The 72,089-nt window shown below is 45.0% G+C and overlaps 1 protein-coding gene across 1 annotated transcript; it reads left to right on the top strand.

Annotated features, from left to right (window-relative positions):
• The first annotated feature begins 14,147 nt into the window (after positions 1–14,147).
• Diras2 (DIRAS family GTPase 2) lies at positions 14,148–43,415 on the top strand. Its single transcript, XM_036187967.1, has 2 exons — positions 14,148–14,613; positions 41,926–43,415. The coding sequence occupies exon 2, from the start codon at positions 41,963–41,965 to the stop codon at positions 42,560–42,562; it is 600 nt and encodes a 199-aa protein (XP_036043860.1). The 5' UTR covers positions 14,148–14,613; positions 41,926–41,962; the 3' UTR covers positions 42,563–43,415.
• Positions 43,416–72,089: the final 28,674 nt, after the last annotated feature.

The following is a 72,089-nucleotide window of genomic DNA, read 5'->3' as shown; positions in this document are numbered from 1 at the left end:
CCAGATGATCCACTGTGAAAGAAAGTGAACAACTCTATCCAGCCCTCCTTCCCCAATACAGTGATTTTTTTCAATAACCACTGCATCTTCTTTCTTGAAATGCCTCGAGCTTCATTTCTTATCTCCAAATATGTCAAGATAGCATATTAATTTTGGGATGAAATGTTGAGTCATTTTCAAATGATTAAGCACAGTGAAATGTCAACTATCCAAGTGTCTGCAGTAAAAGGATTGGATGTCACTTGATATTTTGGAAGAAAATTATTACTGCCCAGGAGAAATATATATATATTTAGCTTACTTTAGTATACTCCAAACCTGCCAGTGTGGAGCTTTCTGGTAAATGCTGACAGTTTCCACTGCACTCTCCAGACTTCAAGGAAAGGAGTCAAAAGAGAAGGGACCAACTATCCCACTTCTCCTTGTCTAATGAGCTTTAATCCATGTCAGCACTTACTAAGAGCCCATCTTGGGTTCAGCCCTTCAAAGTGGATTTGTAGATGGGCTGTGAGCCACATATGTCTGCCCTGCTTTAAAAATCAAATCTGATATGTGCATGTATATATCCAGATTTAATGGGCCAAAGTGGTACTTTTCTGAGGGGAGGAAATGGAAGAGATATGTGACATTCACTCACACCTCCTACCCTATGCATGCTCTCTTAAACACACACACACACCACACATACATGACAAATATTTCATACACCACTGTTGTGTAGCAATGTCCTTCATATGGAAACTTTCCATTCTGGAGGGATGGAGGGAAGAGACTCATGAGACTCAGGAAGTAAAACAATTTACAAATCCCAGGAAATTCCTGAAACTAACAAGATTCACAAGGCCCATTAAGGTTGTGTAATCAATAATAACTGCCAAAGAGACCAAGAGACAAGACTCTCTTACCCTCCACATCATGCAGGAGCTCTAGGGTACAGGTTTTGAGGGTCATTGTCCAGGCTGGGGTATAGCTACTTTTGAATTATCCATGCTTCTATAATTAACCTCCTCCATACTCTCTAAGTAACTACAGAAAACTCATTGATCTGCCAAGATGGACTTTGGGGGGATCATTATTTGAGTCTGTCATTGGTTCTTAGAATAGATGTTCGTTCATGATCCCCAGGAAAAGTCACATGGCAGCTACCCACTACACACTATACATATGCATAACACAGGATGCATATTGAACCACACAATACCTAACACATGCTGCACATGTAAATCACATGCAACACACCACATATTGTACCCACCACATACCTTACTCACACAGAACATACAAACTATATACCATCACCACACATAGATCCAATGTCCACATATTATACACTGCACACTACATAACACAGAAAGAAAGAAAGCAACACACATATTTTGCACACATAGTTAACACACAGTTTATATAAGTAGTGTCTATGGTCAGCTTTTAGGAACTCCCCATCTTTCCTGCTACTCACTTTGAGAGGGCTACATTGTGGAGCAATGGAGGGTGGAGGGAATCCATAACATCCACTCTATTCACTAAAGTTCTCATTCAAGAATATATTCTGGGGTCAGAGAGACGGCTCAGCAGTTAAGAATATTTGCTGCTCTTCCAGAGGACCTGATTTCACTTCCTAGCACCCACATGGTGACTCATAGCCTCCTGTAACCTTAGCTACAGGAGACCTTATGCCTCTTCTGGCCTCTGGTGGCAGGTACATGCATGTGTGTTCATGTGCCCATGTGAGCACACACACACACACACACACACACACACACACACATGGGGGTGGGGTGGGGAGAGAAAGATATGGGTGTAACAAACCAAAAACAGTTTAAAAAACAAACAACATATTCTGAATAAATGGGACAATTTTGCTTCCTTCACAAAAAATGGGCAGCTGCACTGACTTATTCTAGAGCAATCATTGAGCCACAATTCTCAAAACATGCTGTTCTGTCCATATGACTGACGCTTTACAAGTCCATTGCCTAGTCCCCAAAAAGAGGGCAGAATTTTGTTTAGTGAACTGCAGCCAAGGAAAAGAAGTTGGTCCACTTAATAAAAACAGTTACATGGAGACAGATCGTCAGTGTATCAATGTAGTTATGTAACTGGAGGAAATAAATTACAACTTAGAAAGCCACCTTACATTACACAGGCCATGTTGCCTAGTGATAATGCTTAATGCCATAAAAAGGAGACAGAGGAATGTTTTTTTCTATCATTATTTTTAATGAAAGACCATGTGGGGCATGTATGTATTTGTGCATGTGTATATGCATATATGTGTGTGCATATGTATATGTGCATGTGTGTATGTACGTGTACACATTTGTATGTGCATGTGTATATTTGTGTGTGCATATATGTGTGCATGTATACAGATCTGGTAGAATGGAACATTCATGCCTTTGTAAATTTCTTTAACCAAGTAACAGTCAGACGTCAGAGCAATTCCAATCTGTGGAACAGTAGGATAATGACAATAATGATATATACAGATGGAGTGCAGATATTAAGTACACACACACATACACACACACATGATTTACATGTGAAGTGACATATTAATGATGAAATTATGTTAATCATCTCTAATACACATATATGCCGAGATATCACAATGTAAAACCTTCAACTATATATGATTTTAGTTTGTCAATTACTCCTCTAAAAAGATTAGAAAATGGTAGCATACCACAGGTGACTCCCTACTTTCATTTTTAGCAACTCCATTTGCCTCTGAGGAGAGCTCAGTTTTAATGTGAAATGTATCAATAGCTCCAAAGTTGGTCAAAATAACAGCAGGTGTGGCTTGTGACAGAAAATCCTGGCTTTTTCAGACATCAGTTTCACCTGTTGTCAACTCTGAGTGAAAACAATACCTTCTGCTCTGAAGTGTGGTAGTTAAGCGAAACTGTCCATCTACACCCATCCATTACCATATACCATTCCAGTGGCTCCACACCTGACACTCCCATCCTTTCATTCTTAGCCAAAAGATTCATCATGTACACTATCTTTTTTTTTCATTTTTCTACTTTTGTCTTCCCTCTTTCCCTTCTTCCCTCCCTCCTCTCTGTCGCTTCCTTCCTTCCTTCCTTCCTTCTTTTCTAATGGCAGTAAGGTCTCATAGCTCCTAGGTTGGTATTGAACTCAACAAGTAGCAGAGGATGCCCTTAAATTTCTCACCCTCCTGATTCTCTTTAGTGCTGGGATGGCAGATATGCACCACTACATTTGTTGTTGTTGTGCTGGCATCAAACCTAGGCCCTGAGCACGGCAGGCAAGCATTCTACCAACTGTGCTGCATCCCCAGCTCACCATATATCAAGTGAGAATAGGGAGCCCATGGGAGGGTGGTGTTCTTCACCCCTCTTTAGGTGATAACTTCTGCCTGGTCCTGGCATGCAGCTATGTACACAGTGGTCCTGATGCTGAAAGGGAAGAGGATTTGCCATCTATCTCCATCTCTATCCACACTTGATCTGGCAACATGGACCTTTTCATACCCAGTGACACTTCCATTTTCTGAAGCAAGAAGGTTTCTATTTCCTCACTGCTCAGTTCACTGTGAAGTTCAGGCTGCAGAGACAAGGAGCTGTGGCCAAGCATTTTCAGTATGGACAGCATAGTAATCTAATTTGTGATTGGTCTAGAAGATGTGTCTTTTTTTTTTTTTCTGGAGCTGAAGACTGAACCTTGTGCTTGCTAGGCAAGCGCTCTACCACTGAGCTAAATCCCTAACCCCAAGATGTGTCATTTTAAACAGCAAAGAATGGGATCAATAAATGGGCAGAAATAGGTGTGGCTTCACTCAGACAAATGCTCTGTATCCTCTCTGGCATCTTATAAAGCCCAAACTTGTGGGAAGGGGCTCTAGGGAGAGGTCGGCTCAACATTTCTCTAGACTCTTCAAAATACTTCTAGAGCTCCCTGCCAGGCTCATGAAATTCTATAATGTCCACAACTCTGCCTCTAGACTCTTGCAGCTACAAACATCTTCAAGGGTGGCAAAGGAGACTAAGGAAATCGCTTTTGAATGCCTGTTGTGCTGAAATAAGACCAAATGCACCCTGAAAGCTGTTTTTAATGCAGTGGTTAAGCTCTACATTGACAAGCTGCGTGGCTTTGGGGCAAATTGCTTCACCTCTCTGTTCCTGGTGCTCCAATTAGTAAAAGGAGACATCATTAGTAGCCTCTTACAGGCAGAGGTGACATGAAATTCCTTCAAGATACTAAACATGCCAGAACAATGACCAAACAAAGTAGACACGAACACGTCCCAGTATTCCTCTTCACTCCTCTCCGTTACTGCCAAGAAGGGCTGTCTGAAGCAGTTGCAGGCGCTCTCTCTATGAGGTTCTCATTAGCTGTATGGATGCTCCAAACTAGTACAGGAAGCAAGAAGCAAGCACCCCTATGCCAGCAGGGTGCAGGGGAAGGAGAAGGCAGATCCCAGGCACTCCTGTGCCAGCAGGCTGCTGGGGAAGGAGAAGGCAGATCCCAGGAACCCCTGTGCTAGCAGGGTGCCTGGGAGGAGGCCAGCCTCCCCTGGTTGTCTTATATGAACTCTGGCCAGAGGCATCATTACAAGATGGACTTTTACACACAGCTTAGGCTGGCTAAGCCACCCAAAGCCTCCTACCAAGCAGAGATGCCCTTGCATAGAACAAGCTTCAACATGTAAAATCAACTGCAAGGAAATGGCCATCACTCATGCCTGACTGTAAGTGCACCACAAGTAGGGAAGAAATGCAGCCCAGGCCAGCCCCTCAGCTTCTGCAGCCACTGAAACATCCAGTCAGCTCAGCTGCAGGCCTTTGTCACTGAAGCCGTGCAGATGGCTGTCTCGTTCTGTGAGTCTAGTCATTTCCACTAATGCAGATTTTGAATACTAATCAGCTTTTAATTTTTCCCCTGTTACTCAAAGCAGAGTTTAAAAAAAAAAAAGATTCAATGTGGGATCTTATCAATTTGGTGAAGGAGCACACCATGCACAAAGCCACTGTCAGCACTGGAAAAGGAAATAAGAGGATGAGTGAGTGGCTAGAAGGCGACATGCTGGGTACACTGCGGCTAGGGGCAGCACAAGCTAGCGGAAAGGGAGCCCGCCGCTGGCACCTGAGACAGTGGTGCCAGTAGAGCCCATGGCCAGAGCAGTGTGCTGGGCTCCACCTGGCAGCTGGCATCCCTGGCTCAGATCTGATCTTAGAGCAGTGACACGGGTTGCCATCCCGGCTGCCTCCCACCCAGACGCCTTTGCGAAGACGTAGGAGTTGTTATTTGCATTTGTCTGAGCTCTTCTGTGGGGAGAGCCACAGCAGCATTGCTGGGTCTGAGAGGATTGCTGAGTGCGTTTTCTGTCCAGAGATCATGAAGGAAGTGGTGTTGCATGGGCCATTAATAATGCACACGATAGAAGCATTCCAGTGTGTCCATGGCACAGCTGCAATTCCATAGCCTTGCAGCCTTGAGTGTGTATGTTTTTGTGCATGTGTGTGTAATGTATGGATGTGTATGCATGTGTCTCTGTGTGTATGGAAATGTGCACATGTAGGTGTTTGTATGTGCATGTGTATGTTTGGATATACGCATATATGAGTGTGTATGTATGTGTCTGTGTATGTGTATAATATGTACATGTATATGTATAGGTGTTTGTGTGTGCATGTGTGTGTGTATATATGTTATGTGTATGTATCTGTATGTGTGTGTGTGTCTGTCTGTACCTGTGTATATATGTGTCTGGGTGTGTATGTGTATGTACATGTTTCTGTGTACGTTCACCTGTGTATGTATCTCTATGAAGATGTGTATGTTGCCTGTATGTGTGCATGTGTGTGCCTGCATATGTATGTGCATTTGTGTCTCTCTATGGACAGATGTGCATATGTGTATGTTGTATGCATGTATGTTCTCCCATAATTGTGTTTCTATACACATAGTTTCTGCCACTGGGTCCTTGCACACCTGCCTCCCCTGTGGTGAGTCAGTGGCCTCGGGAGAAAAAAGTTTCTCTTCTGTGGTCTTCAGTAAGCAGGGATGAGCTGAATTACTTGGTTCTCAGAGCCCCGATTGCACAGTGTGGGGTCCTGCCTAATGGCTTTATAGGTGGGTTATAGATTGTGACCAGCCTGCTGTCCTAAAGGACTAATCATACCCAGTTTTTGCCAAGCATCCACCCCACACAGAATGTTCAGTATATTATCTCATAACCAAGGTCTCACCACTGAGCTGAGGACTGTCTTTCAGGCCTCCTCTGTGTCCAGGTTCTGCTCCATTGGAAAAGCCGCAGGTATTTCTGGGCATCAGCCTTTCTGCTGAGTGCTGCCTAGTGACTGTTACTTCAGGGACTGTTAGAAGCTGGCTTGTAGGGTGGTCCAGATAGCGTGGAGACTCGCTGCCCTGTCCTCCTCCCAGGTCTTCCTGTCACTCAGGACCACAGCTCATCTTGGAATTCCTCAAAAGTTTTTCTTGGCTCTGTTTTGGTTTGTTTGTTGGAGCCAGGGTTTAATACAACCAGGCTGGCCTGAATGCACTAGACGGTCAAGGATGCCCTTGAACTCCTGATCCTCCTGCTTCCACCTCCTGATTGCTGGGATTTCAAGCATGCACCACCACACCCTGGTAAAGCTGTAGCTGGTGGTCGCTGTAAATCCATTATCCTCCTGCCTCCTCTCCCTCAGCGTTCAACTACCATCCTGTACCACCACAAGGGACCTGCTTCTTTCTTCGGCCTTGAGATATCTTGCAGTTAATTCTCATACAAACCTGTACAAGCCATCAGCTCTTCAAATGGCCAAAACTGGCCAAAACTGGCCAAAACTTGGCTTATGTGGACAGCCTCCATGCCTCTGATGCTGTTTAGGGAGTGAACTGGAGCACTGGGGTGCAGTGGGTTCCTGCATGCCCAGGCTGGGGCAGACTCAGAGGTGTGGAATCAGTTTTTTTTTTTCCTGAATACCTTTCTGACTGACAGACAACCGCAGAGCCTGCCAGGAGAAGTCTAAGACAGAACTGTGGGCAGGAGGCTCTTCAGGGAGATGTGAATCCTGGCATAGAGAAAGAACCATTGCTCTGACGCCTCATCACACTCCAGAGTTCCTTTGAGCCTACTTTCTGGGTTTCCTCTTTCCTGCCATGTTCCCTCACCACAAGTGAGTCCCAGACTGGAGGCTGGAATCTCTGTCCCACAAGTGGGTACCCTGACGGATGCCTCCTCCTTTCTGCCCGATTCCAAGCCTACCTCGGATCACCGCCTTGCTCTGCTTCGTGAGGTGCATCTGTTCTCTGCTGCCTGGGTGTGCACTAGGCTTCCTCGCTCTCCTCGGTATCCTTTACCCCAGCCTTCACTCAGCAACATGGCTGGTTCAAAAAAAAAAATGTTCTAAAGGCAAATAGTTACTTACCTTCCTGTTTCATTAACACTATTTCTACTTATTGATGTCAAAAGGATATTGTTAATCCCACCAGTTCGGATTTTGTTTGTAAGCTTGTTTGGACGCCCTTTGGTCTGTGTACACTGTGTACTTTTGGCTGCTTGTTTGTGTCTGATTTCATTTTGAAAGATTTGAATCTTTCCTTTGGCTACTTAAGTGGCTTTAGAAAAACCACCCGAGGCTTAACTTCTGTCTTTTAAAAATTAATTTCTTAAAAATTAATGAGTGTCTGCATGGGGGTAGGGGGCAGTGTGAGCACATGGGTGCACTGCTTGCAGAGACCAGAAGAGGGCCTCAGATACCTCGGACCTGGAATTCCCATAGCTGGGAGTTGTCTGATCCTCTGCAAGAACAACATGTGCTGGTCCACGTGGAGCCACCTCTCCAGCCTCCTCGGTTTCTTGAGTTGTCAGTCAGGATGCCTATCAAGGATTCCTAATGACTGAGATGAGGAAAGAGCCTAAGAATTCTGCCATTCTTCCCTCCAGAGCTGGCCTGCAGTTTAATCACCATGCTTAATACAGTCTGAGCTGTTCTGTCATATGTGCGTGTCTCCCTGTAACCATGGCTCCTGCGCACTGAGGCCTGCCCTCCATTGCTACTGCTCTCATCACAGCTCTCCCAGGTTTTTGCCTGGGTCTTGGAGTTCCCTCTAGAAGACAAGGTCGTACCTGCTGGTATTTGAGTTTGTGTGTGGAAATCGCATCTGTGTCACCACTTTCTATTTGTGAGTTAAGCGCAGGTGTCTGGAAGCAACACTCTGGCAATGCTTGTGTGACCATCTGAGTCACTGCTTCACTGTCTCTTCTGGGGTGTGATGATGGGCAACCTTGACCGTCAGCTTGAATGGACCGAGAAGCACCTAGGAGGCTAACAACTCTGGGTGTGTCTATGAGTTCTTGAAGCAGGGACTCAGGTCTTGCTGGATTGTTAGACACCTTGCTGTTTGCGATGTGGCTCCATGGGGAATGTCCCCCACCCCAAAATGTGGGTAGAACCATCCCGTTGGCTCAGAAGAAATAAAACAAGGGAAAAGTGTGAGCCCGGAGAATGCAGGCATCCCCTTCTGCTGCTTCCTGTCTAACAGGAAGTGAGACGCTCTTCAGCGCCTTGGCAGTCAGGATTGACTGAAACCTCTGACATTGTGAGTGGAATACATCTTTTGTCCTCTTAAGTATTTTTTTTTTAAAGCAAAATCTCACAGAGATGGAAAACCAAACTCACACGATTCTATTCCAAGCAGGAAGCTGCTCAGCCTTACACAAGGCAGGCAGGAGAGGCTCGCTTGTGCGTATGGATGTGCACGCGTGCCTGTGTGCACACATTTGAGTCTCTGTGCATATACATGTGTGTGTGTGTGTGTGTGTGTGTGTGTGTGTGTCCATGTGTGTTACTTGTCTTACTGCAGTGACAAAACACTGATGAAAGCAACTGAGGAGGGTTTATTTGGCTCACACTTCCCCAGTGCAGCACACACACACACACACACACACACACACACACACACACACACACACGTGTCCAGTGAGGTGTGCTAGCAGGTCTGTGAGGCAGCTGGCCACGTCGTGCCTGTCCATAGGGAGGAAGCAGGGAGAGATGAATGCTGGTACACAGTTCAATTTCTCCTTCTTATTCAGCCTCGGACCCCGTGCTGCCCATATTCAGGGTGGTCTTCCCACCTTCATTAACTTAATCTAGAGAATACCTACAGATAAGCACAGCAGAGGCCTGTTTCCATGGTGATTCTAAATCCCACCCACTTGACAGTCGAAATGAACCATCATAGACCGATATGATCTTGACTATGTTTCTACCTGCATTTCAGGTGGACCTGGGTAACTACTAGGTCAGCCTTACAGGAGGCAGGGACAAGAACACCCCCAGATTACAGAGAACAGATGTCAGCTTTAGCATCCGTGGAGCTTGGGTAAGCTGCAAAGATTAAGAACAGAGTGCCAGCATGGTGCCTCCTCCTTAATGGAACATACATAATATCCAAGGAGGATCAGGAAAAGACAGCCAGAACCCTCATTAGATTTAAAAGCATCCAGTGTGGTTGGATTGAGCCCAAAGGGATAATTAAAAACACAGAGTCAGGACTAACCCCCTTTATTCTCAGCAGAGAAACCCACCTCAGAAACTGTTCATTTGTAGCTATTGTCCTCTGCAAATCACCCTTGACAGCTGGTCATGGGTGCAAGATCTGGCATTCAAGATTGAGTTCACCGCCCTCAGCACTGGGTATATGTGCAGAAGAAGCTGAGCCTGCCCCTTCTCTGGCCATTGCCCCTCTACCAAAGAGAGGCATTCTGCCCTAGATGATATATATCCCCAGGGCAAAGAAGAAAAACACTTTTGCAGAAGTGGCTCCTTTGCCACATTGTGGGCCAGCTCTGGATGGCCAGCCCAGTTCCAGAGATCACATTGTGGAGCTGGTGAGCTTCCCGATGAAGCACAAAGAGAACTCATATTTTCCTCTCCCCTCTGGAGGAAGCCTTATGTCTTTCCCTCTACGTACTGAGTTCTCTGCTATGCAGAGCTCAGGCTTTAGCTTGTGAGGGCTGGCTCCTCCCTGGTTATGAATATGGACACAGTCACCCCAGGCAAAAAGGCACCTGGGCGAGGGCGAGGGTGGGGTGGGGTTTAAGAAAGGCTGTGATGTTCTCTGAGAAGCAGAACCCTCAGTCCATATCTGGTAGAACCTTAGCAGGAAGGGCTGAAGGGACAGCTGCCAGCTAAAAGAATCTGCTGAGTTCTTCCTGCCAGACACACCACCAGGGCGTGAGCATGAAGCTACCCTTAGCGCATTCCCTCAAGATGGCACCTTACAACAGTTCTGGGGGAGATATGCTAACATGCATCTGCAGAGAGATGTAGTTCTGAAAAGACAAATTTTAGTGCAATGTATTTAAAATGCTGCTGTGTGTCAGAAGCTCTGGGATCGTTTGCTAAATAACAATGCTGCACCAAGCCTCAGAGTCTCAGTTTCAATGTGTCTGGGGTGAAGCTGGAGTGTGCTTACCTGTCTTCCTCCCTCCCTCCCTTCCTCCCTCCCTTCCTCCCTCCCTTCCTCCCTCCCTTCCTTTCTGCTACCCCCTGAAACCCTGTCTTAGGAAAAAGCTGTGGAAAGAGGACAAACTCCAAAGAATTCCATCAGAGGGGAACACCATCAGAGGGGAACACCATCAGAGGTACATTCTCCCATTACCCACAAGTTTCCTTGTTAAGCACCCATGGCTCTCTTGTCTTCGGCAATTTATGCCCCCTCATGAGAATCACTTATTGCTGGCTGGTTACCACTGTGGACTCAGGTCCTGCCTAGGCTTAGTTGATAACCCTTATGCAGACATGGGGAGGAAGCAGGTCTGCTACACAGCCTTGAGAGGTGTAGTTTGGCCAGAACACTAAGATGACCAGCAGAGGGCGATAATGGGACAGAGATGCCTCCAATGAGGCTGTCATCAGCCTAGATGTCTGGAGGGGTCTACACCTGCCCAGAGTCCTCCTTTCCTAAAGCCATGCATATTTGGTTGTGGGGAGAAACTGTGCCGTCTGTAAACACAAGCATTGGCCAAAGGTAAGCCTGCACAGTCTCAAGTTCAAGAGTGAAGTGAGGAGGAGGTATGGAGCCTCTTCATATATACCCAAATGCCCTGCAGCAAGTCTGTGAAGAAGGGCGGGGTTTTCTCAAAAGATTGACACTGGATTGGCAAGTTATGCCAGTTCACAGTTGCCATTGAGAGATGGGGACCGTTTCTTCCTCCCCAGCATACGGAGAAGCCCACCTTCATCTGTTACCTGGCTCTGCATCACGTTAGGGCATCCCTTACCTAGAGCACTGCTCAAAGCCCCATTACCAGGAATCCTATGTCAGATTTAATTAAATCAGAGACTCGGTGTTCATGGCATGTAACAGGCTCTCTCCTTTCTCCAGTAATTCTGATGTTTGCTAATATTCAGAAGTCTGTGGCTGGAAGCAGCTCCTCTTACAGGCATGGGCAGTTTTGGGGATGAGGATGTCTCAATTAAAAGGAAATTCTGAGGTTGAAGTTCTGAGGTGGGATCATGTAATTTAAATGAACTTTGGGGTGGTGTAACAGTTTAGATTTGCTTTGGTAGCACGTACTTTATTTATTTATTATTTTACTCAATGCTACTGGACTGGAGTCTTGTTTTAAGCGGTATTTACAGTCGCCCCATGCTTGGAATACACAGACAGGCAAGGAAAAGCGGTTCAGAAGAAGATGGGCAGATGCTTAGGGGGCATTATGGGAGATGACAGGGCCAGAAGCAGCAGGGTGAGACGCTGCTTTGCTCCATGTTGCCTCCAGCCCACTCCCACCCTCAGTTTCTGGTCCATTATGATGTAAATGCCAATTCTTGATTTCCCTGTAGAGAAGAGTTTCAGGACAAGCCATTGGAAGCAGAGCTGGAGGTTTGTTTGTTTGCTAAGCATTTTCAACAACTATAAGAACAGAAGTCAGTGGAAAGGGAGACACTCAGGACAGGATGAGACTCACTCCAGAGCAGGGGTGTGGGCTGCTCATGAGAGTCACTATGGTGTCTTTGCAGCTACCGAGGAGTATATTGCACTTTTGGTGGCTTCTGAAGTCAAACCTCAAGGCTTGCTCAAATGAGGTCCCAGGAGGGTCCTAGGGTGTTAGATTGGATCCCTGCTGGTAGGAGAAGAGGCTAGGTTCCAGCATTGTTGGGAATCAGGGTCTTCTACTGTTCACAAAGGTTTACCCATGTAAGGACCTTGGAACTATCTGAGAACTGCATTCACTGGCATGTAGGTTCTGGCGTGGTGCCCAGCTCCTCGCTGTTTTACCACTTTTCATGGAGGTGGCTATGTTGGCAACCTTCACAGCAAAGGCTCTGTGCTGTGCTGGGATTTCTGATTCTCGGCTTGACAGGAAGCTTAGCCTAGCCTCTGGGGCAAGGGGCACATGACAAATGGCAGAGAGGCCAGGAACATCATTTCAATTGCTTGTCCTTAAGTAGGGCATCTGGGTCCGCTGTGTCAGAGTCCCAGAGGGAATGTTGATGTCCAGTGGCTGAGCACAGGGCCCCACAGACAGATCCCTGCTCCAGCTTCGGGAGTGGAGCCGGCTTTGCCCACAGTGTTTCTCCCTCTTCAGCCTTATCACTCTCTTGTTGATGTCTCAGGTTCCATTTCATCCTCTAACCGACAACCTACACTTTGGTTGTCATGGCAAGCAGCAACCTGACTTGTTAGCCTGGGTAGTTTTTCAGATTTTTAGACTCAGCAGCCCCCTGCCTGCATACACGTGGGCTCTCTGCTCTGGTCACCTTCCCCAGTGTTATAAAGATCTAGCCTGCCTGCCTTTCTTCCTACTTTGCTGTGTGTGTGTGTGTGTCCACTCAACACACCCATGTGTGAACATGCATGTAAATGCATGTAAAGGCTGGAGGTCAACCACTAACTTTGTCAAATACTTTTTTTTTTTTTTTTTTTTTTTTTTTTTTTTTAGTTAAGGTCTCTCATTGACCTGGAACATACCTGTTTGTCTAGGATGGCTGGACAGGGATCCTGTCTCTGACTCCACACCTCTGGGGTAGGATCACACTCAGGTGAGTGCTCCCCAAGCACTGCAGTGACTGAGCCATCTTTCTGGCCCCACACAGCCCTTCACAATGAAGAGACTGTGGGCGTGTGGACACCCTTGCTCACAGACATAACTGAAGTAGTGCCATATTTGTGGAGGGCACTCTCAAATGGCTTTGTTAAAAGTAGTCTGCTATTTTCGTATTTTAGCGACCACAGCTTCAAGGTCAGAATCAGGTTAACCTCAGGAGCAAAAAAGACATTTTCTTCACTACAAATAGTGAAAACACACTTTAAGTAAGATTTTTAAAAATGAATGTTTCCTGTGACTAGCAGGGCAGAGATTTACTTTGAAAATCAACTTCAAGGGGCAATGTCATCTGAAATTACAGGACCCCAGAACTCACCAAACAGAAAAGTGACTTTCTATATTATAGCTTATAGACTCTATAAGTCAAGCCAAGTTTAGAGGAGAAAATCCTCATCTTGTAGTTCTCTTACCACTCACTAAGGGCAAAGTAAAGATGAAAAAAGATTTTTCTGTTAGAGTGCATTAATTCATGCTTCATGGTTGGCAGGGCATTTCTTGGGACCGCTCAGTGACAGGTTGCCATGTGATTTAGCACGTGATTAGTGCTGTCAAGTTAACAGGATCTAGACTCCCCTCAGGCGTGTAGGTGGGAGATCATCTTGATTACTTAATTGACACGCAATGGCCTGACTGTGGGTCATACCATTCCCTGGGCAGGGGACCCTGAACTATACAAATCGATCGATCTGGACAGCAGCATGCTTCCACAGCCCTAAGTCTTGATTACCGATGGCATGTGATCAGCTGCTTCAGGTATTTGCTGCCCTGACTTTTCTACCGTGAACTATGGGCTAGAACAAACCCATTTTTCCTTAGGTTGCCTTTGTCACAGCTACAGGAACAGAAACTAAGACACTACCCAGTGACAAAGTAAGGCTTATTGTGTGGTAAGTAGTGATTAACTACACTAGGGTAAGCGCTCAGTTGAAAACAGAAGAATCCAATGTCCTTTCAACAAAATGATTTTGAGTCATTGAATTTTCAGAAAATTCCAGTCTCTTGCTTTCCAGAAGCTTTCGATAGAGGGCAGCTAAAGGCTCTTGGCGAAAAGCAGGCGCCATTGGAGCCCCAGTGGCCACCGCAGCGACGGTGCCTCTCCAAAGCCAGAGCTTGAGGAGGGCGGAGCCGGAGGCAGGAGGCCAGAGCAAGAGAACACCGCGTGGGAGGATTGCGCAGGGCCAGGCGCGTGTACGGGAGGTGCACGTCGGTGGCGTGGTGCTGGTGGTTGCAAGGCTGTGCAAAGCCTAGGCGGGTGCACAGGCAGCGAGGGGCAGAGTAGGGCGCAGGACGTTGCACTGGGCGTTGCATTGGGAGTTGCACTGGAGGTGTAGGGTTCTGGGCATTGCACTGGGCGTGCAATACTCTGAGTGGTGCACAAGGGCAGTGCGGGGCGCAGGGCAGCTGACAGCGTCATCAGCCGGGAGCAGCGCGCGCTCCGCCTCAGCAGCCACCGCATCGCGCCGCTTGCAGAGGGTCCCAGAGCTGTGCCTGGAGACTTGCCGCGCTGAGCGGGCTCTCACCAGGTAAGCGACCTCGGCTCTCAGCTGGAGCTGGATGCAGCTCGCGGGTTCGCGGCGGTTTTAGCAAGTCCCTAGATCCAGATTACTCTGGGTGGTGGTGGTGGTGGTGGTGTGGTGAAGAGCAATAAACATCCCGAACTGGGAGAGAGGGACCAGCCATCCTGCAGGAGGGGAAGGGAGCAGTGAACACGAAGCCATCCATAGCTCATTTGGGAGAACATTAGACTGAGCAGTTAACATCGCTTTGAAAGAGCAAAACCTCTGGGTTTTACACAGATTAGGGATCCGGTCCTAACAGGAGTTGCGGTTGGGAAAATCCTTTGATTGCAGGTATTGTCATGAATGCGGAAGTCGGTCCCATGGATTTAGAAAAAGTCACGGAAAGAGGTACAGCGAGAGAAAGAAGCTTTCAGAAAGGAGAAGAGACTGATAGGGGATTCCTCAAGCTTGGGACCCTGGCCTCTAGACTTAATGCTCTGGAAAGAGACCCACCTCAGTGTCTCCTTTCCCATTTTAAAGCCCAGGCTTGGGATATCCACGGGACTCCCTTTCTTCTCCCGGTGGGAAGCTGGGAACCCAGGCCAGGCTCCGCATCTCGTCCTAGATGTGAGAACGTGGGTCTCCATCAGAGGACGATGACAGCTGCCATGGCTTGGTCTTCTCCACCCTATTTTGCAGTTTCACGCCTCCGTTCAGATTCGCTGGGCCTGGGGGAGACTTTGGAACCGGACGCCCCGCGCCTCAATTGTTCCATGGTTTCAAAGGCGGAGCACACTGTAACTTGAGTGGAGGAATTCGTGCACAGCCGGCCTTGCTTAGGGATTTATTTCACATTCTGGTCCTTGTTACCTAGTTTATCCTAGAAGAAGTTTTATGATTTGCTTTAAAAAGATCCATATAATATAATTTTAAAGGAATATTTTTTAAGTAACAGCCAAAAGCTGAAGTATTTCACATCTCAAATCATTCCAAATGTGCTCTTTCCCATGGCATTTGGATTCAAGGAGGTGGAGTGGGCGGGAGAGAAAAGAGGTGGATAAAATTAGAATAAATTTAACAAATTTGTATGGGAATCATACTTTTTAAATTGTTGTTGTCTGAAATTGCAAAGAGTTCAGTTTTATCTGTGGTAGCCCTTCATATTTGAGAGATTCCTGAGCTGGGGCACAAGAAGACACAACACCCCCACATCCCCCACCCCCAATTTATCTGAGAAGCAGATGACAGAGGAAGGAGGCCCATTTGACTGAGGACACTGAATTTAATGCTAGTGGCTGTTCCCTGGATAACACAGGCAAGGAATGGGAAGAGCCAGGGCTAGCTGCTGAAGGCAGCCAGGCTCAGGGCCACTGCTCACTACTCAGTTTTCTTGTGTTGGAAACCCATGATCTCTGGTCACCACACTAATTAAAGCAGGGCGTAGACAGAAACCACTAGAAGCTTTTCTCCTGGGTTAGCGGGGATGCTCCTGAGGCTTGGGACACACGGGTGGAGAGGCATGCTGGGCAGGGTGGGGACTCCAGCAGCTGGCTAGCAACCAGTCTTGCCAACACAACTATTTCAGCCTTAGAAGGGCAGATGGGGACCTTGCTACCAGTTTCACATATGTGTTCCACCCTCACACGCACACGTAATTCTGTATTTCCACCAGAAATGACTTATTCCAGCCGCAAATGACAGACATCAGATGGAACAACCCCAATCTCTAAAAATAATGGGGCTTGTTTTATAAAGAAAGAAATTACCTCTTGTCGTAAAAAATATATTGTTGATTCTTGACATCCAAAGGATGGTTGACTTGTGGAAATCAGTCGATGGATTTAGATAGAAAGCTCATGTATCCGGGATGAGTGCAGTATGTTTTGCACCATAGAATTTCTAAATGACAAAGAGAGAATTTGGTTGCCCCGGTGTGAAGGCTCTACTGCCCCAGTGTTCAAAGTTCTCAGCGTTGACTTTTCAGTGCAGATAACCAGTGTCCCATTCTCCCTCTCAGGGTGGCTCCAACCTCTCTATTGGTCATCTGTGCTTCTGCAAGGGACACACTGGCCATGGACAGATGTCTTTCCAGGTTGAAACTGATTCCTATGACATTAATTGATTTTGGTAATGATTTTTCCAGGAAACAACTGATGTATCAAAAATGAAGATGATGGTTTCCATGTTGTCAAAATTGCTGATATTCTTTCTCTTTGTCTCTCTTTCCTCTCTCTCTGTGTATGTGAGTTTGTGTGCAAGTGTAGGCAAGTACTTGTGAGTACATGTGCACACACATGCACCTGCATGTGCTTTAATTAGTGTGGTGACCAGAGATCATTGTTGAGGGTCTTCTTTGGTGGCACTCTTACTTATTTTTTGAGGCGGAATCTCTTACTGAATCTGGAGCTCACTGATTCGATTAAGTTGCTGGCAGTGAACCTTAGGGACCCTCCTGACTCTGTCTCCTGGATTACAGACATGAACTGCTCTCCCTGGCTTTTTTTTATGTGGGTGTCATGGATCTAAAATCAGGTTTTATTGTTTCCTTGACTAGAGCTCTACTGACTAAGCCATCTCTTCAGCCCCGGGGCTCTTTTAAAAGTTAAATTTACTAATGCCTGCACACATATTTAGGCATGAACATAATATTACCTCACTCCTTTCAAACAATGCTTTAGCCTTTATTATGTGGCAGGCAAGTGTCTCTTCCTTGACTTGGTGAGAAGTTTTTGAAGAGATGGGAAGTGATGACCTCTCTCTCTCTTCTTTTCTGTTGTTTTTGACAAATTTTGAAAAGAGAGTTCTTGTGGCCCTCTTCCTGGGGCAGCAAGTGCTGTCCTGTAAATCAGTGCTGTCCAATAGACATAGAATGGGAGTACTACATGTGTAATTCAGACTGCACTATTAGTCACAGCAGAAGACGAAAAGGAACAGGTGAAATCAATTTTAATGTTTTTAAATTTAGTATCTCACATATCAAAACTAATCAATTAAAGGTTTATTTAGTATAAAACACAAGTACTTTTTTCTTCTTTTCTCTCCACATGCTAAATCTTAGATCTACAAGACATCTCAATACAGATCAGGTACTCAGTGTGGCCAGTGGCTAGTGAAAGCTAAAAGAGGCCAATGAAATGGCTTGGTGGGTAAGAGTACCAGCCACCAAGCCTGTTGACTGGGGTCAATACCTGGGATTCACATGGTGGAAGGAGAGAACCAATTCTTGCATATTGCCCTCTAATCTCCAAACATTTGCCTTTACACATTCCCCTATGCATGCAAAATAAAGAAATAAAATGTAATAAGAATATAAAATAATAATAAAAGTTAAAGCATCAGGTCCATTGCCAATTTAAGGCCATTAAAAATAAATAAACAGTCATATTGATACAAGACCTGGCTCTTCTTTCCTTGATGAAGTCTGGGCCTCTTCTCTCTTTGTGTGTACATGCATAAGTGTGTGCCTGGACGTATACACACACGTGGGTACATGTGTATGTGGAGGCTAGAGGGCCTTTTCAGGTGTTCTTATTTTTTGCGAAAGTGTCTCTCCTTGAGTCTGGAGCTCACTGCTTGACTAGACTTTCTGGACACCTAGCCCCAAGGCTCCACCTGTCTGCACTTTTTCAGCATTGGGATTACAAATGTGCACCACTGGCTTTTTATGAACACTGGGCATCAGACTCAGGTCCTGTTTGCACAGCAGCACTGCACTGACTGAGCTGTCTGCCCAGCCCTCTTATTAACATCTCTGGCAGTAAATAAAGAGGACCAGCTCAAATAATTGCTGTGATTCTATGGGAATTAGCTGTCTGTATCTAATCTTACTGGAGACTAGAGTTCTGTTATTGTAGAAACCAGCGACAGGCACCAACTTCTGTCCCAGGAGGTACTGGCCTGAATTTGCTTCATATTTTAATTCCTTTACTGAAAAAGTGCCAGCAAAGTCATTGCTAAGCTCATGAACATTGAGCAGGCAGTGATTTGCTGTGTGGCTAGATACTGTTTCTCTGATCTTTGGTTGCTATTTGCCACCAATATGAATATTATCAGTGTTTAAATACACTTTTTTTTTTAACATCACTAGATAAGGTTTATGTGAAATGTAATTCTCTACACTTGACTCTTGCAAACCTGCCTGCAGTTTGAAGCAGAGTCGTGAATGACCTGAATGGGAAGGGTTCAGTGTGGTTTGGCAGATCAGTCAGGACTGGAGAGGCACCTGCCGATGCTACTGGGACCTCTGGCTCAGAATTCATGATGGGAGACTTCGAAAGAGCACAGCAATTTGTGTAAATAATTTCAGGCAAAAAATTTCCAAGGCTAGTTAATGTCTGGAAAGGGATTATTTTTCTTAGAAAATGGGAAAACTCAGGAACTTTCCATTAGGGCTTTTACAATGCACATTTCCACACATCCACTCACCCACACACCCATATCCACACACATCCACACACCCATATACCTGCACACCTACATACCCACACACCCACAAACCCATGCATCCACAAACCCATACACTCACACATCCACAAACCCAGTCTTCAAACCCACACACCCACAAACCCACACACCCGTATACTCACATACCCACAAACCCACACATTCACAAACCCACACAGCTACATACTCACACATTCACAAAACCATACATCCACATATCCACAAACACATCCAAACATGCAAACCCACACACCCATATATCCACACATCCAAACACCAACAAAAGCACAAACCCACACATCCACAACCCACATACCTACACACTCAGATACCCACATATCCAAACACCACAGACCTATATACCCACATCCACACACTACACACCCATATTCCCACATACACACATACCCACACATCCACACACTACACACCCATATACCCACACATTCATATACCATACATCCATATATACTCACTCACACATCTACACACCCATATACCCTGCATTTCCACACACTCAAATAACTGCATATCCACACACCCAGGTACCTGCATATCCACATACCCATACCCCTGCATACCAACACATTCATCCCCCAACACCCAACCACATATCCACATATCTGCACATTTGCACACATCCATACACTCATACATCCACATACTCACTTACCCACCTGTGCACATTCTCTCATAAAAGCACATACCATACTTTCTTCTTTAATGTTTCCAAAGGAGTAGTCTTCAGACATGCATTGTTAAGAATTCTTTGGTGAGGGGAAGCTTCCTACCTGTGACCTTTAGATTTCCAGGTATTTTTTTGTATGCTTGATGCTGGGATTGAACTCAGGGCCTTCAGCTGGTTCCTTATTGTTAGCTTTGAAACTTTGAGTTTGGGGTTGATCTGAGAGAGGAAGATGGTCACAACCCATGCCTCTGCATTCAAGGCAAGGCCATACAGAATCCACTCAGCTCTCTGTGGCATTCAAATCCAATCCTTGAGGATAGCACAGCTCAAGGCTGAACCTTCATAAGCATGGGTTCACCTTTCCAGTGTGACCACCTAGCCCCAGCCACCCTAAGTGTACACATCCAAGGTCAGTAGGTTATCTTCATCTCCTCACATATGGAATGGTTCCCCGAGACTTAAAGAGAGGTATCTATCACCCCCACCCACCGCCAATGGCTCAATAGCTTGGCCAAACACCTGGCTTCTTTGTCTTGACCTTGGCCCTCTCTCTTAGGACCACTTTGAACTTCACTGGTGGTTGTCAGGTACCAGAGAGCAGAAGGAGGGAAGATGGGGAGGAGTCGACAAGTGGGTTCTTGTTCACTGATAGGAGCAAGGTGCTCTGGTGTGCCTCGATACCACAACCACCTCAGATAACAGTAATGAATTGTGAATTTCAACAAGCAAGAACTGATGTGCAGAGTTCTCATCCTGAAGACAATGTCTGAGGAGAGAGATATGCTTAGCTTGATACACAACATATTCAGGTACCAACACTCAATGTGCTACATCAATTGTGTGTGTGTGTGTGTGTGTGTGTGTGTGTTTATAACTGTTACTTTTATATATAATTGAAATACATTTAATTAAAATTTTAAAGGACGAGCTAGGGAGAAGGCTTAGTCGATGCAAGCTTAGAGGTGCTTGCATCACAGGCATGAAAACCCGAGTCTGAGCCTCAGAATTTGAGTATGAAATGCAGTGTGGTGGCATGAGCTTGGGAGCCCAGTGCTGAGGAGATAGAGACCAGAGGATGTCTGAACTCACTGAACAGCCATTTTAGTCTAATAGGTGGGTGCCAGGCCAATGGGAGACTTGGCATCATAGGAGAGGATGGCATTTCTGATGGTAATGCTTATCCGACTTCCATGTGCACACAGGTGCAACTGGGCACGTATGAACATGCATATACACCCCGACACACATGCACTTAAAATTTAATTAAAATCAGTGAATGGAAGGAGTTATGTATGTCCCATATGACCATGGTAGTGAGGTCTGTGTGAGTACTTGTGAGCAAAGAGAAGTGTGGAATTACCAGAGGGTGGAAATAGCTGGGCGACCTAGATTTGAAAAGCTTCTAAATTACCTATATTATTGTCATAACCAAGCAAAGCATGTTTGTTTAGGGTTTGATTTTCCCAGGTGGGTTCACCTGGGAAGAATAGGGAGTCACCTCCCCAATTTTTTCTTTCCTTTGAATCTTCCATATTTGTGTGCAATAATTTCAGTAATTTTGAGGGGCGAGAAATGCAAATGTAAATACAGAAGGGAATGCTTAGTAATCTGAGAGGAGGGAGGATTTTCATAACTGAGATACTAAAAAGAGAAGATTTGCTAAGTCAGATTCCTACATGTGGTAGTTTGAATGTAATTGGCTCCCATAATTTCAGGGAGTTACACCAGTAGGAGGTGTGGCCTTGTCGGAGTGGGTATGGCCTTGTTGGAGGAAGTGTGTCACTATGGGGGTGAGCTTTGAGGTTTTCTATGCTCAGGATACTGCCCAGTGCATCAGTTGACTCCCTGTTGCCTGCAAGATGTAGCACTCTCAGCTCCAGCACCACATCTGTGTGCACGCCACCATGTTCCCCACCATGATGATAATGGACTGAACCTCTGAACTGTAAGCAAGCCACCCCAATTAAATGTTTTCCTTGTAAGCGTTGCCATGGTCATAGTGTCTCTTCACAGCAGTAAAAACCCAAACTAGGACAGTGCATATTCTGCCTTTCTGCCCAAATACCAACAGCAACATCAAAGAATAGATATTTACCACCCATGTCAGTTGAGCCTGATTTCTTAAGTGCATGGCTATCATGGCTTAGACTCATCAGAATCCCCTGAGGGGTTTTCTGGGCTCACAGCTCTAAGACTTGGAACTGAAGTGTAGTTCAGTGATATAGTCCTTGCCTGGCATGCAAGAGGCTCTGCATTTGAGCCTCGGAACTACAAAAGAAAAATAAGACAGACAGGCAGACCAATAAAAAGCCCTGAGCAGCTCTTCCATCAGCAGGTCTGATTCGAGATCCTGAAGCTGGTGACCCTACTTGGCCATGAGGAGTTTGAGAGGAACTCATTGTGTTGACCAGGCTGGCCTCAAACTCCCAGAGACCCACCTTAAGACACAAAGGCTAACACAGCAGTCTCCTTGTGTACTGGGAGATATCTGAACAGAGGGCAAGAACACACAACGTCTGGAGATACAAACTCCAGCTGCTCCTAACATGAAAAGATGCTCACTGTCTCAGTCAGAAGCAGATATGTGAGCCACCAGAAATGAACAAAGAATTTGACAACACACTGTAGCAGGCAAACTTGAGGTTGAGGTGACAGAAAAATAGGCAGTGATTTTGGAGTGGAAAGTGTAAGTGTACAAGGTTTAAGGTTGACTACATCCTTAACCAGGCAGTTCCATGCATAAGTGATTTTTCTCCCCAGATATGGTTTAAAAAAATGAGATATTTATGTAAAAAGGTTCTTGACTGAGTAAAAGACTTTACAGTGGACTTCTACACAGCTGATAGTGGACAAACTGTATCTCTCAGTAGACCAGCCCTGGTCAGACAGTAGACCAGTGCTGGACAGACAGCTGGGACAGACAGCCTGGACAGAGTGCTTAGCTTTGTCTCTCTAACTTCCCACCTATGGTTAATCTCTCTCCAACTGCAGACCACTGGATTGTTCCCTCACCATGGTTCTAGACCTTAGTCTGCCTAAACCATTAACTTGCATGCTAAATATTCCCTTTCCTTCCCATTTATACACTTGAATGAGAGTGTTTCTGGTAACTGAGTAAAAAAACATGCTGATTAAGTTGTGGTTTTGAGACCATGCGAACCAGCGAACCTGCTCTGAGCACACTGGAAGATGGTGGCAGTTGTCTGTCTTGTGTGTTTTGCATTTTCTAACAATTAGTAGTGTGGTTTTTGCACTGATAGTGTTTTGAGATATTTAAATAGTGACATTCTGAGCATTTTCTTGCCTGAAACTTCCATCTTTTAGAATAGCTTTAGCTTCCCTGAGACTCCTTAATGGAAATGCTAGTCAAGCTTTAGGGCAAAGGCAGCCATGAGACTGCCAAAGGGGCCCAAACCTAGGAACTGTAGAAACTCATAGAAAGGATGGGCCAGGACCTGGTAAGATGGTTCAGTGGGAAAGCTCTCATACAAGCATGAAGATCTGAGTTCAAATCCCCAGAACCCACTTAAAGGCAGTATGGTAGCATGTGCCTGTAATACCAAGCTCCTACAAGAAGATGGGAGGATGGGAAAATCTCCAGATGCTCTCAGACCAGCTAGTATAGTGGTGAACAACACAGAGACCCTGCCTCAAACAAAGGAGCAAGGTCAGGACTGACATTTGAGGTTGTCTACACACCACACACAGACACACAGACACACAGACACACACACACACACTATTTTTTCACACCATATACCTGACTGCACACGTACATACACATATGTATATACAGACACACAGACCTCCATACTGTGTACACAAACATACCTTTCTTGTTACCTTTCCAAAGGGGTCTAGAGCAATGGTTCTCAACCTTCCTAATGGTGTAGTCCTTTAATATAGTTCCCCATGTTGTAGTGACCTCCAACCTTAAAATTACTTCATTGCTACTTCATAACTGTAAATTGCTACTTTATGAAACATTATCCGATATGCAGGGTACTTCTCCCAGAGTGTATTACCCCAGCCACTACACAATAGTGTAGGTGCCCACTGTTCATTTCTTGGTATGGATTTTCAGTGAAGCATCCACCATGCATTTGATGAGTCAAAGGATGCTCAGCTGACACAAGATGCTGAGACTGTCGTTGCTTTTCTCAGATGTGTGTGATACAGACTTGAAAGTTGTTTGACAGTGTCATGGGGAGTATGAAAAAAGCTTCTTTCCTCACTGTTTTGGAACCCGAAGCCCGATGTTCAGGCTGCAAGCCTCCATTGGTTTACAAGGCTTACTGATTTTGTTGTCCTGACCATGCATGGGCGTGGCATTACATGACTGAGAATTCCACAACTAGTGTCTTGTGTAATGGTTAACAATCCTCCTCAGCTCTATTGTCTCATTCAAAATAGACCTCATCTTTCTGGTCCTCTAGGATGCTGTGTCTTCCTTCTCCTTACCCCCTGCATGTTTACATTCAGTTGAACTTGAGCTGAAACACCCCATCCACAGAATCTCACATCATTTATCTGGAGAATGAGGCCACAGATTCTTGGATCACCCTCAGGTTCTTGCTGAGTGTGTCTGGGTTAGGGAGAATGGGTGTGTCTGTTGGTGTGTATACGTTTGTGTATGTGCTGGCGGTCATGCATATGACACTAAGAAGTCGAACTCGGGTGTCATACCTCAGGAGTCATGCACCTTGTTTAATGGGACAGAGTCTCTTGCTGAACCTGAACCTGTTGATTCGGCTGGGCTTGCTGGCCAGTGAACTCTATGGATCTGCCTGTCTCCACCTTTCCAGTGCTGGGATTACAAGCATTCACCACAACGCTATCACAGCACATTTGTGTGGATTCCAGGGCTCGGGCTTTGTTCCTTAAGCCTGCATGGCACATACTTCATCTCCTAACGGTGCCCCTCGCCCAGCACTAGTTGCTGCTAACGCCCTACCACTTTCCTTTGCTGTTGCTTTAGTCCGCATTTCTTCAAAACCTGCTTCATCCCTCTGCAGACTACTAAGGATCTCCCCAAGCCTTGTAAACTGAGGCAGCCCACTGTCCTTGGGTGGCCCTGAGATGTTGGCTGCACCTCCCTTCCAGTACCCTTTGGTGTGGCTCTCCCTCAATGACAGTAGTTCCCCCTATATCATGAGAAAGGCTCACACTACCCCCTTGTGCAAAGTGTGTGGCCTTGAACCAGCTTAGACAATCTTTCACAGAGAGCTGTGGGTGGGACAGGAGCAGCAGCTCACCATCTTGGTATGGTGGTAATGACACAGTTTCTGCTCTTGTAGCTTAGGACTCGCTGGAGAGATCCACTCATGGGGCTGGAGAGAGGGCTCTGCAATTAAAAGCATACACTGCTCTTACAGATGACTCCAGCTTGGGTCCTAGAACCCACACTGAGCATTTCACCACTGCTTGTTACTCCAGCTCCAGGGGAATCCAATGCCCCCTTCTGGCCTTCAAAGGCACCATCACTTGTGTACGGATGTACAAATAATTCAAATAAAAGTTTTAAAGTGGGGGTGGGGGGAATCCAGAATCCAGTCACCAAAACACTCGTCACCACCACAGATTTATAAAAGGTGCCAGAGCAGGAAACACGGGCTCTAGGGTAGAATTCTTCCCAGGGATGGTCGCCCACGGCCAGCTGATTAACCCACCCTTTTCAGTTTGTTCCTTAGAAGCACAGTGTAGATTCATTCATGCCCTGAACAGACTGTTTGTACACACTTCCTGTGGGCTGGCAATTCTCACCCCTTGGGATCCAGCAGCAGCAATGAACCGAGCAAATGAAAAGCCCATGAATGGCTTTTATAAAGCAGTGGTACAAACAAGCTTCAAAACAAGGAAACTGCAGGGAGCCAAGGAGGCCTGTGTGCTGCAGACATGAGAAAGAGGAAGCCACAAACCACCAGGGGATGAGACTTGGCTGTAAACTGAGGCAGCTTGGCCAGAGACATTCTCACTGAGAAGGCTGATATTTGAGCCCAAGCCTGGAGGAGACCAGGATGTGAGCCCTGTAGAAGTCTGGACAAAGTGGTCTGGATAAAAGGGCCAGCTAGTAGGAAGGTCCTGAGATAGGAGTATTCTTGGTGTGTCCAGGAGCAGTGGAGACTTGAGTGGCTGGGGAGAAGTGAGCTGGAGACACAATGGTAGAAGACAGGTTTGTGGTGTGTGTGTGTGTGTGTGTGTGTGTGTGTGTGTGTGTGTGTGAAAGGAAATCAAATTATTGGCTTGTACTCCCAGGAAGACAGCATGGGGACTGATTGAGGGACTTAAGCATAAGTGAGTGTTCTGGAGCCCATCAGGATTGGAAGAACCCAAGGACAACAGGAAGTTGGCCAGCTTGATGACAGCTTCAGAAAGCCTAGACATAGGCCTTTGGAGAGCTGATGGCAGCAGTGGAGAGTGACCTTCGGATGGTATCTACTGAAGGTGTTGCCAATGGAGTTGATGTGAAGCCTGGGGGCATGTGGGGGTAAGGAAGACTCTAGGGTAACTTGTCCTGGGTAACTGGAAAGATCTTGCTGACAGCTGAGATGAAGATGCAGCAGGAGAGTCCTGAGTGGCTGTGTGGGGAGCTCAGCTTTGCCCAAATGGGATGCTCTTGGAGGAGTCAAGGAGTGTGTCTGCAATCTAGGGAGAAGGTCCTTGGCAAAGGTCGTGAGGTCTGTAGTTGTTGGCATAGGGATGATGTTTGAGTCAGTGGAGAACCGATGGATGAGCAACCAAGGCAGAGGAATAAGTCCTCCTGGTTAGAAATGCAGAGCTCATCTTCCCTTCCTTTCCCATCCTGGTGGAGCCATTCCCAAAATGCATTGGAACTGCTGAAATCTCCTGTCTCTAGGAGCCTGCTGGGTCTTCACAGTGGTTGATTCAAGAGAAGTGGAACACTGTGAATTCCCTGTGCAAAACTAGCTGGTGGCTTCCTGTTCTGCTCAGAGTAAAACCTGATCTCTGGCCCACTCCATCAAGTCTCCATAGGACCTGTTTGTTCCAGTCTGTGACTTTGCTGATCATATATGCTTTATCCACTGGAAGGCTCCTCCTTGTATGCAGAGCCTGTCAGTCTGCCCCTGCCCATGACTGCACCTGCTGGTCTGTGCTGGACAGCTCCCATCCCCGCCACATCCCCTCTCTTGGAACATTGCTCGAACATCCTGCTTGTTCTGACACACGGTATGTTCTTGAAATGGAATGGGACACATTGCATTGACATATCGTAATCAAATGGACCCATACTGAGGGACACCCTAAATTTGCAAGTATTTTCTAATAATTGGATTTTCAAATTTTTAATTGTGCAGATTAAATTTTAACTAATCAATCAATCGATTGATTGATTGATTGATTGTGTGTGAGTGTTTGCACATGGACATGTGCAGGCCAGAGGATAGCTTTTGGTGTGTTGATTCTCTTCTTCTACCATGTGGCCTAAGGGATGGAATTCAGGTTGTCGTGCTTGGCAGCTGAGCAGTCTTACTGGCCTCAGAAGAAAGATTCATCCTCCCTTTCTTCCTCCCTCCCTCCCTTTGTCCCTCCGCCCCTCCCTTCCTTTCCTCCTCCTCCTCCTCCTTCTCCTCTTCCTCCTCCTCCTCTTCCTCCTCCTCCTCCTTCTCCTCTTCCTCCTCCTCCTCCTCTTCCTCTTCCTCCTCCTCTTCCTCCTCTTCCTCCTCCTCTTCCTTTGCTCCCGCAAGCTCTGAGGCCATTCTCTGGCAGTGCTCAAGTTCTTGTGTAAGATGGGATGATGCTAGCATATAACCTCTATATATCTTCCCTGTGTTAACTAATCCCTGGAGTCCTCATGATACCTAAGGCAATGCAAATCTGTGTCATGAGAAAAATGAGAGTCTGATATAAAGTTAATAATTTAAAATAGTACCTGGAAGGGATGGGGGTAAGCTCAGTTGGTAGAATGCTCATCTGGCAAGCACAAAGTCCTGGTTTGATTCCTGGGGCTGTAAACCAATACATCTTCTTTTCTGAACATTTTCAATCTTAGGTTGGTGTCACTGAAACCATGGATGTTGAAGGACACCTGTAAGGTTGCTATGTATGTTCATGTATTTCTTCTTAGAATTCACCTTCCCCACCATGACTGATTTTTCAAAGAAGATAATGATTTTTTTTTGAGATAGAGTCTCGTGTAGGGCAGGCTGTCCTGGAACTAACTCTCCATGTAGCTGTGGATGACCTTGAACTTCTGACACTCCTGCCTCCTCCTCCCAGTGCTGGGATTACAGGTGTGTACCACTGTCTCAGCCACTGTTCTATTGCTGTGAAGAGACACTGTGACCAAGGCGAAACATTTAAATGGGAACTTGTTTTCAGTTTCATCATAACGGTGGGAAGCAGACAGACATGGTACAGGAGCAGTAGCTGAGGACATAGATCCATAGACAGGAGGGAGAGAGAGGCTGAGCCTGGTGTGGGCTTTTCAAAGCTCAAAGCACATCCCCAGTGACACACCTCCTCCACCATGGCCACACTTCCTAATCCATTCAGGACAGTTTATCAACTGAGAACTGAGCATGAAAATATATGAACCCAATGGAGGCCATTTTCATTCAGACCACCACAGCCAGCATGCCAGGTTTGGGCTAGAGCATGAGCCACTGTATGTTAGTGCTTTTTTCCTTGGTCACCCTCATCACCACGTGATGTATTAGAATCTGATGATCTCACAGATCTTAAGCCCAAAAGCCTCAAGGGTTCCTGTCTGGTAACTACCACCTGCTTTCAGATTGAGCTCCTTCACCCGCAGCACTGACAAGCGGTGTGGGCAATGAATTCACCCTGACTTGCTCCTGTCATGCTCATGTGTAGCTTCTGTGTGACTTTCAATTCAGTGGAGACTGCCATCTTGGGAGGGCTTGTTCTTACACAGAGTTCTTCAGAGAACTTCGCTCTTATTTTTCTCCTTTGAAGTAAGTGGTCACTGATTTTATTGAGCACACAGTGGATTGTCTCAGCCAATAACCAACAAATACCAAGTGTTTCCCAGGCTTGAGACAATGAGGTACATATGGTGGGTGACCTACAGTCCTGTACTCCTGGTGTGGGGGGTGGACAGGAGGAGAGGAAGGGGGAAGAGGGTGAGAAGGAATGAGGAGGAGAAAGAGGAGAAGAGGAAGGAAAATGGTGGCAGATAAGAGGAGCAGGTACATGTAAACATATAAATAACCCCAAGAGAAGAATACATGTCCCCAAAGCACTGTATCATTGAAAGAGCCTCATTCTAGAGAGTACCAAACAGATGATCCTGAAATACATGTAAACATTGTGCTTTGGTCCCAATGTTTTATTTATTTATTTGTTTGTTTGTTTGATTGTTTGTTTCTTTGTTTTTAGAGACAGGGTTTCTCTGTGTAGCCTCGCACCTTTCCTGGAACTCACTCTGTAGCCCAGGCTGGCCTCGAACTCACAGAGATCCACCTGGCTCTTCCTCTCAAGTGCTGGGATTAAAGGCATACGCCACCACCACCCGGCCCCTGATGTTTTATAAACCCGTCATCCAGGTGGCTTCTAACAATGCTGCTCCTGGCCTTGGGTAAGCACCCTCTCTCTCTTCCTGTAGGACACAGAGAAGGAGGTCTCAGCAACTCAGTATATATGCTGGTGTGATATTTTACATATTTTCCCACAGCAAGAAAATAAACATTTTCTCCAATGGTTTGTGACTTTGTCCTCTTACTATTAAGTTTTTGAAATTAGTCATTTTCACACTGGCGTATATTAACGCTGCATAAGGATGGGCTTCGTTAAGACATATTTGTACACATATGTAATATATCTTGTCACGCTCATCTTCCATTGCCCCTTGTGTCCTTTCACTCTTGCTGGTCCTTTCCCCTCACTGATCTCTCTCTCTCTCTCTCTCTCTCTCTCTCTCTCTCTCTCTCTCTCTCTCTGTCTCTGCTAAGTTTCATTAGGGATTTAAAAACTTATTTATTTTGTATGCACATGTGTGCCACAGTGAGGTTTGCAGGTCAGTGGATACTTGGAGTGATTTCCCTCTCCATCATATGGGTCTTCAGGCACAGTAGCAGTGCCTTTACTTGCTGAACCATTTGCTGGCCCTTTATAAGTTTGTTTGTTTTAACAAGCCCTTTGGGGGGGATTATTTGCACCTGCATAGACTCCCTTACCAGTGCTCATAAACTTGAAGATCCGTGGGGGCATTATGCTATTAAAGTTGATTGAGAGAGGCAGGTGAACAATGCAGATCCTAGATGCCCTGTGCAAGCCGTGCAGGGCATTTATAACTGTACTTTTTGTTTGTTTCTTTTTTTTGAGACAGAGTCATATAACAACCCAGTCTGGTTCTGAACTCCTGAACCTTCTGCCTTTACTTCCTGAATACTGGGATTACAGATGTGAGCTACCACATCCTTCCTGTAACCACATTTAAACAACTAAAAAGATGGAAGTGAGTATGATGGCTCAGACATTAAAGGTACTTGCTCCCAAGCCTGATGACCTAAGCCCCACCCCAAGAACCCACAGGGTGAAGGAGAGAACTAACTCCCAAAGTTGTCCTCTGGCCCCCACATGCACACAACACTCTCCCTTAACATGCATAGTAAATAAACAAATATATGTAAAGACAGAGATGGTATTGATTTAAATAATATGCATATAAAGTAAGGATGGAGGATTATCATTTTAACGTGTGATCAACATCAGGATTGTGGATGAGCTGTCTGAATCAAAGCATCCGAACCCAGATGAGTTCCCAGTAGCCGGTGGCCAGAATGTTTAAAAGTGTGAGCTTGGCTCTGAGTGTTGTGACCACAGCCACAGCTTCTCACCATCACCAACAATATCAAATTAGAGCCAAGAGACAGGAGTGCATTTCCCTCGGTCTTCTGGAGAAATTAGATCGGGGAAGTGGCTGTCAGAGCAGATTAGATCTTTGCTGTTTGTACTGTGTAATACGATGACAGGAGAGGAGTGTCTGCTTGGCTAGCACCAACATTTTTACTGACATTTCCTGCTAAATGATTAGAAGAAACTTTGCATATATAGTCTTACATATTTTTATTGTGGGAAAACTTTTACAACATAAGATCTGCACTAACCATTTCAAGTGCACAGTTTGGCATTAATGTAGTTATGTTGTTGGACAGTGTTTTCCACACACATCCCATTTGCAGATCACTCACTTGCACGACCAAAATTCCACCCTCATCCCTCAGCTGCTGTTAGCCTTGCAACCCTTTTTGTGTTCTTTCTCTATAAATCTGAACGTAACTTCCATTCCCTCACAGAAGTGGTCGATCACAGGACCAATGTATGTGTTTTTCCTGTTGTTGTGTGTGCAGGTGCATGTGTACATGCATATACTGAAGACATAGTCTACCTCATGTTTTGACATAGGGTCTCCCCTTAGCCTGCAGCTCTCCAGTTAGGTTAGTCCAGCTGCTCAGCAAACCCCAGGCACTTCCTCTTCACCTCCTCAGTGCTGGGATACTAAGTGTAGGCCATCACACAATAATTTTTGTTTGTTGGTTGGTTGGTTGTTTTGTTTTTTTTTCCAAGACAGGGTTTCTCTTTGTAATAGCTCTGGCTGTCCTAGAACTCCCTCTGCTTGCCTCTGCCTCTGTCTCTCAAGTGCTGGATTAAAGGTGTGCATCACCACCACTGGGCTGGAAGGTTTTTTTAAGTGTGTTCTTGGCATTGAACTACCAAAACATCTCCTCAGCAGCGGTATCTTTTTGTAACCAGCTTCTCTTGCTCTTGTTGTCCTCCAGGCTGGGGAGCACTGTTGGAATTTCTTCCCCTCCCCAGGCCGAATGATCCTCTTCCCCCTGTATGCGCTCAATCTTGCCTATCCCTTCATTTGCCAGGGGGATTTGAAAGGCTTCCACCTCTCAGCTGTTGTGAATGATGGTGGCTGTGAATATTCAAGGAACAGTGGTCAGCCGGCAGCTCATGTTGTGGGAAGTGGAGTTACTGGATCCCGTGGTTATTCTCTATTTAGCTTTCTCCAAGGAGGCAGCACCATATTTTAGCCCCACCATCATGATGAAGATGATTCTGTTTTTCTACATATTTGCCATCATTTGTTATCATCTTTTTAAAAAAGATGTGTGTGGGAGCGTACTCTGGGAACTGGGGGGCTGTGACAGGTTGTAGTGAGACAGCCAACTTGAATACAGGGAACTGAACTAACCTCCTTTGGAAGAACACCAAACACTCTCTGCTGCTGAGCCGTCTCTTCAGCCCCCCATTTATTATTTTCTTGTCTTTTTTTTATTGTTACTTTGAGTGCAGGTAAAGCAGCCCTCACTGCAGTTTGGGTTTCTGTAATGGCTAGTGTTAGGCCCTCCTCCCCTGCTCTAGAGAAATGTCTTGTGGAGATTCCTTGTTGGTGACTTGCTTTGTCTTTCGCTTGGCTGCAGACATTCTTTCCTTACTGAGGGTGCTGGCCCTCTTAAGATTGTATGTTGGCACTTCTTCTCTGGATTCTCTCTCAACCTTCTCAGTAACATCCTTGTTGGGCAGAGGTTGAATGAAGCCTGACTTAGCTACTGACATGGGATAGTAAGGGGTCTTAGTGGTTCAAAACAATCTCAAAAAAAGGAGAACCAACTTGGAGCACTCATACTCCCATACACAAATTTACCTCAAAGTTACAAAGATTGAAACAATTTGGCACTAGCATATGCAGAGACCCAAGGACCAATGGTGTTAGAAGTGAGAATCCAGAAACACAGGCTCATGTTTACAGTCGAAAGGTATTTAAAATTTTTGGATTTTTTAAATTTGTATATATGTGTGTGTCTACATATGCCCCACGCATGCCTGTGGGGTCCAGAAGAGAACATTGCATCCACCTGGAGCTGGAGTTCCAGGTGCATGTGACCTGCCCAACGTGAGTGCTGGGAATTGAACTCAGGTCCTCTAAAAGAGCAGTGAGCACTCTTAACCATTCATCCGTCTCTCCAGCCCCCAGGTGATTTATTTTAAACAAGGGCCCCACACTATCAATAGGAAAAGTTGGGAACAAATGGGCATGGGAAAGCTGGACACCCAAAAGGAAAAAAGGGAAGCCTGGGGCTTGGGTTATATATACCCTGTGTGAGAATCAGCTCCTTCTGGATCATCAATAAGAGCTAAAGCCATAGAACTCTTCATGGGACATCCCCATGACCTTGCATTTGGTGATGAGATCTCAGACATGGAACCAAAAATGAGCAACAGACTATCAAGAAATTTAACATTCCCTTTCAGTCACTTACCTACCAAGTTGGTAAATTTTATTTGGCAAGTCTAGAAATGGGCCTGACCTAGTATGCATGGGTAGCCTTGTGCTATTGTTCCTGACAGGGAGCAAGGTCCTCAGGCCAGCATCACCCCATGGCATCACTGCCTTGTTTCAGATGTGCCCAGGGGCCTCTGCCCTTTCATTCCTTCCCGCAAGGGTCAGCATGGTGCAGTGAACATTGCTAACCGATCCTTTGGCCAGGAGAAAGTGTTATTATTTATGTAGTTTTCCTTGTTCACTGTTCTTACCAACATGAAAGAAAAGAAACAGAGAAGATCCGTGAATGCCACCAAGACCTGGCTAGTCTGGCTAGTCCTCAGAGCACTTTGCAGGCTCCTGACACCTTGCTTTCAGCCCAGCTTGAGCTGTGAGCTCATTGGCCTCACAAAAGCAATTAATGCCACTCCTTCCATTGCTAGTGTCCCCTCCTCCCTCTTCTTGCTTCATTTTCAGACACTGTGCACCTTACAAAGAGCACCCAGCACCTTCCTGCCCCATCTGCCTCTTCAACACTTGCCCTACATTTCCAGACAGGCATCTCCATCAGTTTGACTCTTTGATGACCAGGGAAACATTTTCCACCATCAGACAAATGTATGGGGTCCTACAGTCAGCTAGGAAGGTACCTGAAACAAGAAACAAGCCATTATTTATATCAAGATTCTACAAAAGATATGAAAGTATACACTTCACCATATAATCCCAGTATTTGGAAGGCTGACACTGGAGGATTATAAATTTGAGGCCAGCCTAGGCTACACAAGATTCTCCTGTTAGTATATACTCTAACAAAGTATGGCTTACACAGAAAATGTATAGATGTGTTTTAAAATGTCTTTAAAAACCATACCTTTTCCATGTTGTGATATCAGTTAACCTCTGTTCATTTGCCTTTTATGAAAAGTTCAGGGAGGCTCTCAAGTGTGCACTTTATGGAAATGTTTAAAGAGAACAATGAGCTTGGCACAAGAGGCAGTGGCATGCAGATCTCTTTGTGTTTGAGGCCAGCCTGGTCTACATAGTGTGTTCCAGGCTAGCTAGAGCTCTATAGTGAGACCTTGTCTAAAACAACAAAGCAAAGAAAGGGAATAATGGTCTGGTGTTATAGTGAGGGGCAAGCACCACGGGAGAGCAAGGTGACCACTTAGCAGGGATAGTGTCTGCACCTGCAGGAGATGTGAGGACCTCTGGGCTCAGGACATTGTCTGCAGGGAAGGAAACTGAGTTGTTGGGCATTTCCAGATGCTGGCTCATGAAGAACTGAATCTTCTGCCCTTTCACTTATCTCTGGTTTCAACTCATCATCTCTGGTGTCCTTGTGTCCCAGCAAACACCCCTCCCAGAACACCTGCATTTTAGGGTGATCAAGTCCCTCATCCAAAATGGAGAGTATTTGCCTGGGACCTCCACATACCTTCCCATAGACTTTAAACTACATTCAATATACTATCGACAGTGTTGCTTATGAATAATAATGAAGGAATGAATATGTATACCATACATATTGGATGTAGACCATCTTGTTTCCTGACATCTTTGATCTGAGGTTGGTTGAATCCGAGGGAGGGTACAGAAGCTGTGGAGACCTGCTGTGTAGTCTTAATGGACAAGAGTCATGGACAAGAGTCATTCTTGGGGAGGTATACATTCAATCAAAGAGAGGACTTGAGCATAAGCATTTGAATACCTTCTGCATTGGCCAAATTTTTGTTACTATAATAAAGTACCTGAGGCAGGCTACTACTTTATGTTAGCCCATTATGTGCATGATGGAGAGTCACATACAGCGATAGCCTTTTTAATGGTAGAATCGCGAGATGGTACAGTGCATAGTGTATACACACGCGTGACATGGCTTCTGTCCTTCCTATAAAGCCACAAGATTCAGTTATGGGGTGCCACCCTGATTTTAACAGAACCAGTTTCTCAAATTCCCACTGTAAACACTAGAGCCATAACAATTTTTTACCCTTGAAAGTCCTTACCACTGGGACTAAAACCCAAGGGACAGTGAAAGCACATCAAAGTCATAGCACCATTGGCAATAACTTACCAGTCATGTTTATACCCTGAATATACAATGTATTCAAGGGAACAAACAAATTAAACTTTAAAAATTTAATTGAGAATGATTTAGGGGAAAAATCCAAATAATTCCAAATGTTGCAAACAGCAAATTAATCCTCAGTCAGCAAAGTGTGATGGGAACAGGTGTCCTTTCCTGCACAGATGGTCCATCCCTTTGTCTACTCCTGTGTGACATCCTGTCCATGGTGGTGTCCATTGACAAGAGCTGGAAAAAACCCAAAGACAGAGAGTGGAACACTGATTTCAAAGTTTAGAACAAATGGCAAATAGCTCTAGAGGATTTAAATATTATGGTCTATCATCAATCCGTCATCTATCTATCTATCTATCTATCTATCTATCTATCTATCTATCTATCTATCTATCTATCTACTTATCTATCTATCTATCTATCTATCTATCTATCTATCTATCTATCTATCTACTTATCCATCTATCTATCTATCTATCTATCTATCTATCTATCTATCTATCTATCATCCCTCCTTTCTGTGAATAAAGACAACCCTGCCACATGCGTACCAGATCCTGGACCCCTGGACCCTCCCAGATGTTCCTCATGGTCTACCCAAACCCGAGTGTCTACACAGTATTTCCCATTCTGAACCCTCTGACTCTGTACTCTGATTTCTCCTTTCCTTAGCTGCTACATTCCTTGTCTGGGCTGTAGCTGTCTCTTTCATGCTCTCTGCCCCCAAACTCTTCCTGGAATGCCTTCTTCATTCCCTGACTTCCTCTGCCACTCCCTTCTGCCAGTGCATCTCTTTAATGCGACTCACCTTGTCTTCACTTAACTACCACCTTCCCAAACACAAAGCCTCACTGTCTCTCATAGCTAGTCCTCTGAACAACTAACCTTCAACCTCAGAGTCAGACAACAGATCCTTGTGGAATCCCTAGAATTTTATGGTTCATTTTAAAACTTCAGATTTCAATTCTATGGCCATTTTAAGTGAATAAAAACGTTATTGAGAATGATCTAGATAATCATCTTATGTAACAGCACAGTGCCGACGTCAGTTTTACCACCCCCCATGTCAAGATGTTCCACTTTCCTGGTCCCCAGCAGGCAACTGTCAAGTTTAATCAGGCTGTGGTCTGCGCATCCTTTCTAGCTCTTCTGCTTCCTGTAGGAATGTATTTACTCCGCATGTGGCTCTGCACAGCAGGCTCTTCTATTGTGAGTGTTCAGGTCGGTCCCATTATCTGTCCATTAGGAGCACAACCTGGCCTGCTGTATTGCATGCATTAGTCTCACAGGGGGTTCATTTCTGTTTCTCCATGTCTAGGAGCCATTTTTAGATCCAGGAGATATTACGCAGAGCTGATTACTGCTTCTATCAGTGTCTTTCTTAAGTAACAACTTCACAGAGGTATAATTCACCCAACTAAAAGGTATGATTCAGTGGCTTTGGTATATCTCTTGGACTGAGCCCATCGTCAGTGTTAATGGTACAGGATTTCCAGTGTTGTAAAGGGAATCCATACCTACCTCATCAATTGCCTCTCATCCCCCGATGTCTACCCACGGTATCCCACGGTAACCACATATACACTTTCTCTCTCTGTCCATCGGCTGCCTGGCACTATAACAAACAGCAGAGATAATCAATTTAGGAAGAGAAAAAATTTATTTTGACTCACAAGTTTTAGAGGTTCCACCCAATGATTGGTTGATAACCCCCTGCTTTGTGCCTGGATGATATTTCATGGTAGGAATGTGTGATGGAGCAAGAGAGAAAAGGGACAAGACTGTGGTCTCTCATTCTCCCTTGAGAACAAACCCTCAGTACTTCCCAAACTTCTCACTAGACCCTGTTTTTAAAGCTTCCACTGCCATTAGCACAGAGCTCTTTAGAAGACACACATGAGCCAGGCAGTGGTAGCGCACATCTTTATTTCCAGCCCTTGGGAGGCAGAGCCAGGCAGATCTCTGTGAGTTTGAGGTCAGCTTGGTCTACAGAGGACAGGCACCAAAACTACACAGAGAAACTCTGTCTCGAAACAAACAAACGAAGAAGAAGAGGAGGAGGAGGAGGAGGAGGAGGAGGAGGAGGAGGAGGAGGGAGAAGAAGAAGAAGAAGAAGAAGAAGAAGAAGAAGAAGAAGAAGAAGAAGAAGAAGAAGAAGAAGAAGAAGAAGAAGAAGACACACATGAGTCTGACATAGGCTCACAGGCTTTTGCTTCATTTTCCTTCTTAAATTCCCTTTGCTGAGCACAGGCTGGGAATGACAGGAGCAAGTGCCTTGTCCTTCTCCTAGAGAGGCAGAGCTTGGTTGCCACCCTTAATACCATCCACACTGAAGTTTGCACAATGTACCCTTTGTTTGGGAAATTTTCCTTTTATTCCTGGTGTGTGTGTGTGTGTGTGTGTGTGTGTGTGTGTGTTGCTTGCTGTGACACACATACGGTGGTGACCCTTGGAAGGAGTCAATTCTCTTCTTCCACTATGTAGGTCCCAGGGATGGAACTCACATCTTCAGGTTTAACAACAGGAGCCTTTACCTGCTAAGCCATCCTGCTGGCCTGTATTCTTTAAGTTTCAAGTGTGAAGTAACTTGCCATTTTGGTATAAATCCCACTTAGCTTTGCTGTAAAATCTCTTTATATATCAGGGGTTTCACATGCCTTGTTTTGGTTGAGGGTTTTTCTGTCTTTCATCATGAGATATTGGTATATATTTTTCTTGTGACATCTGTCTGCTTTTTGTATCAAGATCATACAATATTAGACTTAAGAAAAAACAGGAATACTATTTCTTTAACTTTTTTGGTAAGAGTGTAAGAAGAACTGATACTGTTGGTTTTGAAAGGGCTTGTGGAGCTCACCAGTAAGTTGTCTAGACCTGGGCTTTCTTTGTGGGTAGCTTCAAGATACTGATTTAATACCTTAGGAGGATGCTCATGTTTTTATTTCTTTTCGAGTCAGTTTTTCCAATTTTCGTTTATTTCCCCTCCATTATCTGCCCTGTTGGCATGGGGAACAAGGAGGCTTTCTTCATATTCCTTATGGTCTTTTTATTTTTGTAAGGCCAGTCATTTTGTCTCCCATTTTGTTTTTGGTTTTAGTAATTCAAGTCTTCCCACCATTTGTATAGCTATCAGAGCAAAAGCTAAATTAATATTTTTTAAATTTTAAATGAACTAACTTTGAGGATTTTTTTTATTCTCTATTCTTTATTCAATTCCACCATAAATCTGAGGGCCTCCTGCCCCCACTGTCATATTGCTAGAATTCACACAGTTCCTCACACCAACTCCGAGATGCCAATGGACACAAACTTCTTTTTTCTTACATTTTCTCCTTTCCTAATGGCCCTGCCTTGGGACCAACAATCTTCCATCCATTTGCCATCTGGCCAACCCCAGTCCTTGGGCTCCAGACAGAGTCCTATGCCCCAGCAGAACCTCCTACCTTTCTTGTGCTTTGTGGCCACTGACTGCTCAAGGGTCCTTTTGGGTAAACACCACGTTAGAAGTGTCTATGGGGTATTTCGTTGATATGGAGTAGATAAATGGTTTTTAGGTGGAACACTATTGTTTATAGCTCAGGTTGGAGCCCTTACATTTGAAGCTGGGATTGGAGTTTTTGCCTTAGACCTCTCTCCCATTGAACTGTATGTACATCAAACTTCACACCTCTTGAGTATGATACTCTTTCCAGGTTCATGCTTCTGCACTGCAGGAGGAAAATAGCTCCTTACATCCCACCCTTCATTCAGCTCCTCCAGACCTCTCTCCTTTATCAAGTACATGCTTGTAATTTAATGACGAATTGTGGAATTCTCTATTTCTGTCTGAGTTCCATCAGATAGGTAAGACCCTGTATCAGATCCTTGCAAACACAGCAGCTTCCTGGATTCTCACAGCAGATATTTCTCTAGACAGATAAACTTAGGTAGCTATGGGTACTGGTATGTGCAGCATTGCTTCTGAGGCCAGCTGAATTATGGAGACAGTGCACCACAAGACACCACATGTTAGCTAATTCTTCAAACTCCTGTGGTGTGGGCCAAGAACTCTTTTGGTAACATTAAGGTTCAGATCTAATGGCATATTACCCTATAGATGGATCCTTCCATTCAAGCTGGAGCTAAATAGTTGTAATACTAGACCAAAGTCAGTGAGGACACAGCCTTCCCGGCAGACACAGCCTCCCACACTGAGGCTGCAAAGGGACATTTCAAATCAGATTCCAGATGCCACTGATTTTGTTTTTCAATCTGAATTGCAGGGCAATTTGTTATAATGCTGCATGCCTAGATTGGTCTTAATTATCTCATGAACATCTAATAGACTTAATCAAACTCCTGAACAGACTTCCATTAATTAATGGCCTGGCATCTTCCTGTTTTCTCTTTTAGCATCGATATTTAGTCAGTTGTTTGGTGTGTTCCAGTGTATGCCACAGAAACTGACAGCTTAACTGAATCGGTTGTTTGGCATATTCCAGCACATTCCAGAATACTGAAAACTTAGCTTAGTCAGTTTGTAAGCAAATGTGCCGGACAAAGTCAAAAGGTAGATCTGCCATTCTCTGGTGCAAAACCATCTCCTGCCTGCATTACTTTCAGTTAATAGCTTCTAGTGGACTCTGAAAATTATTTTGTTTAGCAGTACTTGCTATTGTTCCTTAGTTACTCAAAAACTGAGAAAATGGAAAGTTAGTATGCTGTTTGCCTGCATAAAACAATAGACTGCTGGCTGTAGATGCACATGTCTAATGTCAATTTTAGTTTTAAAATGTGGCGGAATTGTCTGTGTTTTGTGTCGGTGTGCCATTCTTTGTCTAAGAAGGGATGGAAGGAATGTATTTGATAGTTTGTAAATGAAGAAAGTACATTTAATAATGTTTTATTTCTGAGTATATGTTTTTGATTCTCTGTGTGTGTCTATGTGTTGGTATGTGCATGTGATTACAGGTGCCCATGGAGTAAAGAAGAGGGTGTCAGACCACCTGGAGTTGGAGTTACAGGCAATTGTGAGCTGCTAGACATAGGTGCTGAGAACCATGGGTCCTTTGCCAGAGCAGAATGTGCTTTTAACCACAGAGCCATTTCTCTAGCCCCAAAGAAAGTGCATTTTCATACCTTTCATACTAGTGGGTAATGCCTGCTGGAAAGGAAAAGTTCACTGGATGCAATCTTAGTAATAATACATACCTTGTATTACTGTACTCATAATGCCAATTACTTACAATTTTTTAAAACATAAGACATATTCATGTTTTGGAATTGATGACTAAAACATTCAGACTTTTAGTTAATGTTTAAGTCTTCCTACCCAGAAGACACAGTCTACACTATGAGTTGAGTGATACCCAAGAAAAGGTGGCCAAGCCTGCCTATGGCAGCCTGTGGATGTCCATGATGTCCCTCCATGGTATATGTTGGGGACATAGCATTGTTGGTCCCTTGTTTCCTGTGTGGTCACTATTCAACGATGGTAATGACATCACATCAACTTGTCTGAGAGGTGGAGGATTTCACGGAGTGACAGAAACACTGGTAACACTCAACACTACACAATGAAGGCTTTCCTTTTGCCTATTTATTCCTCCCAGAATTTGGAAAGCAAGTAGACCAGGTGTGTGTGTGTGTGTGTGTGTGTGTGTGTGTGTGAGAGAGAGAGAGAGAGAGAGAGAGAGAGAGAGAGAGAGAGAGAGAGAGAGAGAGAGAGAGAGAGAGAGGTATGCATTGTGTACATATTTGTACGCACATTCATTAGAGTGTACATGCACATGTGTGCATACATGTGATGGCTGGAGTTTGACATTGGGCATCTTTCTCTTCCACTTTCCATATCATTTACTTATAATTTTTAGTTTATTTTTGAGAACTTCATACATGTATACAATTCATCTCAATCATGTGTCTCCCCCACCCCAACTCCTCTGAATCCTGCCTTCTCCCGTTTCCAAATTCTTGTCCACTTTATTTTCAATCTGCTGAGTCCAATCTTTGTTATGCATATACACATGAATGTGGGGCCATCAACTACAGCATGGCAAACTCTCTCTCTCTCTCTCTCTCTCTCTCTCTCTCTCTCTCTCTCTTCTTATCTCTCTGTCTCTTCCTCTCTCTGTCTCTCTGTCTCTGTCTCTCTGTCTCTGTCTCTCTGTCTCTCTCTTTCTCTGTCTCTCTCTCTCTCTGTCTCTCTCTCTCGTTGACAGTGTCTCATTGAACCTGGAGCTCACCACACACATTCAGAAGGACTAGCTGGTCAGGGAGCTTCATGGGTCTGCCTGTCCCCACCCCCACCCCATCCAGGGCTGGAGTTACAGACCTAAGCCTCTATGCCTGATGTTTGTATGGGTACTGGGGATCTGAATTCAGGTTCTTACGCGTGAGCAGCAAACTCTTCACACACCAAGCCATCTCCCCAATCCCATCACACCTTATTCTTAGGCCTAGCATGCTGTGTTTGCAATTCCCCTGGAACAGCTATGAGGACTTTGTACACCGAGGCATGTGACCCGTGTGTCAGGCACACATCCCCCATGGTCTCCCCTCATTCTACCTGTCTTAGGCCGACACTTTCTTCTTCCTGGGCAAAAGGCCTATGTGTTAGCGAACATGCTCAAAGTCAAGGTCAATACAGAAGAATGGACTGACTCTAGTTAGCTACAAAGTGGATTGACTGCCCTATGGGAAGCTGAGGACTAGTCAAGGGAGTTTGGGTTTTGAATTGTGGAAGTAGACAAATGGAATGTGGAATGGTTTTCAGGTGTGGATTGTGAACATAAACGTCATCACCTGATGTTCTTTAGCAAAATCAGGCAAAACCACGCTTTAGGGATTTTCAAATTAACTCTCTCTTAATGTCTGCTTTTTTGCTAGGTACCTCCTGGTCAGTAGCTTGGAGTTCTGAAGCAACATGCCGGAACAGAGCAATGACTACCGGGTGGCCGTGTTTGGGGCAGGTGGTGTCGGCAAGAGCTCCCTCGTTTTGAGGTTTGTGAAAGGGACCTTCCGGGAGAGCTACATTCCAACTGTGGAAGACACGTACCGGCAGGTGATCAGCTGTGACAAGAGTGTATGCACACTGCAGATCACGGACACAACCGGCAGCCACCAGTTCCCGGCCATGCAGCGGCTGTCCATCTCCAAGGGTCACGCCTTCATCCTGGTCTACTCCATCACCAGCCGGCAGTCCCTGGAGGAACTCAAGCCCATCTATGAGCAGATCTGTGAGATCAAGGGGGACGTGGAGAGCATCCCCATCATGCTGGTGGGGAACAAGTGTGATGAGAGCCCCAACCGTGAGGTACAGAGCAGCGAGGCAGAGGCCCTGGCACGCACATGGAAGTGTGCTTTCATGGAGACATCGGCCAAGCTCAACCACAATGTCAAGGAACTTTTCCAGGAACTGCTCAACCTGGAGAAGCGCAGGACCGTGAGCCTCCAGATCGATGGCAAGAAGAGCAAGCAGCAGAAGAGGAAAGAGAAACTCAAGGGCAAGTGTGTGGTCATGTGAGAGGTTTCCATTAGAAGGAATCGCTGCCCTTAGGGCCTCTCTCTTCCTCCCCCCTGTGAGCCCCACTGTGTCAGGGCAGCATGTCTGATGCCCACGTGTTAAACATTGCATTTGGCTGTGACACACCCTGCAATGTCCTCAAGAGGCATTCCATACACCCCACCTGCCCACCCTCAGGGGTTGCAGAATCTGTGATGCTCTCAGCATCCCCGGAAACGGAGGCCAGTCCTGAGTGGGCTTTAGCCACTTGAAGGCGAGGGGACTCAGAGCTGTGGACACAGGAGAAACTGAGAGTACTGTGTAGTGCATGTGTGTGTGTGTGTGACAGCAGGTTAGCCCATAGCTGCTGGTACCATCCCACACCAGGAAAACTTAGTTCAGAAGCCACTAACCTCTTTGGGGGAGGAGTAGGCAGTCAAAGGACCCTGGTGGCTCCTGTTCATGCATTTTTAATGGGATTAAAGATAAAATACCATAGCCCCTCCAAACGATGCTCATGCTGTTCCTCCTGGTACACACTGAGGAGATGCTCTCACTTCCTCAGAGCCTTCTTACATGTGCTGTGTCTGCCTGTTAGGAGTGTACACTTCAGTACGAGGCCACCTGTGGCATGATGTTGTGTTAGCCCTTCTCCAGTCTTTGAGTCAGGACGTTGTGACATCATGCAAACATCGCCATAACGCCCGTGTGTGTGTGTGTGTGTGTGTGTGTGTGTGTGTGTGTGTGTGTGTGTGATACTTTGAGGGTCCTAGAAACGTGAACTTTCTTTTGACCTCCGAGGGTTGCCACTTCTCCCAGCCCTCAGATTTTTAAATAAAAGCAAATAAAGTAGGCATTTTTTAGACTCCCACCTTCCCCTCTCCTAAGATGGTTTTCTTTCTTTCTTTTTTTTTGTTTTTGTTTTTGTTTTTGTTTTTGTTTTTGTTTTTGTTTTTGTTTTTGTTTTTCGAGACAGGGTTTCCCTGTGTAGCTTTGCACCTTTCCTGGAACTCACTTGGTAGACCAGGCTGGCATCGAACTCACAGAGATCCTCCTGCCTCTGCCTCCCGAGTGCTGGGATTAAAGGCGTGCACCACCACCGCCTGCCTAAGATGGTTTTCTTGTCTTAAATAACTCCATGCGTACCCAGCTGCCAAACAGCCAACCAAGAGCGTCTAATAACCAGAAGCACACCCATTTTTCTAAACATGAGCATGCAGATGCTACGCGCTGCACCTTAATGAAATACTTTGAAACAGACGTCATTCACTGTGTTTTTAACAATTTATCTATTTGGGGAGTAGATTGCTAGAAAAATGCATTTAATCAATAGTGAATTTTTTTCCTCATCCCTTACTGAATGTCCTTAAGTTCCTCAGTGCACTGTGCACCCTAGAACCAATTCTTCCCCATGACTGTATGTGTACCCTGGGTTCTTCAGAACAAATCAGCCACTGCTTGAGGCATCAGAGGCCATGGCAGCTGCAGATAGGCTGCTCTCTCTTTTCTGGGCATAGTGCTCTCAGCTTAGTCCAATTTGCCTGCCATCCTGGAGTCTGGCTGGCTTTTGATTCTTGAAAATTCCTACTCCCACAGCCAATGGGAAGGAGGTCCTGCTAGGGCAAAGCCACGCTGGCCTCGGCTGCTAGCTTGACCGTTCTCTTAGCCATCTGAGCGCGGCCCAGTCAGCAGGCAGAGGAAGCTGCAGCACTGTGAGGTCCTAGGCAGTGGCTGACGGCCACCGTGCAGAGCTCCCAATGCCGGTGTATGGTGGTAGGCCTCTTATTCCGTCTATGCCTCCAGAGCACACTGTGTTCAGACCTTTGTTTCCTCTAAACATCTATAATGCAGTCTCTTTGTCTGGCCTGGTTCACTGTGCTCGGTCAATCATAACACACCTTGGTGATATGCTGAGGGTTGGGAAGGTCCCTCAGAAAACCATATGGCTCAGTGATCTTACTATTTCTGTGGACTTCTAGAACAAAATCCTTGCAGACCTGGGAAAGCAGCTGCACTGAGAAATGAGGAAGCCCAGGAATCAGCCATGAGTTCAGAGCCCTTGTGCCCATTCCAGGCCCCTCTGAGCCTCTTCTATTGGCTCTTTACATTCCCCAAAGCCATTCCCTATCACAGGAAGGTCAAGCTATGGAGTGTCCTGGAATGTCTTTAATTTGTTGTTCTATTTCTGTTCTCAGAGAAAGTGTATCACCTTGCCATTGAGGTGTGGGATTAGTGAAGGAAGGACCATGGCTCCATGGCTGACATGGGATATGTCAGTTTATATGGGACATCGCTACAAGCTTCCCTATTCCCAGTGATCACATGTCAGGGTTCTTTCGGCTCTTTCCATCAGTTTCCATACCCCTAAGTATTTCAGTCTTCATCGACATGAGAATCTTGTGGTTATCCATTATAAGTCTTTGTTCCTCTCTGTTCTGCCTGTGAGTTTAGAGGGTGGGAGGTCGGTAAGGCCTCCCTCACGGGCTTCATTCCAACACACTTTCTAGAGACTGAGCTGAGCATTGGGTGGCTATCCAAACATCACCTTTTGCAAACTCCCCTCTGACTCAGGAGCTGAGGATGCAGTACTACTGGGCCAATGGCTTTCAGCTTTGCTTTGGTCCCATTCCAAGTCATAAAGCTGAGATTCTTGGTGACATCCTACATTGCACATGGGACTGGAAACTTCTGACCCAGCCCCAGCTCATGATAAAACTTGAAATATTGCTTTGAAGATGGCACTCTGGGGTTAAGCACGGGACTCCATGAGTTCCCTAACCCCCACCAGTCCCCTCTCCATTCAGTGACAAGCCATGGGCATGCATCCTATGCATCTAGTCCAACAAAGAGCAATATCCAATTGTCCACTAGATCTAAAATTATATATATTATGTAATTTATCTTCCTGCACTTTTGAAGTATAAAGTAGTAAATTGTATATATATATATATCTATATATCAATAAGCTAGTATATCTGTTTCACTATTTGTAATATTTGAGAACTGCTCATTCTTTGTAGAACAAAAAATGTATTAAATATTTTAAAATTGCGCTGTGATATTCCTCCCTGCCCCAAGTTTGTAAAGTGTTGCTCCTATACAAGCCGTCTGGAAATACCATAGCCAAGGGGGCATGTGGAACTCCTACAAGCCACATCCTGAGATTCAGTAGCCCACAAAGACCTTGTGTCAATCAAATACCTGCGGAGAGTGATCATTGGCGTGTGAGACGCTGGCACACGCCCCCACATCAGGCACTTGTTATTCCGGTTCTGTGCTTGGTCATGTCTGACATATTCTGTGGTTATGAAGATCACCTCACACAAGGTCCTAGCCGCAGTGATGGACTCAACCCATGGAGCCAGTTACAATAAAGCTCAGTAATGACACTCTGGCTGGAAAGAGGTTTGGGTTTTATTTTGTGTGTGTGTGTATGTGCATGGTGGGGGGGGGGCTGTGGAGGCCAGTGACCAAGCCCAGGGGTTGTCTCAGGAGCCAACTACCTTGTTTTCTGAAACAATGCCTATTACTGGAACCTGGGGATTGTCAATTGCACTAGCTGGATAAGGAGCCCCAAGGATCAGCCTGTCTCCACCTCCGTATTACTCAGGCCCAGCTTTTTTAAAAATGAAAACAAAAACCATGGGTTCTGGGTTCAGATTCAGGGTCTCATGTTTGCACAGCACCCATATTAACAAGTAAACTCTTCCTTCTGCCTCACGATCTCTTTTTTTTTTTTTTTTTTTTTTAACAGAATGAATGTAAGTTATGTTTTCAAGTTTAAATAGATGAGTTCCAAATGGGAGGGAATGATCAAGCTTTTTGTTTTTTGTTTTTGTTTTGTTTTGTTTTTTAGCAGAGAGACACTTAAGCTACAGACACTGTGACATAGAGGGCTACGAAATCAGGTTCCAGGTGTATTTCTGTGTTCCACCATGCACACCTGGGTTTTTATGGGGGGTGTCTGAGGATCTGAACTCGGGTCTTTGCACTTTGCTGACTGAACCTTCTGCTCAGCTCCTTGCTTTCGCTTTTTAAGAGTTAATCCGGCTGGCATGGTATGGACCAGCTGTTCTGCCAGCTGTAGCCATATGACCCTGGAGGATTGTGGCCTCTAAGCACATCTTGGATAGAGACAGAAGCCTGCCCGGATGTTTCCTAGGACATTTCGCTCATTGTTCCTGCCCCTGGGTGGAAATGAAGCAGATGCCCCAGGCAAGGACAGGGGAGGGGATTGGGGTGGGGTGGAACTTGATGAAACAGCAAGGAAGGCAAAGTCTTTTTTCTTTTTCAATTCTGCACAGCCCTTCCCTTCAGGCCATTAAATAAGGACAAATCCCCTAGTATTTGTTCCTGGGCTTGGTTTCTGCTCCTCTTCATTCTTCTTACTCCACAGACTGTGAAATAAAACCCTTAAAAAAAAAAAAAAACCAGGAAACAGATCAGAAATGATAGTCCTGACTCTGCCACTGACTGAGTGACAATGGTTAGTTTACACTCTCTGTGGTTCTGCAGAATGGGGCTTACCAGAACCTGCAAGGTGGGTGGGCATGAGGATCATTAAATGATATCCACAAAGCTCTGGGTTCTGGCTTGCCACATATGAGCCTTCAGTGGAAGCAAGCGAAACCCTGCTTAGGACTACATACTATTGGAATGTCTGTTAGTACAAAATTTGACCTGTGCACACAGAAAACCACAGACACTTTACCATTTTGAAGTCCTTGGAACAGCTTTCTGGCCAAGTGGTCTGCAAACCACTGCCTTCAATTCCTGTCTGTTTCCCTACCCATCTCATAATTATGGCTACTTTATTCAGCTCTTCCTATCTATTGAGGTAACCACAACCAGCAGGTCCCCTCAATTCTCCATAGTGAAAGGATGTGCTGGCTGCTACTTACAAGACTTCCCTGAGCAGATGAAGTGCTACAAAGGTCTTGAGACTCAGGAACATCCCACTGCAGCAGCAGCAAGAGATGTTCTTGCAGCCTTAATTAGTAGAACACACACACACACACACACACACACACACACACACACACACATATATATATATACATCTGTTCCCAGATGACAAGACACTATTTTCATACCAGTCATCTCCAGGCACCATTGGTGACTTAATCAGAGAAAAATTAAATTGGGTTCACAAATCAAGAATGAATATATGTGTACACACACACACACACACACACACACACACATTGAAGACTCCTCTTAATTGACATTTTTTTTCTATTCACCTTTGAGTAAATGAGCTTGGCAGTGTTTTTGGAGCAGGGCCGTTGCTTTCTGTTGGAGGCTGTGCGGCCCTTACAGGTGGAGAGAGAGAATAACATGAGATCTGTGATTGGAGTGGACTGATTTGCCAGTCCGCCCAACCATGGTTGGAAATTAGGAGTCATCGCTTTGGGTTGAATGAGGCCCACAAATACTTACACGATTTAGCACCGTGCTGTCCCAGAGTGAGCCCTCCATATGCACCATTCTCTGGAGAAAGAGCTGTTCCAGGCGGAAGGAAGCTGGAGATGGACCCCTGCCAGTTACGCACCATCCAAACCCAAGCCTTCCTTTCCTTTTCTGTCTGCAAGGCAGGCTAGGCTTCCCACTAATCAGTGAGGACTCATCTGGAACACGTGGTCTGGGATTGCTCTGCTGGGATCGGTCTTTTTTAGGTCACATTTTTACTGCTTCTTTCCACACTCCCAATCCAGGCTGCCTGCTTCCATTCACACATAGCCCGAAATAGCTACTCTCAGGAAGAGCTAAATATAGGAAGCTTGAGACTGCCATTTACCTTCCCATTAAAGAAGCCTTCATTCTGAGTTCTCTATGGAGATGGTGTGTGGTGGGCTCCTGCTCCCAGTGCCAGGGAGACCCCTGGATTTCAAAAAGCCTCTTGATGCAGGTGCTAGGTCAGCCAGGACCAGTGGACATAGCTGAGGGATGGAGACTTCCTGGAGGTCCGTTCCCCTCCACCATCATCCACAGAGGCTGTGATGGGCTATGAGCGCCATCCACCAGAAAGCCCATGTGAGGTTTGTGTAGCAGAAATCACCAAGATAAAGGCTGGGGTGGGATTTTCTAGTTGGGTTATGAAAGATTCCTTGATGGCAGCCCAGGGAACATGGGGATTTCTCTGTGCTTTTCCAGCTTGGTTACAGGTAATGGTGTCAGAATAGACAGCCCACAGACAGAAGCCAATGATGAAGAACAAATGCCAGCTAGGTCAGTATTCCATATGGGAGCCTTCTAAAATCCCTGGGCAATAGCCTGCCCTCATACTCATTGCCTGACATTAACATGGTCACCTCATCTTCTGGGAAAGGACATCCCTAGTAGAATTCAAATGTTAAAATAAAATTGCTATTCTGGAAGGGTGGGGATGGGAGACATGGCTGACTGTCCTCTCATCTGCATCATCCTGGTACAAAATCATGTGTGTGTGTACCCTACTTCCTCCTTATTGGCAAGTTCTGTATACTGGAATGAAAAATATTTAATACAAAATCTAGCCACAGTGACCCACACCTGTAATCCCAGTGCTTTAGGACTGAGGTAGAAGGATCATAAAATTGGAGGCCAGCCTGAGCTACAGAGTGAGAGTCTGTTTCAAAATCTAACAGAATATACCCCCCTACAAAACCCAGAGAGAGAGAGAGAGAGAACCCCACATGGTGTGACAAGGGTGGTCACATGGCATGACAAGGGTGGTGCCTTCACAACAATCCCTCCTCTCATCGTGGCACATTGTAGCAGGAATCTTAAGGAGTCTTATTAATAAGATCAAACTCATAGCCAGGTATTGGGGCGAATGCTGGAAGATCAGAGAAGCAGAACAAGCTACAGCTTCCTCACCTCACCAGTTCCTCAGCTGGTCTTGTTTCCTCAGACTGCAAGCTTCTGTGTCCTCCTCCCAATGGCTCTCAGCTGAACTGCTGCTCGAAAGCCTGAATGCTTAACCAGTCAAATGCTGCTAGTTTCTGGTCTTCGCGCCTTATATATCTTTTTCTTTCTGCCGTCACTCCCTGGGATTAAAGGCTCGCTTTCTGGGATTAAAGGTGTGTGTCTCCATGCTGGCTGTATCCTAGAACACACAGAGATCCGCCTAGCTCTGCCTCCCAAGTGCTGGGGATTAAAGGCATGCACGACCATTACCCAGCTTCTGCTATGGCTTGCTCTGACCCATTTTCTAGCCACCATGTTTGGCTCTGTATCTAGTGGCTGTCTGTTCTCTGACCCCAGATAAATTTATTAGGGTGAACAATATTTTGGGGAACATAATACCACCACAGTACATTGCATAGACATTTGGTTTCAGTTATTTTCAATTTCATGAAGTATCTATTTGCTGTGGATTTAGACAAGAACAGAAGGTCATTTTGTTGAGTAAGATCTTGGAGGCAAAAGGATCCAGCAGGTCGAGGGAAAGTAGTTTAGCTCCTTGTTAATGAAAAGGAGTGATGAGGTAGGGTTGTAGCTCAGTTAATAGGGTGTTTTCCTAGCATTAAAGAAACCCCTGCATTCTACCCTCAGCACTACATAAACTGAGTAGAGAGGTGCATCCTGTAATTCCAACACTTAGGAGGACAGGAATCCCAAGGTCATCCTCTGATACCTAGAGAGTTAGAGGCCGGTTTGGTCTATAGAAGTGCCTGTCTCGGAAAAACAGTAAGAATTAGAAAAGACAGGGAAGAGATGGGAAAGATGAGGCAGGTTATCTTAAGATGTTCTGGGGTAGCCAATGCTGGAACAGTGCCTGGGAGAAGAGAAGTAGTCTCAATATTAAAACTTGTTACCATGACAATTAGTCAGAGGATGCTGTGGCCATTTTTCAAAAGAAGAGTGCTAGATTATTTTAAAGAATAGACACAGCTTCCATATCATCTAGTCCTGAAGGAGATGTAATTAAATGGCATTTAAAGTTTTGTATATAATATCTGCTTCATTATGAAGCATGGAGAGAAAAATAGAAAGCCCAGTTAGCAGCCATTTCTCCTTCTTTCCCTATGACAGAAAGAAACAAAATAGGAATGGAAAACTTGTTAAACACTGTTATTATCGCCATTGTTGTGACCAAACACTTGACAAAAAACAGTTCAGAAGGTGAAGGTCCATTTTGATTTACAGTTTGAAGTAATATAATCCATCACGGCAGGAAATGTATAGTCATCACAGAAATGTGAGAAGTTGATCACAAAGCATCTGAAGTCAGGAAGCAAAGCACACATAGGAAGTGGGGCCAAACTATTCAATCCACTTCCTCCTGTAAGGCTCCACCCCCTACAGATTCCACAACCTCCCAGTTCAGTACTAGCAGCTGGAGACCGGATGATCAAATACAGGGGTCAATGGGGGAGCATTTCATCTTCAAACTACAGCAGATACAAAGTCCAGAGACACAGATGCAGGACTTCTATAAATGAAGAATAGTAACCAAGGATTTATTATATTATTTATATTATATTGCCTTGCTCTGTAAGCTCCAAAGTTCCAGGAACCTGTGTTGTATATGTTATTTTTCCTGGGAAGACATCATATACGTGCACGCATACACACACAGATACTCATTCTTGAAAGGGAACCTCGAACAGATCAAAGTAACAACTACATCAAAGTTTGACTTGAAGGACCCCTGAGTTTACTAAAGTTACTTAAAGGAGTATGGATGAGGCGTAACCTATTGGAGCAGGATTCTCAAAGGCAGTAGCATCCTTGAAAATCTCACCCCAGTAGAGTTTTTGGGGCCTCTTATGTATACCATCATATCATCCATGAATAATGATACTTTGACATCTTCCTTTCCAATTTGTATGCCTTTGATTTCCTTTAGTTGTCTTATTGCTCTAGCTAGAACTTCAAGTACTATATTGAATAAGTTTGGAGAGAGTGGACCACCTTGCCTTGTTCCTGATTTTAGTGAAATTAGCTTGAGTTTCTCTCCATTTAATTTGATGCTGGCAATCAGCTTGCTGTATATTGCTTTTAGTATGTTTAGATATGTTCCTTGTTTCTCTGCTCTTTCCAAGACCTGTATCATGAAGGGACTTTGGATTTTGTTAAAGGCTTTCTAAGCATCTAACAAGATGATCATGTGTAGTTGTTGTTGTTTTATTCTTTTGTTTATCTGGTGGATGACACTGACAGATTTTCATGTGTTGAACTATCCCTGCATCTCTGGGATGAAACTTATTTGGAAACTACATATCAACAAACCAAATAATTTAATCAAAAATAGGGTATAGATCTAAACAGAGAATTCTTAACAAAAGAATCTCAAGTGGATGAGAAACACTTATGGAGATGTTCAACATCCTTAGCCATTTGGGAAATGCAAATCAAAACAACTCTGAGATTCCATCTTAACACCTGTCAGAATGTCTAAGGTAAAAACACAAGCGACAGCTCATGCTGGAGAGGATGTGGAGCAAGGGGAACTGTGTAAAACTTGTACAGCCACTTTGGAAGTCAGTGTGACAGTTTATCAGAAAACTGTAAATCAATCTACCACAAGATCCAGCTATACTGCTCTTGGACCTATACCCAAAGGAAGCTCAATCATACCACGAGGACACTTGCTTAACTATGTTCATAGTAGTTTTATTTATAATAGCCAGAACTTGGAAACAACCTAGATGTCCCTCAACTGAGGAATGGATAAAGAAAATGTGATACATTTATACAATGGAGTATTACTCAGCTCTTAAAAACAAGGAAACCTGCAATTTTGAAGGCAAATGAATGAAATTAGAAAGAAATCATCCCGAATGAGGTAACCCACTCTCAGAAAGACAAACATGGTATGTACTCACAAGTGAATGTTAGCTGTAAAGTAAAGGATAATCATGCTACAGTCCACAGACCCAGAGAGACCAGGTAATAAGGAGGGTTCATTGGTGGGGAGGGACACCCAGATCTCCCTGGGAAGGGGAAATAGAAGAAATTTTGTGAGCAAACTTAGAGTGGGTGGGGATGCGATCATGAGTGATCAATTTGGGGACAGGAAATGGAAGGGGAGAGTACTGAAAGAGACTGCTGGAAATGGGGTGGGGTGGGTATTTCAAGAGCAGGTAAAAATCTGGTGCAAGAGAATCTCCCAGGGATCTACAAGGATGGCTCCAGCTAAGGATCCTAGCAATACATAGCCTGAACTGGCCATCTCCTATGACCAGATTTGTGCCTAGCCCAATTGTCATCAGAAAGGTATCATCCAAAAACTGACAGAAACAGATGTAGACCCACAGCCATTAGGTGGAGTTCAGGGACTCCTGGAGAAGGGGGAGAGAGGATTATAAGAGGCAGAGAGGTCAAGGACACCACAGAAAATTCACAGAATCAACTAACCTGGACTCATAGGGGCTCACAGACACTGAACTGACAACCAGGGAACCCGCATAGGACTGACCTAGGCCCTCTGCATGTATGTGACAGGTGTGTAGCTTGGTCTTCTAGTAGGATTCCTAACAGTGGGAACAGGGGCTGTCTCTGAGAGATTTGCTCTTTTCTAAACAGAAATGGGGGAGGAGAGGATTAGGAGGTGAGAACAGAGTCGGGCGGAGGAGAGGGACTGGGAGGACAGGAGGGAGGGGATACAAAATAAACAAACAAACAAACAAATAAATAAATGTTGTGTTTTTTTTTTTTAAAGAAGACCCCACCCCAGCATGGGTGATGGGTCATGAAAGCTTCTACCCTGGAAATGTCTATATAGTCTGCCCAAAGCCCAATAAGTCAAGTCTCTCTGAAACATGGCAGATTAGAGTCTCCTGTTCCAGCAGTTATTTCTTCTATTCCCTGGGGGGAGGGGTCCTTGTGAATCTTCTTCTAGCTTCCTAGACGTTTGAAGTTTGTTTACTTCCTGAGTCTAAAAGGAGGGAATTGTTGTAGATTGTTATGTGATATCAGATCACACTGTGAACCCTGAGTTTGCATTTGTATTAATTAAATAAAATCAACCTTGGTTCAAGGGGCAGAGCCAGCAACTAGTTGATCTGAATTAGCCAGGAATATGGATAGAGAGACACACAGGAATGAGTAGGGTGGGCACTTGGAGTTTCATGCTTCTTTTTGGTTTGGGATGAGTGGAGTGATGTCTCTCTTGCTGGGTCTCCAGCCAAAAAGGAAGGTCAGCTGGTTGCTTCTTGGCCTCTCTGAACTAACAGGTTTTCACCTCCACATCTGACTTCTGAGTCTTTGCTGGTAAGTAGAATGATACAGACTTAGTTTAAACCTGTGTATCATGGCTGCAGCAGAGCCAGAGCAGCCAGACTGGAAGTCCCTCCAGGCCATGGCCTGAGTGGCCAAGAGGGCACTGACTGTGGGGCCACGGGGCCACAAATGGTAATTAAAACATTAGTATATTCAAGTGCAGCTGCTAAGCTGACAGAAAATATCAGTAGACTACACGATTCTTCATGTTCCTAAGCATCAGCTACGTTGAATAGACAGATCAATATTCCCAACATGATTCTCAACTCCAGAGTTGTCTGCCCATCTTAGAAGACAGAGTATGAGCTATATTGTCATGGGTTTCTGACTGGATACAGTCTGTTCCTTATAGTTCTTTATGGAATGTGGTCAACACATAACAGTTCCTTGAGGAAGCTATGATGTAAACTGTGTCAACTGAAAATCTAAAGCTACAAATTAGATAGTTTCAATGGTCCCTAGCAATGTTGGATGTGGAGTGTTTTTTATTATTATGCACAATGAATATCTATGCTGTTTCAGTCATTAGTAAGTAAAAATAATAAAGGAATAGGCACCTACAAGCAAAACAGAAACTTAAACATGAGCAGGTGGGGTGCTGTTTGTATACTTTGAATCTTTACCAAGTTCTGTGGGCCTAGATAATAAGTGGGGGTCCAGTGGGCTAATGTGCCATTCCGCTACTTCTGGCAAAGGCAGCTTAAGGGGTGAAGGTTGATTTTAACTCACAGGTCAAAGGCTCATCATGGTGGGGAAGTCAAGGCATCAGGAGCCTGAAGCAGCTGGTCACATGTCCACAAGAAGATGCAGAGTGCAGGGAACCCATGCTGGGGCCAGTTTCCAGTCTAGGACAGCAGACACATGAGTGGGTGTCCCTACTGTAAGTAACTTAATCAAAATGGTCCTCCTCAGGCATGCTTTGAGCCCATCTCCCAGATGACTGGACACTTTGTCAAGGTGACAACCGACACCAACCACCATGCCTGTTGCTTGCTGGCAGACCTCAGGTTCATAGAGGAGAGTGTATGTTATAAAGGAAACACAAGAAGACAGGGACTGTGTCAATGACTACTGAGGGCAGAAGTGGGCATCCTCTGAGGGTGCTGTGTGCTGAGACATAGTGAGGGATAATCACTAAGGATCCCATATGACTTTAAAACAGCCACGATTTATTAATGGGTGTTGGCGTTAGGAAATTTGCAAATATCTTAAATCCTTTAAGCCAACGTATCTCAGTAGTGAATATGCTTGAGTGTTGACCATGGATCTCATTAAAAAGCAGTCCAACTCATGGTCAGGCTCAGGGGGTTTTGTAAGAATTGAGAATGTTTCATGTCCTAGATTCCTGGCTGTGGGACTCTGTGTTCACTCAAATCATAAAAATGCATATTAAAAATAATTAACTTTAAAGAAATAAACATTGGGACTGGAACAGTAGATCAGTAGATAGGAGTGTTTGTTCTGCAAGAACAGAGACCTGAGTTTGAATCCCTAATCTTCATGACTATTTGTGCCTGTACCTTCAATGTTGAGAGGCAGAGCTGTATAATCCTGGGAGCCTGCTGGTGAACTTTCAGATTAATGAGAGACCCTGTCTTAAAGGAATATAGCAAAAATGATAAAGGAAGATACCCTACATCCTCCATCAGTCTGTGCGTGTGTTCACTCATGAGTATACTTGTACACATATGTATGTATCATATGCCACACACAAATAAATAAACCTAATTCAAAATCACACACACACACACACACACACACACACACACACACACACACACACACGGGTTTTAAAGCATCAATGTCTCTTGATATAATGCCCTGGGAATTTCACAAGATCACTTCATTATCAGTCTTCCTAAAATATCTGGGTGCTCATCATAAAGAAACAGTGAAGATTCTTGGATGAGGACTCAGAGGCTTCCAGTCTGAGGAAAAAGGATCAGCTGAGGAACTGGCGAGGTGAGGAAGCTGTGGCTTGTTATGCTTCTCTGATCTTCCAGCGTTCACCCCAGTACCTGGCCTCAGGTATGATTTTATTAATTAGACCTTTTAAGAGTCATGCTACATCAGATTCGCTGGAACTGGAACTATAGACAGTTGTGAGCTGCCATGTGGGTTCCTGAAATCCATCCTGGATCCTTCAGAAGAGCAGACAGTGCTCTTAACCTTTGGGCCATCTCTCCAGCCCTGGAATCTGTGAATTCAGGACAGTATCTCAAAAAGAGAACTGTCTAGTGTTGGGCAGGAATCGTGAAGAAAAGCATGGGCCAGGGTGTCTGATAGGCCGGACTTTGGAGAATGCACCCACTGTAAGATGTTGGTCTTGACAGTGAACTATTTACATTGTTGCTTCACCATTTATTTTTATTAATTAAAATTATTGCTTTTAAATTTTATTGTGTATGTATATGAGTGTGTGGATGAGAAGACAACTTTGTGGGGTTGGTTTTCCCCTTCCATCTCTGCATGGATTCCAGAGTTAACTCTCCCCTTCCATCTTTGCATGGATTCTGGGGTTGGCTTTCTCTTTTCACCTCTGCATGGATTCTAAGGTTGGCTCTCTCTTTCCATCTTGTATAGGTTCTAGAGATTAAACTCAGTTTTTTAGGTTTTCACAGCAAGCAACTTTGCCTGCTGACCCATCTTGTCAGCTCCATTTTCTTCTTTTTCATCCTGCTCTTCTTCCTTCTATTTTATGTATACAGGTGTTTTGCCTGTAGTAAGTCTGTGCACCACATGCATGCCTGGTGCTCATAGAAGCCAGAAGAAGACATTGGATCCCTTGGAAGTAGTTACAGATAGTGGAGAGCTGCGACATGATTTTTAGGAAATGAACTGGTTCTTCTGGGATTTCTGGGACATCTCTGCAGCCCCTTGCCCCATTTTATTCTTAGCCAGCATATCCTACAGCAAGTGCTTGATCCAAGTACTATGTAGCTTAGAAGTCGGGGCAGTGTCTTTGCCCTATAAAGTACTTAGTACATGGACTAAATATGAGCTGAAACTATAGAAGAACAAGATCCTTTCATCCTTGATCAGCATAGAGAGGCCCCTGGCATCTGAGATCTGATGGTGACAGTACACTGTTGTGATCTGCTGCCCTGCTGAAACGACATGTGGACATCTGTCAGGACAAAAGGGTGCTTGATTGCAGGACACTGGTCTCCTGGGTCTCCTCCATCCTTTCCCAACTGTACTTTTCCTTTGCTGTTTTCTGTGTCTAAGAAATTGTTGTGCAAACACTTGATGTGAAAAGTAAGCCCATCAGATTGGGGCCTTCTGCTGCTCCCAGCAAGTAGAATAAATACTATGCGTGAGTGCTAGTAGCATACCTTGTGGGGAGAGCCAAGATGCTCTGCAGAGGGACACAGACTAGCCTCAAGGAGGAGCAGGCTACTGGAAATCTGAGTGCTGCTCAGCCCCTGCACTCCTGGGACTGTAATAGAGGCACAGAGTAGTGGATACTATATATAAAGCAAAGGATGATCAGACTGCAACCCACAGATCCAGGGAGGCTACCTAGCAGGGAGGACCCTAGGATGACTGTGGCTTGTAATAAGTCATCGGTTCTAGGATGGTCCCTGCAGTGAGTAATAAAAAAAAATATTGACTTCACAAGGTTTAGAATCACCTCGGAGACACTCCTCTGAGCTTTGACAGAGTGTCCAGGAAGGTTTAACTGAGGAAGGAAAACCCTACCATGTTCAGCACAGCTCTAGGAGCCTGACCTCACTGGGGTATCCAGGGAATGAAGAAAATACAAACACATAGACATACGGAAAAGTCGGGTTCAGGTGGGCTGGGCTCTCTGATGGGGGACCCACAGCACCCTGGATAATAAGCTCAGGTTATTTATTATATAGAGTTGAACAGGGAGGTGAGGTTATTGCTTACATCTGAACATGGAGGAAGGTTGTTATATACAGATAAACAAGGCATACAGCTCAATAAAGGAGGCAGGTTTAACTAGCCAGTAGGAGCGTTTCTGTGAAGGAGCAGTCTTCAGGCTGCCAGTACCTGGGGGAAGGAAACTATACTGGACATTTTCAGCACACACTATCAACATTAGAACCCAGAGGGAAGGCTTTGCTATTTCCCCATGGGCCTGAGGCCTTGGAGTCCTTGGCATGACCATGTCTATGTCAACAGCATACATTCACTCGGGACTTGACTAGCTCAGGGCTTCCTCTACTCCCCTAGAAGGCCCACCCTGTATGCGGGCGGGCTGGGGTCCTACACTGAATATAAAGGAGAAGGCAAGCTGAGCACCAGCATTCCCTTTTCTCTGCTTTCCTGACTATGGATACAATGTGAACAGCCACCCCAAGTCCCCACCATCCTGCCTTTTCTGTCACGATGGACTGAATCTCCTCAAAACATGAGCCCAAATTACCCCTGTCATTCATAAGGTTTGTTTGTTTGTTTGTTTGTTTGTTTGTTTGTTTGTTTTTTATAACACAAGTGACTAATCTTGTCTCCACTCTGGTGTTCAGTGTTGTGTCATTAACAGCTTACAGTGAGGACTCAATAAAAAGACTCATTTCTTACAGACCTAACTGGGAAAAGCAATGGGCTGTGGCTTCTGGAAGGTTCTGGTTCTGCCCTGCTTACTCTCTCACTGGTTCTTTTGGCTTGCTCACTGTGCAGCCCATCATCCAGAGAGGCCTGCATGGAGCAAAACCAAGAAATGTTTACAGCCAGTAGCACTTGAGGAAGTGGGACCAAAAGCCACCAGCAGAGCTTGAGATGACCACAGTGGGTGTAGTGGGAAGTTTTAATAAGGCTGTTTAGAAATTCATCCACAGTGATGTCTGCCATGCTGGTATCTTTGCAGACCCCTGCTATAGTCCAAGCTGAGTCACAGCTAAGCTCCTGACCAGTGGAGACTATGAGATGATTGGTATTCAAACTGAGTTGGTCATGCAGAATGCAGCTTGCAACAGCAGACAGCAAAGAACTGGCTAACTGCCAGCTGACTGAACTCTACACCAACTCATTCATGCTGTCTTCAAACAGCACGGCTGTCTTCCTCTCTAGGAATGGAAGGTCTTAGTTGGCTATGGCAGTATTTCAGTATTCAAATATTTACTGTATTGTAAAGATCATAAATGAAAAACTCTCTGCATTTCAGCACCTTGTGGAAGAGAACACAGTTTTGGACCTTGGGAAGGCAAGTGTGTAACCATACCTTCCAGAACACCCAGTCTGGCTGTGCTAGTCAGGTATGAGTTGATCTGGGGTACTCACATGGACAGAAAGACATGTCCTCTACCCAGTTGCTTTAGAAATGAGACTAATACAGGCAGCCCCAGCACAGGTAAATCCAATGACTCCAGTCAGACAAGGAAATGGGTAAGTCTGCATGCAGTAGTGGAAGGTGACCATGGACACACTAGATTCTAGGAGAAGTAGAAAAGAAGGTATTAAGACGCTAAGGACTGCTGAGTTCCCTTCAAGATTGCCATGGGCTTTGTCTGCAAGGTGTAAACAATGCTTGATCAAGTTGTAGCTCTACCGAGCATGTTCATACTGGGTGCCGTGTTGTGATCCTGAACCTATGCACATGCAGTACATGTCTAGAACAATATTAGCACTGCTAAGCAGTTGAGCATCTAGTTGCTCCTTACAGCTGTAACAGGGCCCCAGACCTTAGCACAGCTGATTCCATGATGGAGGTTCCATTCAGGCCATAAAACTCAGCATGTAGACAACAACCCCTGCCAACATAAAAACAGAGAGCCAGTCCATTAAAGTCCATGGTTTGGGGAAAATCTCTAAATGCACTAACCTTGCTTTTTGGCTTCTGCAGGTCTGGTTCTGGCTAACTTGCTAACTGAAGTATGTCAACCCAAGATATGGCTTTGTGCTTAAAAGATCACCCAGTGTAGATGCTAGTCAGTTAATAAAGACTTTCTGTTGCCTTAAACCTATGCCCAAGTAGTCTTCTCTGGTGGCTACCCTACCACACAGCAAAAAGTCAATTACAAGTACAAGGTTCCAAGACTGGAGTGTTTGGAACAGCTCAATTGAATGACACGTCAAGATAATAGTTGTCTTGTGTGCTGTACAATATCCTGAGAACTCTGTGAGGCTCTATGGTAAATTTGTGAAAAATAAGCAGTGTGTCTCATGCTCACAGTGAAGTACTATTGACTATCAGCTTAATTAGAGCTGTATTACTTACCTTTCATTTTGGCTCCTACAGAGCATATGTTCCTTCAGGGAATACAAAAATTATGTTCTAATTAAAGAATAATTATCCATCAAAGATGGAAGGTCAGAGGCCACAGACTTCCACTCATCACAGATATAACCTCAGGAAAGTGCTTCAGATCCATATACACAAGGGCGCACAAGTACAAGTACACTTACACATGTGTGTATACACACACATACACAGCCTCACACACACAAATAAGTAAATAGAAATGAAGTCAGTCAGATGTGATAGTGTGTGCCTATAATCCCAGCACTCAGGAGACAAAGGCAGGGGCATCATCAAAAGTTCAAGGCCACCCTAATCTACAGAGTGTGTTCTAGGCCATCCAGGACTACATGGTGAGACCTTGTCTCACAAACTGAAAACCAAACATCACAAAGAAAGTGGACAATTGGATTTTATGATTTGCTCAGGATGACCATGGACTCAGGATCCAGGCTCTCGTTCTTTGGTGACTGCCATTTGTGTCCCCCTAAGGCAGAAAAGAGGGAGCACTGCTCACCTGTGGGCTGCAATGGCAGGAGACTCTGCTCAGACATTCAGGTTTCCCCAGACACTGAGCGGTGCAGAGTGGAAGGCACCGGCTTGGTGCAGTATTGGGCAGGGCTGTGAGGAACAGTCTCCTGCTTCTTCCCATGCACAGGCCCCTACAGACATATCTGGGACTGAGAACCAATGACCTTTTCTGTCTTCCATTCAGGTTTGTGGCCCAGTTCCAGCTCATGCAACTGCAGTAGCCAAAGAGACGTTCTACATCGTGGTCCAAGATTTAACAATCAGATGCTTTTAAAATCTGGCTCCTTTTAAAATGTCATTTCCTCTAAAGCTCAATAGTTCTTTGAACTACGTGCTTACAGCAGCTCTTGTTTATCTTACCAGGGTGTCTCCTTCACGGTTCTCAAGCCGCCTTTATTTGCTGTTTTCTTAGTCCCACATCCCTCTTCTCTAAACTGACTGTAGCCTGCCGGAGGACATCACACAAAGGGCTTGTGTGAGGATGAGAGGTGCTTAACTGGGTCTTTGTCACAAAGGCCAATTACTTTATTTAAAGGAATGTTCCAGTCTTGTTTCATTCATTTCACAGTATTCTTTTTGGAAAATAGTTATTAACTTTTTCTGGTGTTCTAGAAAACTAACTTTCTTGATTCTTTTTTATTGAAGTCTGAGCATGCCTTTCTTAAGTTAATTTCTACTTTGCAATGTCCTGCTAAATCCAGAAAGTTACCAGTTCACTTTAGCACAGTGATTCTTCTGAGGTCCTTTCCTGGAGCACTGAGTGGAACCAATGACGTTGGAGGAGCTGTGTCTGCAAGGGATACCCTTGACTTGTCATGCAGAACACAGTCTGTCAGCTGGGACTCAATTCCCCCTTAACCGGATCAGTGATATTTAGCTGAGCCTCCCAGAGGCAAAAGCAGCAGGGAGGTCTAAACAATCCTCCACCCAGGAAGAAGAAACCTTTTCAAAACCCCTCTAGCCTTGCTCTCTGCAGCACATGTGCCCTCTAGGGCCAGCATGACCGAGTTCTTGTGTTTTAACTTGATAGATGTCCTACATTTCTGGCATCCCCAAAACACTGGGGTCTCCACTACAGCTCCAGATTCACCTTCATAGCTGTGTGCACAGCTGTCTCAGGCACTCGATACATAGAATCCCACCCTCCTATGCACTTCCAGGACTCTGAATTTTGTTCCCTCAAAGCTCTTGTTCCAAGGCAGCACCACAGGGATGCTGTTAAGTTATGCTGACAGCTCAAGCAGTAGCTGGGCCCACTCGGATCATGATTTAAGTGCCTGTGTGGCTGAATCTGGGCAAACATGTCCCTAGAATGCTCTATTTGAGCAGCCCTCCCCAATACCGCTTCTCCTGTTGTTCCCATGTAAAGCATGTGCTTTCTCTTTAATGGCATTTATTTCTTTAACAATAACAGGTGCTTGTCTGTCCCTGTTTGTCTATGGCTTTTAATGTGTTTGTGTCCCTTTCCTCACCAAACTGCTCACTTCCCCTGTTTGTCTTCCCTCTTGCCTCTGAATTCTCACTATAAATCTGGATAAATGCATTGAGTAGCAACCATGTCACAGCCTGGATGCCATGCTCTCATGGAACTTGCCCTGATAAATAAGCTAGTTTACTGCTTTTAAATTCAACATCACTCAAACTTTCAGGACACATTCAGCATGTAGGCAGATTCTGTGACAGAGGGTTGTATACACAAAGGACTACTAGTCCAGTTCCCCATTGAGTCTTTGTTCTTGTCTGAGCCTCCTGAGCATGCTCCAAATTTTTCCTTCTTTTCCCTTCCTTCCTTCCTTCCTTCCTTCCTTCCTTCCTTCCTTCCTTCCTTCTTTCCTTCTTTCCCTTCTTCCTTTCTTCCTTCCTTCCTTCCTCCCTCCCTCCCTCCCTTCCTTCCTTCTTTATTTTTTTTTTTTTGGTGTGTGCTGTATGTGTGGTGTGCATGCATGCTTGCATGTATGGGGATGTGTGTGTGTGTTTAGGCTCATGTGCACATTGTGTGTGTGCAAGTGGAGACCTGAGGCTGACATCCAGTGTCTTTCTTGATCATTCTCTATGTTTTCTGTCAGTGTTTTTAATCAGTATCTTGGTTTTCATCTTCCTGCCATGACCGCCAATGAAATTCTGATTTCAGCCTTCTACTGTTCTGTAGCTTTCTCAGCTCTTCCACACTCTTCTCACGAACGGTCATAGAGGCTGACGCATCACTCAGTTGGGTTCATGACAGCAACAGCCCACCCCTGGTTTCATATTAGCTACTTTTCTCATCGCTATGACAACATGTCTGGCAGGAGAAACTTCAGGGAGGAGGAATTCATTCTGGCTCAAGGTTTCAGCCTATCAGGGCATAGAACGCACAGAGGCAGCAGCGATTCAGCTTGTTTGTTTGGGTGGATCAGGGAGCAGGAAGCACGGGCCAGCACTGGAAGACGATGCCTCCCAGGCCTGAAGGAGTCCTCTTCTGCTAGCTTGACAACTGTCCCAAAGGTTCCACGACTTCGACACATGGGCCTGGGGGGACACTTTGCCCTCAAACCGTAGTAAGGCCCTTTGTCTGAAGTTCCTGAGAAACTGTGCCATCCCTAATGGAAGAAGAGGTTTTGCTTTTCAGTCTTGTGGACATGAGGCTTCTGGGCTGTTAGTGTGCTAATAGGGACTGCATCTTCCTAGGTGTTCAGGTGGTTAATGGGGTTGGGAAGGAGGGGGAGAGATGGCCTATGTTCTTCTTGTTCTCTGTAAGCAGGAAAACTGCAATTCTTACTAGTTACGTAAGAAGCAAGCAGTTTTCCTTAGTGAGCATTATTTTTTCATGAGAAATATAGCTTAGTTGTACATGTCAAAAATGTATTTCGATTAACCTTGCTTTGAACTTATTTCATGTAAAAAGAATAATAACTCTGATATTAGGCTGTGAAATATCACCCTTCTCTCCTTACTCCTGTTCCTCCTGCTGCTGTTCCTCCCCGCCCCTTCTTCCTCGCCTGTCTCCTTCCTCCTCCTCCTATTCATGAAGACTTCAATGTATAGGGATACACACATGTGTTCAGGTTCATGCACACACACACACACACACACACACACACACACACACACACACCTGTACTTGGCTAGGGTCCTGACTCATAGAAACGAAGGGATAATGACTGATTGTTTAGATTGCTCAGTGTGGAGAAATTGGTCTGTGGCAATAGTAATCAGCGCTGTGTCACTGTGGTGACATATCTGGCACAGACTGATGATGAAGCAAAGTGAATATGTTTTGTCTCATGGTTCTAGAGTTTTAAATCCAAGACTTAGTAATTCCATTAGTCCTATTCGGTCTTCCGGTGAAGACCATATATTCAAACCATACAACAAGACAATCTCCCTATGCTGGTTAGTCAATTGGCACAGCCTAGAGTCACTGGAGAAGAGAGTTTAATAAGGAATTATCTAGATCAGGTTTGCCCGTGGGCATGTCTTTGGGGGATTGTCTTGATGTCTAATGGATGTAGGAAGACCCAGTCTACTGTGAGTTGCACCAGTCCCTAAGCAGTGAGCTCTAGTGTTATACTAGAGCTTATACTGTTGTATAAGAGAGAAGAAAGCTATCTGAGAGCCAGTAAGCAAGGACTTTCTGAAGCTAAGTGGGATATTCCCGAATCTAGAATTAACCATAGAGAAACCAGAGTTTTAGATACAGTAGACAAGGTTATCTTTGTGTAGATCTGTGAACCATATGCATGTCTGGTGCCCGTAGAGGCCAGAAGAGGGCATGGGAACCCATGGGAACTGGAGTTACAAACACTTGTGAACTGCTATGTGGATGCTGGGAATCAAACTCAGTTCTCTGAAAGAGCAGCCAGTGCTTTTTACCCGCTGAGCCATCCCTCCAGCCCCCACTTTCACTATTTTTAGTTGTGGGGGTAAGGTAGGATGGGTGTGTGAATGTAAGTGCAGTACCTGCAGAGGCCAGAAGAGGGCGTTGGCTTCCCCTGGAGCTTTAGGTACAGGCAATTGCGAGGCACCTGAGGTGAGTGCTGGGAATGGAGATCAGGGCCTCTTCACAGGCATTATAAACGCTCAGCCACTGAGCCGTCTCTGTAGCCCTTTAGCTGAGATCTTAAAGTGAGAAACATGCAACACCGGCTCAGCCAGGAAAACCAGAACCTCTCTCACCACACAGCTCCATCATTGCTCTGTCAGCACAATGAAACACTAGACACAGCTAAATAAAATAAAGCTGAAAGTCTCAAGAGAAGCCTCCGCAAGAAGGAAGTATCCAACATATTACTCATATCAACTCATTAAATGACCAAATCATTTCTTAAAAAACAGAACATACACTACAAGATATGACAACCTCTTGCTGGAGACGAATAGACACTCTGAACCTACCTAGTGATGGCACTGTGCCCAGGAGAGGGAGATTTCATTACTGCTCTACCCGGTTTGGTGCCAGATGAATGTGCTGGGTAAGTTGTTTTATGTCCTCGTATGTAGAGTTATAATCTCATAAAAAGCAAAGGACAGCTAGCCTCTTCAACAATCACTTATGGCTTTCAACAGACAGCGTGAAAACCTGGATAAAATTGTTAGCAATTATTGTTTCGGGTCATGAGTTTGTGTTGCTGAAGGTTGGAAAAACAAATATGAGATTTCTGTGGAAACCATATGTTTTCAAACTGTTTTAGGAATTTCTATTGGAATTTAGCTCCAAATATTTGCCTGGAAAAAGAGGTAAAATCAATTCCATTGGATTCAAAGATGGAGTGGGATGAAGGAGGGAATCCATGCTGAAAAGAGAAAGCTGGAAATTTTGATTGGTGCCGTTGTGGGAGATAGATGGCTCTGTAATTATGAGCACTGGCTGTTCTTAAAGAACTCACAAACACCCATAATGCCAGTCCCAGGGGGTGTGGTACCTCTCCTGACCTCCATGAGCACCAGGAACGAGGCATGCTCATGATGTACATACACATGTGCAGGAAAAGCACTCAATACATAAAATGAATAAACAAGAAAATGGGAAAAATGTAGACCTCTGGGACAGCAGAGATGGCTCAGTGGTTAAGAGTTCTCATTGCTCTCTCAGGGAATTTGAGTTTGGTTCCCATAATCCACATCAAGCAGCTCACAGCCACTTATAACTCCTGCTCCAGAGGATCTGACACCTTCTTCTGGCCTCCCTGGGCACCTGCACATCCATGGCGCAGAGAGAGAGAGAGAGAGAGAGAGAGAGAGAGAGAGAGAGAGAGAGAGAACAAGAAGAAGGAGGAGGAGGAGGAGGAGGAAGAGGAGGAAGAGAGAGGGAGAGAGGGAGAGAAGGAGGGAGGGAGACAGAGAGAGAGAGAGAGAGAGAGAGAGAGAGAGAGAGAAAGAGAGAGAGAAATATTAAAAATTTGTGATTTAGATCTTTACTCCCCTCTTATGAAAGTGGAAAGGCATTAGAGGTAGTTAAGAAGAGACAATTATTAGTAGACAGGTTTAGGATAATGAACTTGACCCCATAGAGTGGTGAATCAGCACTCTGCCCATTTGGTTAGCTGGCTTGTCAACAAACCCCAGGGACCCCCTGTGCCCACCTCCCTGGAGTTGGGATTACAAGTTGTGCTGGAGGGTTTCAAGTCAACTTGACACAAACTGGAGTCACTGGAGAGGAGGGAGACAGAACAGAGAAAAATGCTTCCATAAGTTTGGCGTTTCCTAATTAGTGACTGGTGTTGGAGGGCTCAGCTCATTGTGGATGGGGACATCCTGGGCAGGTGGTCCTGGGTTCTATAAGAAATCAAGCTGGTCCAGTAAGCCACACTCCTCCATGGCTTCCACATCAGCTCCTGCCTTGAGGTTCCTGCCCTGAGTTCCAGTTCTGAATTCCTTCTATGATGAACAGTGATGTGAAAATGGAAGCCAAATACATCTTTTCTCCCTAAGTTGCTTTTGGTCATAGTGTTTCATCACAGTGATGGTAACCCTGACCAGGACAGAAGTTGGTACTGGGAGTGAGGCTTTACTATGACAGACCAGCCCATGTATTTTGGGGAGGACTGTGGAAGGATTTTGAAAATTTGGCCTAAAAGAGCCATTGAGTGTTGAGAGCACATAGAGTTGGTCTGTGGGAGCTTTGAAGATAAGAATATTGAGAACAGTGCAGATGATGGAGACCTGGCTTATGAAATTTCAGAGGGAAGCTAAGACTCTAGCAGGCCATCTGTGTGAAGACTCTTTGGTGTCTAGTCAACTGGACCTGAAGAGTCAGCTGTGTTTACCATGAGGTGGTCTTTTAGGAAATGTTTCCTAACAGCACACAGAGGCCTAAGTTGTACCCTGTGCTGGCAGCCAAGTCTGGTAATGTTTAAGAGTCTCCCAGGTCGTACTGGTTTTGAAAGCATGAAGGAGTCATGTAGAGAAGCTAAGGTTTGGCACCATGAAGAGAGCTTAGGAAAGGCTCTTGGTGAAAGTGCAGTCCAGTTGCAGCAGAAGACTCCAGCGTTTTGGAGATGCCAGTACCATGGGATGACCACCAAGAACAGCAGCAGCAGTGGAGTGAGCCAGACTGAGCCTAGAAGACAAGCTGTGTGTGCTGCAGAGGGTGGGGTGCAGAGAAGTGACCCAAGTCCTTGACAGAACCCAGAAGATCTTAAATGGATTCCCAGACACCAAAATGTATGACTTACACAGTTAGAGTTTGAATTGGTTGTAAATGGGCCCCGATTCTTCCCTTTTAAAGTAAGAAAGTATTTAACTTATTTATATTTTCCACTTTACAGTAGCTCACAGTTAAAAGATGTTAAGCTTTTAAAGAGATTTTGGAGTTTTACAAAGACTTTGGATTTTAGAAAAAAATTTGGATATTTTAAAGAGAATTTGCATTCTTTTGTGTTTGGATTTTTAAAGACTGTGGAACTTATAAAACTCTGGAATCTATTATATTGTGATGTTTGTATTAATGTGAGATCTTGGGGATAATTAAAAAAGGAAAGTTTGTGGCTTAATAGTGTGTTTGTGTGTCAAGTTAACAAGAGCTCAGTTGTGATGCGTAGTTTTATGTCAACTTGATACAAGCTAGAGCCACTGGAGAGGAGGGAGACTCCATTGAGAAAATGCCTCTATAAGATTGGGCTGTACACAAGCCTGTAGGGTGTTTTCTTAATTAATGATCGATGAGGGAAGGCCCAGCCCACTGTGGGTGGGGCCACCCCTGGACAGTTGGTCCTGGGTTTTATAAGAAAGCAGACCAAGCAAGCCATTGGTGATCAAGCCAAAAAGCAGCATTCCTCCATGGCTTAGCTTCTGCCTCCAGGTTCCTGCCCTACTTCAGTTCCTGTCCTGACTTCCTTTGATGACTAATAAAAATGTGGAAATGTAAGCCAAATTTAAACCTCTTTCTCCCCAGCTTGCTTTTGGACATGGTGTTTCATCACAGCAACAGTAGCCCTGACTAGGACATAAGCTCACACTATGAGACCTGAGTTTTTAAGTGGATTCTGGGATTTGAACTCAGGTCTTCCTGCTTCCAAGGAAAGTGCTTTACCCAGTGTGCTGTCTCTCCAACACCCTCTCCCTTTCCTCCAAATGCTTTTTGTCCTTAAATAAGCACTGAGGTAAATGAAATGTTCCTCCCACATCTATCCCTTCTCCTGGGAATCAGCTGCCCACCAAAGGATCCTTCCTTGTCCGTGCCCACAGATGCCTCTTTGCCATCCCTTCTCTTAGAGAAGAAACCCTCTTCCAACACCTTCCTTCCTGAGTAAAAACCCTCCTTGGAGAAGCCCAGCTCACTTTTACTGGACACTTCTGACAAGTTTGAGGAGTTTTCTGTAAGTATATCGTCGAGTATTTCATCTCCATGTAGATTTTTCTTCCTTGCTTTTAGAATGTCCGTTCACAACAAGCATTTTGGTCTAACCCCACAGGTAACCAAAGCTCTGCTCTGTTTTCCTTTATAGCCCTTTTCCTTTTTTTTGACAGGTCAAAAAAGTCTTAATCTTTACATCACCTGATTCTTCCCATCTCCCCTCTACTGCTGGGCTCAGCCAGTGCAGTTTAAAAAATGGCAGTTTGAGAAATTTCTTTCTGCTACCCCTTGATATTTCTTTCCTTGTGATTTTTTTTTAGCTCTCTGTTGTAGCAGGAATCTTTTTTTTTAGCTGAGGATCGAACCCAGGGCCTTGTACTTGCTAGGCAAGTGCTCTACCACTGAGCTAAATCCCCAACCCTAGGAATCTTAAATGGTCTTATTAATAAAATCAAACCTGAGGCCAGTTATTGGGGTGAATGCTGGAAGATCAGAAAAGTAGAACAAGACACAGCTACCTCACCTTGCTAGTTCCTCAGCTGAGTCTGTTTCCTCAGACTGGAAACCTCTGTGTCCTCATCCAGAATGAATCTCAGCTGAATTGCTGCTCCAAAGCCTAAAAGCTTAACCAGCCAAATGCTTCTAGTTTCTGGTCTTCACGCCTTATATAATCTTTCCCTTTCTGCTGTCACTCCCTGGGATTAAAGGTTCGCTTTCTGGGATTAAAGGCATGTGTCACCATACTGGCTGTATCCTTGAACACACAGAGATCAACCTGGCTCTGCCTCCCAAGTGCTGGGATTAAAGGCATGCACCACCACCACCCATCTTCTGCTATGGCTTGCTCTGACCCATTTTCTAGCCACTATGTTTGGCTCTGTATCTAGTGGCTGTCTGTTCTCTGACCCCAGATAAATTTATTAGGGTGCACAATATTTTGGGGAACACAATACCGTCACTTCCTCTTAGAAGTGTCTTTTCTTTTGTTCCATAGTGATTTCAACTGAGTTGAAACATTCTCTGGGAGGAGGGGAAACTTGTGAGATTCAGCAAGTAAACAAATATAACAGACTGGGAAAGCTGAAACTTACTTTATTTACCAGGGCTCCCCAAGATGATAGACAGTAAGCAACTGCTGGGGAAGAGGCTGACCAGCTGAAGCTCTGAGATTTTCAGACCTGAGGAGCCGCCTGCAAGTCGTGTAGAGAGTCAGTGTTCAAGTTTGGAAAGCTGTTCCCTGTGCTGAGCTGGGCTTTCTAGTGATGCATCTGCCTTTTTGTCATCCCTGTTCCTGTGAGCAAACCTTTAACCAAACCCCTGTAAGTGACCCCAGTGAACTCAGTGGCTCACTAAGTTTGACTTTGGTATAGTCTCATGTCTGTCATGGGTTTCCCATCTGGGATGAGTAGACATATGTATGTGTCATGTCCAATACTTCTGTTTTAGAGTGTGACAATAGCAGTTGTCCTAGATGTCATCTTCAAGTATTCACAGGGCTCTCTAGTAAGTCCTTCTGTCTGTCTATCTCACTGTCACCTGTATCAGAGGCAACACTCCACCATGCAGTGCATTCTTCCAACTCTGGCAAGACCATGGCTTCACACACATAATATTATACCTGTATCTTCATGCCCCTTCTCTGTGACTTCCTTGACACGTTCCTGTCCCCTAAGACCTCTTCCTTGATATTTCCCCAGGGCATCATATTTCTCCTTTATGTCTTTACCCAGTGGCTGTGTATTGGTGAAATTATTAAGGCTACTCCATGTAGTTAAAAGGGAGGTTTATTTTGTAGGGTAACTTACAAATGAAGGAATAGGTTGCAGGGTCTGGGAAAGGTATGGCACAGTCAGGTGGTGTTCTCTGGAGAACTCTGCTTGGTCTGCCTCCAGTGTCCAGGGTCCTGGAACCAAGAGAGGCCTCTCCTCTCGATCCTGGGTCTTCAGCATCCTCCCTCAGCTCCACCTTGTGGGCATGACCATTACCAAAGCCTCAATGGGGGTTGGAACTTCCGGGCCAAGGCTGGAATGGCTACCCACTACATCTCCCCCTTTTGTCTAAATAAGAAGGTTCTAACCTAATACAAGATTATATACAAAGAAATGGTTATCAAATATTGTCCAGGAGTAATGAGGGATAATGACCTAGATAAGTTGGAATTACAATAAATGCAAACAATATCAAGCAAAAAACACATACTAAAATCCAGGGAAGTCAAGAGCGTGGGTAGGTGGCATGTTACAAAGATCATTCCAAAAGGTGTCCTATCATAAAGAACCTGAATCTAATACTTAATATATTCTATCTAAGATAATATATATATATATAGTTGTAACTATAACTGCTAGTCTTCAACCTCATGAAAGACCTGAGAAGGAATATAGTAATACCTGAGAAATGGGTACAAGGACACAAGCAAGTTTTGGGAGTCTTGCAAGAGTAGATAGAGACAGCTGGCAGCCTGGACAGTCACCTAATGTTTCTCAGTATCGTTGGTCCATTCAAATTGGCTACAGGCCTAGAGTATCTGACAGACCATTTTCAGAAGCAGGAATTCTGAAAGACCATCTTACCTTGTCTTGCCAAAGTATAGTGGTTGCTTTCCTTGTGTCCTGCTTGTCCAGAAAGGACAGCATTTGTACTGTCAGCAGTTGAGGCAAGGGCAGGTCTTTGCTCAGTAGGCCATTTTGTGCCAAGAAGACAAACTTCCAAATGGAAATGTCTTAGAAGCCCAAATTCTCTCAGGATCAAATTAGTGCTGCCAGGAGCAATTGTCTCTCACGTCAACAGAATTCTAAGTTATTTAAATGCCATATTCTCTAGGTCCATTTAAAAAAAAAAAAAGAAAAGAAAAGAAAAGGGGAAGTGCTGTGGATATCACTCTGTATAAATAAAATGCTGTTTGGCCAGTGGCCAGGCAAGAAATATAGGCGGGATAAGAGAGAAGAGAATTCTGGGAAGTGGAAAGCTGGGTAGAGAGATGCTGCCAGCCACCGCCAGGACAAGGAAGATGTAAGGTACTGGTAAGCCACAAGCCACGTGGCAACTTATAGATTAATAGAAATGGGTTAATTTAAGATAGAAGAAACAGATAACAAGAAGCCTGCCACGGCCATACAGTTTGTAAACAACATAAGTCTCTGTGTGCTTACTTGGTTGGGTCTGAGCAACTGTGGGTCTGGCGAGTAAGAGAGATTTGTCCTGACTGTGGGCCAGGCAGGAAAACACCAGCTACAGCTGTGCCTTTCTAGCTGCCAGGCTAAGGTAAGAGGACCTCTTGAGAGAGTAAAATGAGCCATGTGGTTGGTCTACAGCCTTGGGTTTGCAGTGCTCTCCTTACAGGGGAAAACACCCTCCCTGTAGAGGTCCGGGAGGGTGGACCTGCCTGCCACTGTTGGGCTGGGCAGCCAGAGCCACGGTACTGCCTGACACTTGGGCTGGAGAGACATGATAGGGAACCATGGGAAATGTTCCCTATCTCCCCTCTGACCTTTGGTTGTCCCTTCTCTTGGTTCTTAGACCCAAAAGCTCTAGTCCAAGCTGGAGCTTGACCCAGGGCTCTTTTGCTCATACCCAGGGTGTAGCCATATCTGTCTTAGAGTCATGTTCAAGTGACTCCAGGACATCATTGAGCCACCTGGGCTTGGGGAGATGCTGAACTTCCTTTCTGCCCTCTGCTGATCTGCTCACATTTTCCTTACAGGTTTTTTTTAGTCATTCTCTGTGTTCTTTTCATCCAGAATTATTGAACTCAGATGGACAGACAATGAAGCAACCCCTCTGTCATTCTTGGAATTAACAATCAGATTTCATTCTTGAGAAGTTAT

This window comes from Onychomys torridus, chromosome 5 (assembly GCF_903995425.1).
Source record: "Onychomys torridus chromosome 5, mOncTor1.1, whole genome shotgun sequence".
Taxonomy (NCBI): domain Eukaryota; kingdom Metazoa; phylum Chordata; class Mammalia; order Rodentia; family Cricetidae; genus Onychomys; species Onychomys torridus.
The sequence above is the reverse complement of the archived record's forward strand: the minus strand, read 5'-3'. Positions and strand labels throughout refer to the sequence as shown.

What these genes read in the sequence shown, in the direction of transcription:
- Diras2 (XM_036187967.1), top strand. Translation starts at nt 41,963, where the DNA reads ATGCCGGAACAGAGCAATGACTACCGGGTGGCCGTGTTTGGGGCAGGT.